Source organism: Mizuhopecten yessoensis, unplaced genomic scaffold, assembly GCF_002113885.1.
Source record: "Mizuhopecten yessoensis strain PY_sf001 unplaced genomic scaffold, ASM211388v2 scaffold481, whole genome shotgun sequence".
Taxonomy (NCBI): Eukaryota; Metazoa; Mollusca; class Bivalvia; order Pectinida; family Pectinidae; genus Mizuhopecten; species Mizuhopecten yessoensis.
In genome coordinates this window covers 373,508-437,853 of record NW_018403568.1, presented here as the reverse complement: position 1 = coordinate 437,853, position 64,346 = coordinate 373,508, and the positions used below count along the sequence as shown (strand labels likewise).

At 35.9% G+C, this 64,346-nt stretch overlaps 1 protein-coding gene across 1 annotated transcript; it reads left to right on the top strand.

Annotated features, from left to right (window-relative positions):
• Positions 1-32,815: 32,815 nt before the first annotated feature.
• Positions 32,816-40,302, top strand: LOC110449788 (C-type lectin domain family 18 member A-like). The gene is made up of 9 exons (XM_021496880.1): positions 32,816-32,996; positions 34,973-35,112; positions 35,981-36,199; positions 36,676-36,776; positions 37,255-37,343; positions 37,828-37,857; positions 38,051-38,152; positions 39,077-39,196; positions 39,423-40,302. Exons 1-9 carry the CDS (start codon positions 32,927-32,929, stop codon positions 39,452-39,454), a joined length of 903 nt encoding a protein of 300 aa, XP_021352555.1. The 5' UTR covers positions 32,816-32,926; the 3' UTR covers positions 39,455-40,302.
• The last annotated feature ends 24,044 nt before the right edge of the window (positions 40,303-64,346 follow it).

Below are 64,346 nucleotides of genomic sequence, written 5' to 3'. Positions count from 1 at the left end.
ACGCCAAAGCGCCAAAGCGAAAAGACGAAAAGACGCCAAAGCGCCAAAGCTAAATAACGAAATAACGCCAAAAGGAGGGAGAAAAGACGCCATTTTACTCTTCGCTTTGGCGTTATTTTCACTTCGGTTTGGCGTTATTTCGTTATTTCGCTTTGGCGCTTTGGCGTTATTTCGTTATTTAGCTTTGGCGCTTTGGCGTTATTTCGTCTTTTCGCTTTGGCGCTTTGGCGCTTTGGCGTTATTTCGTTATTTCGTTATTTTGCTTGGCGTTATTTCGCGGGCGACAAAGCGAAAAGACGAAATGTCATATATCAGCCACCATACTGATCAGAGACGTTTACGTTTCTGGTCTGATGTGCTGACAAAAAAAACCCGGTAGCTGAATCTCAAAATAAGAGCCAGTAGATTGATTTTTATAGTTTTACCTCCGGTTATACGTACGGCCTTGCGGCCTTTCAGTAGACGACCAACCAGTACGTACATGCGTGTGCTCTGGCTTTACTGAAATGGGGATGTCCAGGGGCTAAACGTGAAGTACCGGTGAGAGGTAGTGCACCCCCCGCTGAGCTAACGCCACCCCTGATAGCGATGATCATCGTAACTAACACACCGGTCTGTTCTGGTTTACATATCCAGGTAAATTAGCAAAAAGGATTTGATATCAGATGACTTCACACGTTAGGATTTACATTGTGATTTTGCTGATATTATCATAAAATAGTTACAACTAGAAACGCAAATTTATGATATTTAAGTAGAATAAAATGGGCTTAGAGATATAAAAAGAAGTTGAAAAATATGAAAATTTTAAATAGATACAGTGTAAAGTTTGATTTGATCTTTTGAAATTCGGAATGAATACTAAACTCATTCAACCTCTTGACACACGAATCAGTTGCTTATCTTATATCTGAAAAAAGTTACATATAGTCACCATACGGTTTTATATACTGGACATGTTTGTGCCAATTATAAGATATAAATGATATATTTTATTTCCTATCAAAATACCCCTTTGTTGCAGATTTAAGAAAGGATTTTTTGAAAATTAAAACTATTATGTATGTTAGAAAATTATTTTAAAAGAAATGATGCCGTCATTCGTCAGATACTGAAGTCGGCGTTGATGACATCGGTACCTCCCAACCCCTCCCCCACACACTTTATTTTTATTTTTTACGGTACTAGTGATCTAAAATCTCATTTGAATGAAATTGATTACATAAAGCACATTCAGACTATTTCAAATAATAAACACTAATCCAACCCCCTAATCCCTTCAAGTCCTTTGCTGTCTATGCCTCACAACAATACGTTTCCGACGCATAATGAAAAGGGCATTAAGTGTTACTCATCTTCATTCTTCATTAGTATGCCCCCCCCCCCCCCCCCCCCCCCCCCCGTGTACGGTGATCGGCTTTATACTTCCCCTGTTCAATATACGTAAAATTCAATCAGACGTATGCAAAGTAGTATAAGCTATTTATTTAGTTACAATAATGTTCGTTTGGACTTATCCTGATATGTCGGAGTAATCATTCTCCCCAAATGTTGGTTGAGATACATCTAATTTATACTTCCTAAATTCCCAGATTTCGTTTGAAAAAATTCCACAGGGACCCGAGAGTCTTAAAGTGTACCCAGAATGAAAATAAAAACTAAAATTTTATTATTATTTTATTTTTATGCCTGATTCCAAGTAAATATCACCATGGCAAGCTTGTAAGACATGTTAAGTGCATAAACAACTAGAACACTTCAAATGAATTGAAAATGGCCGTATATAATTCAAAAACAAAAATGTCGAAAACCGTATAAAAACCGGTCGTAATCGTAACTCGTGGAATGCCGACAGAACACTGACTTCCGTCAGTGAGATGAAACCCGTAAGGGCGGATTCATGTAGGCTCGAAACCCGTTAACCAACCAAAGTAACTCGCGGTGAATGGGACCCTATCGGCTGTGACGTCACAAGTTCAACGCCTCTAGCAGTCACCATGGCAGGAATAGGCGAGTTAGAAAACAGCCATGGCCATACAGCGTCAGATCGCGGTTAGTATTTTTTTAGTTTTGAGGAATCAGATTGTGCTGGAGATAACATTATGTAGATGGTATTCAGCCATATAAAATTTCCCTGAATTTCCAGACAGTGGGTTTAATTGATATCAAACGGACGACTCTGAATAGGGCGGATTGGTCGAGTGGTTAATACGTTGGCCTTCCACGCAGGCAGCCGGGGTTCGATCCTCGAAGTCGTCACACGCATGGAATATCAGAGAAAGTTTTTTCTCCTGGACACACAACTCCAACAACCCAGGTGGAGTATACAATGGTCTGGGGTGGATGTTGCGGTATCTGTGCTGTAGCATTCAAGTGAGGTACCACTTTAAATGATGCCGTTGGAAGCACGGTCCCACTACAAACAGAACACATCACATATCCAGCACGTACGCAGGCATACACACATAGGGAGATATTAGCCAGGTGGCATAGAACTAGTAGTTAGCGCCTGATAAGGCCGCTCCTGCGAATTCCTCAAAATTGAATTGATTAATGTAAATATTAATTGTATATCTATGTACTGTAAAGCGCTTTAGAGTGGCTTATATGTTAACTAGATAGGGCGCTATATCAAATGCTGTATATAATTATTATCAACACACCCTGGAAGCATTGCGTGTCCTGATTCTGACCACTGATGAGAAATGTGTCGAATAAACGCAAATTCTCTCAATGTTGTCGATCAAAAATAGTTCTATATTTTAGCTGGAAAGTCAGTTTGCAATTATTTTCTTTACTCTACACAGACGTATACACTTTATATTATCTGCTCTACAGTCACATACTGTGGCACTGCTACGGTAAAAAAATCCCACCGGAAATGTATCATTGAAAAATGCTTACAGAATAACTTCAACGTTGGTATATGCTGTTTTTGAATGTCAACAAAATGTATGGCATATTTTCAGTATTACCGTTTAATGACAAAATATAATTGAATTATGAGATTCAAACCTTTTCTCTTCATATACATGTAATATACCCAATTTATAACTTAATATCTTGGTTCAATTATGAAAATCGTCTCGATCCACTCCCTGAGCCTACTTAGGTGTGATATTTGTGTACAGGTAAATAACACTAAACACACCCATGTCCAGTGCTGACAGCAGGAGGCCCAAGACGCACCGATATACCCGTGTCCAGGTATGACATCAAAGGGATGTTAGCAGGTGGGCTAGGGGGTACCTGAAGTTAGTATATTTATATGTATTTATTTATTTATGTCTAAACTCATTGCATATTACATCCATAATTGCCTAAATCAACATTAGAATACACACGTGTTAAACATATTGATCAACACTATAAATATTTAATTTACATCAGTAAATTATCACATAATTCATCTAAAATATAAACTTATAAATAAACCATATCTTTGCTAAAATATGCTCATTTTATCATGGAATCATATAAACATATTCATGCAATAAAGCAGTTAGAAATATAATAATCAGTATGTAGATTGGTGTAGATTATGTGTCTTCCAATTTTCCATTTAACTGCAATGTGCTCAGTCTAGATAACGGGAAAATGTATAAGAAGAGACGTATATATTACGTCTCTGGTATAAGGATCAATTTCAAGATAAAGATAAATAAATAAAATGTGTAAGTACTGCCAAAGAGTCATATTATATGCAAATCAAAGTCAGTACAAGTGCATCACCGGATAGATGGAAGTCAGTAACAAGGCAAATAATGCTGGACACAGTGTCCATTATATATTACTAATCTTTGTGAGACTTGAACGGACCGGTTCTCCCTCTGCAATTTTTTTAAAATTGGTGTGTATATCTATTATGTGTTTAATTCCATGGATTGCATAAAGAATAAAAAAATGTTTCAAGATTTTATAACTGGGGGTAAAAGTAATCGGGTTGCTGCTCAATTTGAGCATAAATTATTGTACCGGTGCATGTTTTCGTCTGTTTCAAACGTATATCTAAATATTGTAAAGAAAGGGGTGGGGTTCGCCTAAGTTAATTTGACTCAATTTTGACTCAATTGCTTTGTATTGTATATTGGTGATCAATAATTTTCTAGAGATCAAAATAAAAAGTATAATATTTACATTCACTAGATTAACGAATTATGTAAACACACGGATTCATTTAGATAGCATCCGCATGTGTGTTCGGACACCTGCATTACAGCACATCATTTGCCTTCTCAGTAGGAACTCATTTCTTCATTAAAATGGGGAAAACAAAATATATGTATGTAGTACTTTAAATATTACCTACACAAGTAAGTTACGACGGAATATATCATACATGTATAAGTAGCTAAAAAGTTCACATATGGAACGCACGATCAAAGCTTCCCGGGATAAGCCTGTTTTGGCAGCGTTGAACTTGTGACAGTCACAGATGTGGGCTACCAATATCGAGGCGATCGCCGCTGAGCCAAAGGCGTGTTTTTCAGATAAATCACAATATCTCGGAAACGGAGTCAACTACGACGTTCGCACTTTCTTAGCCTTTGATTGTATTAAACGAAGGATTTTCATAGCTTGATATAGCAAAACGTTCAGGGTACATTTCTTGGGTGCGGTTAGAAGGAGGGGCGGCAATTATTTCGAGAAATAGTGTTAACCACTAAAACATCTAATTTATACTTCCTAAATTCTCAGATTAAGTTAATCTACATGACGCCTTATCACAAGAAAAGAAGAAGAAGAAGAACATCTAATATAACTACACGGCACGATAGGTACGAACAAACAACTGTAGCAAATTCCCGGGTCCCTGTGCCTGAAACCACAGGTAGTTACCTTGTGGTTTTACCTTCGAAATAACAATAGCTGCAGGTAACAGGGGTGACCACATGTTTAAACAATAATAAATGTAAGGCCGGGTAAAAGCAAAGACCAGATGATAGTTGGGATTAATTCACTATTGTTTAGGATAGTGAAATCAGTGCTGTTTGTGCAATATACTTGTCAAAATGACTGTCAAGAGAAAGCAATACAAAACTTTGGTTCAAGGCTGTTTTAAGGAGGGAATTACACAAGTAGTTCAGATTTCAGATTATGTTTTCATCACTCAGACAAATGAAAATGTGTAACTTGAGGGTACAGCAAGGAATTAGATTATCGAAGTCCGTGGGTACAGCAATGATTATGATTAAGCGTAACAGGGTGCATATAATGTATACATGTATGTTGTGTTGTTAGATGTATAGATACGATACATATAACTAACGCTCCGGCTTCAATATCATTCATATAAATACTGCATATAATTATCAAATAATACCACTAAAGAGAATATCATAAGAATTATACCTGTTTGAGATATAAGTAGAGAAGGACGAAATTTAAAAAAAAGATAAGTGAGAAACCACCAACATCAAATATACTTTTAATCTTATGAATTCATAAAAAGGAATGTGTGTTTGCGAATGTAAGTTTAGTGATTAGATGTGAAATGTAATGTACTGTTGAGTTCCAAACGGATGCCATTAGAAGTTTAATTCCATTTCAAAACGAATTATCAATATTCACGAAAAAATCGGGGGACAAATCATCATTTAAAAAAAAAATTGGTGCTGACGGGGAAAATGTTGCCAATAAGTACATCTGCATTCGCCGCTGTGCAAATAACACGCCAGCGCTGTATAGGTAAATACAGGTCAGAGTTAGGGTCAGTGACCAACACGCTTCCGCAAGCAAGTACATCTAAATCTATTATTTAGATGTACTTTGTCTCCTATGAACTGCGTTTTAGGACCGTGTTTAACCAAACGGTTTGTATGCGTTTGCGTTGAGTTTGCGTTGCGTTTCCGTTGCGTTTCCGTTGCGTTTCGTTTGCGTTGAGTTTCCGTTGCGTTTGCGTTCCGTTTGCGTTGCGTTTGCGTTTAAACGGTCAAGAAAAACGGTCCAGGGTCTATAACATGGCGTCCGGTCTGTGGTATCGTGTGAAACCCAACTGCTCACAACTTACGATATCATTAGTACGCACGATCGTAAACAACAGATCGATACTGCCATCCTCGACTTCGGCAATTCGTTTGACACCGTTCTCCACTTAAAGCTCCTATATAAGCTGAATAAACTAGAGTGCACACGACAGCATACTCCGATGTACACGGCGTACCACATGGTAACGTACTCTGACCAATCTTATCCTGCACCATATAAACGATCTTCCGACCTGCGTGCATTCAACAGTCCGCCTTTTCACAAATGACTGTTCACTGTACAGATTTATCAACATCTCCCAAGACCATCTGGGCCGAGAACTGGGGCATGTCCGTCAACACCAAGAAATACTAAATACTCAGACGAATGGCCAGAAGTAGAACACCAAGCACCTACAGATACCAACTCAGCAACACCGTTACAGAAAATCCATACCTAGGAGTAATCACTAGCAGTTCGCTTAGATGGGACTCCCATATCAACAAAAATATAGAGAAGACAAACTGAACACTAGGATTCATGAGAAGAAATTTGAGGAAATGTACAGAATACCGATCTCTAGTAAGACCACACCTGGAGGACAGTTATGCCACAAGTCGGGACCCAAACCAGAAGAAACACACAACCTCCCTTTAAAATATTCAACGCAGAGCTGCGAGTTTTATCTGTGCCAATTATAGAAGAGACAGCATCGTTACATCCATGCTGAATGAACTGGGACTCACACCACTCGAAGACGTGAGCAGAGACTACTTCTCTTCTTTAAGATCATGAATAGGCTATAGGCTAAACCTTTGGACCAACCTCTAGACCCAAACACAAATACAAACACACGAATGCGCACTGAAAATAGTATCAACTTAAAACAGCAAATTATTAACTCATAACTCTGTAAAGAACTTATTCTTCAACAAACAACGAGAGACTGGCATTCCCTACCAAACAACAATGTGTGAAACCATGGAATCCTTCAAACAAAGACTGAACTCACCCTAAACGATAATTGCACTCATTTGGCTCCAACCCGAAAGTTTATACTCAAGAATGAGACCTTTCCAATCGACTTCATATAACGATACAGATAAATTATATAATGCCAATGGTCATGTCATTCTCTATATTTTGGACTATCCGTTTTAATTTTCTCGTCAAGAGCACATTTTCCCGCCATTTTCTTGCTAAACAAAGAGGAAGTATGATCACAGTCACATATACGCTTCAGTTAGTAGGTTTATTTCAAACACTGAGCAGACTGCGATCAGGATATTATAATAAAAAGATGCGGAACAGGGCCGACATTTCCGGAATCGGAATTGTGAGGATTAGGCAAAAAGAGGAAGGGTTTGTACATATTCGGTTGGTACATATTCATGTATGTAACTATGCATGGTACTGCCACTACACAACACATTTCAAAGTAATCTATTGAAAACTGAGCGAATGCATAGCCGCACAAAGTTTTATCACAATGTTAAAGTAAAGGGTCATTTCATTCTTCTTAGGGTTCAAAACGTTAATTTATTTCAGGGGGCACAATAACTTATGGTACTACATGAACCACTACCCTTAAAAGTGTCAAAGAAAACTATTGCGAAATGAGCGAGTGCATAGCTTCACAAAGTTCTGTCAAAGATTTGGCGTAGCCGGACAAATTTGGTCTATGAACAGGCTGCGGGTGTATAAAAAGTGTTTACAGATCGAAAATTCAACCGACATTTCGGCCGGTGCAGAAAACTCTCAGACGCCGTCATCATCGTGACGTCATCAGAATGTACACACTGCAAGGATGTATCTTTTGAAAACACTAATGAGCAGCGGACTTGGGCACATCATTAACTCTCATGCGTGAGTAATTATTAATATTATTATTATTATTTTATTCTAAACTTCCTGTCAACACAATAGAGGTCATAAGGGCCAATACAAGTAGATAAAACATATGAATGGAAATTACATCAAGCGAGCGAAATGGTAAAAGACAAACGTCAACTTAAAAATTTGCAAAAGTGTCTAAGACTTGAGTTGTATTTTATTTTAACAGACTCACATGTTTTAGGTAGGTAAGAATTGTAGAGATACTTACTTTTTCTAAGAGTGATTTGAGATCTGTTATATAATTATTAAAAACAAATTCTTGTTGACTGGTCAATGCAATGTAATAATAAGTGTTTTACTGTAAATGGTTCGTGACATGCTATGCATTGAGGCTTGTCTTCGCTTTTCAATAAATAGGAATGGGCTATGTATGAATGACCAATCCGGAGACGGTCATGCGAGAGTAAAGGAGGTGTCTTTGGTATCCAGGTTCAAGAGGATATATGCTATCAACAAATGAATTTCCTCTTAATCAATGGCAACAAATCATCGATATCAAGAAACAGAATTTGAAGTACTTACCAATCCAGGTAAGTTCTGTGTTCAATTAAGACTCATATGAAAACAAAAATAAACAAGTCAGCAAACAGATGGGCAGTTTGTTCTCTTGGGGAATTAAATATATAATACCAACAACATTATCTCTCAACATATTTAACAAAACTGAATTTAAACCAAATGCAACGTCTTTCTTCTTTCAAGTCTTGTGAGTGATGCCTTAAATACCACATATTCACTCCAGAAATAAACTGTAAATGCTTTCTTATGTCGAAAAGAGTCGAGTAGACTGCAGTCAATTGTGATAATCCCAGTATATCGCTGATATTAAGCAAAGACAGGTGTTTTTTTGATCAGCTGAACTACTACCCTATTGATGAGGGCAATCGTAGAGATATTATTTCAAATGACTACATATCGGAGGTAAGATGTTTTTGTGACGAAACAATAGTTATCATTTGTATATTAGGTTCTTGCAATCCAAATGCGGTTTGTACAGCTATATTGACCATCAGCGATCTTATATATTATTTTTCATCAGCGATCTTATATATTATTTTTTCGTCGTTTTCGACCACTGAAATTACATGTTAATACAGAATGCCAAAAACTTTACTATTTTACGAACGTTTACAAACATTGAGTAGGCAAATATATTTCTGTAATTATCGAAATACTTACTAAACAATCACATTCTACGTTTCTAAAGTGAAACGTCATCTTGATTTATCTATTTAATATTCATTGCGTTAAAGAAAAATTATATCAAGCTCTGATTTACTTGACGTACACGATCTCATGACAAAATCGTTATTCCTGGTGGGAAGGTCAATGGCACACGAGACACACGTGAGAAACAGAGATGTCTGTTATCTCTATCTACTACACAAAGGTTGTACAGTAGCAGTTAAACAATCCTACAGACAACTGATGTTGGGACTACAAGGTAAGTCCCCTGTTGTATATGGTTTCATCCACAAAATAACCAATCTGCAGGTTCCAACATGATAGAATATATGATTTTTCATTTTAAAATATACAAGTAATGCCTCTTATCAAAGACATTTGCTTGGTTAATTTGCAAATTCGATAAGCTGTTAATGCCTAATTGTACTCTATATATTTCCATTAGGTTCACACTATAAGCTTTTGACTTGGTTAATTCCTTCCACATATCGCCATTCGTTTTTTGTGCGCCCAGCTGACAACATGTCGAAACTCCCCCGACAGTTATAGACATCTTGTAAGGATATGTCACAGCCCTATGACGAGAAGGGTAATTGCAGAATGGGACAATTCGCACATCAGCTGGTCGCCTTCTACGTCAAACCTTGCCTTAACCTTTACGTTCAAACAATGTATATGCCACCTTCAGATATAAAGATGTATCAGGAGATCATGTTTCAAGCAGTGATCTTACTAAGTGTTGATTTAATACATTGTAATGGTACTTTATTGTCAGCCTGCTACAAAAACAATTCCTGGTTGGACACTTTCAGAGTGGTACATTCGTATAATCTAATTAAGTCGTACTTGGAATTTTGTTTTTATTCATAATTTAGAACTGGATTTCTTATCTTTGTTCAATGTGGGCGTTGCATTTGAATCAATAAAGAGCACTAAATGATTTAATACTTACTGAAGTATGTATTAACTTGTTTTGAAGAAAACGATAAAAGTAGCATTTAAATATGTGAATCATAAAATGGGAGTGATATAAACCAATCAAGAAAATTCTAATACATTCATTGCGCATATTAAATAACTTGTAGCTGATAAAGCTAATTTTCTTGTTTGATACACCTTTTAATCAAACTTGTAAGCAAATATGCTTAATAAAATTAAAAAAATCATAACAGGATTGCAAATCGCACCTGTGTATAGCAGAAACAGTATATTTGAGTTCTGTTGGTTTTCCCTTTGTAAACCACTTACATTTTATTTCACATGCATAATTTACAACAAATATTTAGCTCGGAAATGTATCTATTGTGTAATAGGGAACCATTTAGGTACACATCATTTATGATAATTTTACCTATTTTCCTTTGCATTATTAATAATTTTTAGGATAGTACGTGTCTCAGATATTGTAAAAGTTGCTATAAGTACTTTGTGAGCTTGTTTTTGTCACCTGGAGTACTTACTGATACCGTTACAAGAGGCCGTTCTCCATTGTTCGCTATTTATAGCAGTTTGAAAGTAGAACCGCTATAAACGGATAAATTATCGCAGTAAGTGTTGCCATATTCAGGTATATTTCAGAATCTAATCATCAATTTATTTAAAAATATCTTCACACATCCTGTTGAGAGCACCAAAGTAGACACATAAAGATAAAATTCTAAGTTCATTTAAGTGGAACACCAACCCTACTTTCCTGTAAGTGGGGGCAGATAAACCCTCAGATGGAGGCGTATCTATAGTAAACATGATCTTAATCCTCTCGGATACGGTATTATATTTGAACAGTGTCAACACAGCTATCAAAAGGTGAGACTTGTATTGAGAATGTTACTTCATATTCTACCTGTATCAACAACACCCCATTTATACTTAGCATGTAAGGAAGACGACAAAGGGAAACTGATGCGCATATCACTGATGACTAAGTTAAATATATAGGTTTATAGTGAACATGATCTTAATCCTCTCTGATACGGTATTATATTTGGAAAATGTCAACAGCTATCAAAAGATGAGAGTTGTATTGAGCATGTCACTTACTATTCTACCTGTATCAACACCCGATTTATACTTCGCATGTAGGAAAGACGATAATAGGAAACTGATACACATATCACTGATCAAATAGTAAAAACCTCGTCCACAACTTGTCGTTTATCGGTTTGGCTTCCATGTGTAAGAGTACATGTGTGTATGTGTGCCTGAGACAGGGGATGTTTGTGTATTTGCCCTCTTAGGATAGCGCGGATCTGATGCCGACTTTATAGTGCTGTCTCAGTGAAATACCATGCCGAAGGCACCCAGCACAGCAGCCCGCCCGGTCACATTATACTGACAACGAGTGAACCAGTTGTTGCCATTTCCTTTAATGCTGAACGTTTAGCAAGGTATATATACCAACTTCCATTTTAAGGACTTTGGTATTTCCCGGCCTGGGGACAGAACAAAAAGTGCAGGCAAACAAAACCTTTTGAAAACCTCATCGAAGTTCCTTCTTGCTACAAAAAACCCGCACAAAAAGCGATTAGAAACACATACTAGCCAATCAAACCAACAAGTGCAGGTAAATATCGAAGCTATGATGTTAAAAGATGTCGAAATTAAGTACACATGTACTGTCAGTTATTGCCTGAAGTGTCTAATGTTTATCGTCTCCGATTCCGTTCTGTGTAAACATGTTTATTGGAAATTGGGTGGGGATGCGAGTACTTGGGTTAGTGCTTAAATTTACATATCATTGTTATATTATGTGACCTTTCCAGGGTTATTTGAAATGGATAAAGAAAGTTCGGATATCAACAAATAATCTTATGTCATTTTCAGTTTAACAAATAGCAGCAGTGTCAAAACATGATGCTGCTTTCATACTACATACAAGAAGCCGATACGTACAATTCATCATATATTTACAGTTTATTTAAATTTTTCAAGTTGTCGTTTACATCAGTTTGGTTTCAAAATAGCGATATAAATGCCACTTTATTTCATTATTCACCGTTTGAATGCATAGTTGATATTACACTTGAAAGTATTATGACCGAATTATATCGAACCGAAGCAAGGATATTTCCACTTTATATAAGGCAGTTAATTTATTAGCTTAATTTATGCATTGAAAAATCAAAGAAACCTATTGATCTCAGTTTATGCTTATACTTTCAAATTATTAAGGGAATTAACTTTTAAATTATGTTTGTATGATTTTATATTAAAAAGTAGGCATTTCAAATTCAAATTATTTTATATAATCGGATGAGAAACTTTTCCTCTTATCTGATTGGACAAGCAATATTAGGGAACAATCTTGACACGCATGTGCACTTTGTAGCGTCACTTCCAGCTTAAGCAGGAAAAAGTTTGCGTTCAGCCTCCACGAGAGAACTTTATTTATCTTATAGTTAACCAGTATCTTATAGTTAAGCAGTTTATGGGATCAATTTCAAACCCACCCTCTTTCCACCCTTATAAAAAAAATCATTTCTTCATTTTGGGTGGATGTGGCGGATTTTTACAACCCCACTATGGCTAAAGGTCATAATTAGATAATTAGCAAAACAGTGTGTATTGATGTACATTTTGTAATCTAGGTTATGTAAATTAACTTGTGATCAAATGTACGTCATGTAATAATTTGTCATTAAATGTCACCTTCGGTGGCCATTTTCAACTTTCAACAATTTGCTGTTGGGTTATCTTTGAGTTGAAGGAGCATAAATAACCATACAGTGACAGGGTTAACACTGACATGTTGCCGAATTTTGTAATACCCTAACATGCTTTTTGCCATGCCAAACTAACTTTTAAGCTATCTGGAAAAGTGCCTTATTACATAATATTGCCGAATTAGAATGACGTCATGCTGTACAAGGACTATTGCTGAATTATACCATACTCTAAAGAATAATGCCGCCGAATTATGCTTTACCGTAAGATGAATATCTCCGAATTATTTCTAACCGTAAGATGAATATTATCGAATTATTTCATACCGTTAGAGGTTGGGTTTAATTTTGTTTTACGTCCTATTAACAGCAACGGTTATTTAATGACGTGCCTCAATGTGTGTAGTGTATGCGTGCTTGCATGTGTGTATGCAGGAGACAGGGTATGTTGGAGTTCTGGCCTCCTTGTGATAGGTCAGATCTGATGCCGACTTAATAGTGCTATCTTAGGGTGAATATCTCCGAATTATGTCATACCATAACAGGAATACCTCCAAATTATGTCTTATCCCAAAAAGTTTATCTCCGAGTTATGTCATACTCTAACCGGTATATCTCCGAATTACGTCATACATTAACAAGGAAATTGCCGAATAATGTTAAACATTAACAGGAATACCTCCAAATTATGTAATACCGTAAGAGAAATACCTCCGAACTATGTCATACCTCAACAGTTATTTCTCCGAACTATATCATACCGTAAAAAGAAAATAACCGAATAAAGTCATGCCCTAACAAGAAATCTCCGAATTATGTCATACCCTTACAGGTATATCTCAGATTATGTCATACCCTAACAATCCCTGCAGGTAGGGTGTAAGAATGGTATCTGCTGCCCCCATTGCATGATCGTAAGAGGCGACTAAATTTGGGATCTTATATTTTCTCTACTTTCTAAAAAAACTTTCTTCTTCCTAATGTCTAAACAAAGCCTCATTTTTGGCCTTTAGTTGAGCGTTTGCCCCTGTGAGGAAGGTTTTGGGTTCTGCCCTGGCCGAGACATACCAAAGTCTTTAAAAATTGTAGTTTCTACTCCTGCTTAACGCTCAGCAATTTAGGAGTGGGATAACTGGTTCGCCCGTTGTCAGTATAATGTGACCGGATGGGGTGTCCTGCTGGGTGTCTTCGGCAGTATGTTTCAGTGAGGTAGCACTTTAAGTTCCGCGCTATCACAAGGAGACAAACACGAAATTCGCTGAATCATGTCATACTTTAAAAAACAATAATAATGTAACAGTTCGTAACGTGGTGTCTCAATGGCGCAACCCAGGTACGAGGGGGTTCCAACCCAGGTACGAGAGGGTTCCAACCCAGGTACGAGGGGGTTCCAACCCAGGTACGAGGGGGTTCCCGCGGTTCAGTCCTGTTATTACCAGTGTTCAATATAAGACGAGGAGGCACAGATAAAATACTGGACAACATTTATTTACACATAGCAAGTGAAGGTAGACATGGTCAACACGTACAATATCTATATTAAGTAAAATATCTTGTTACAACTACCATTATATTTAATTCAAAATTACCGGAGCTAGACACATCCCCCACCTGCCTTAGCCTACATATAATTCAAACCCGCCATCCGACAGTCAACGCAAAACAGATAACTTTTAATGAATGACAGTGACAAAAATCCTATTCCCGCTACATACATCCCCTCTCAAAAAGAAATAGTCAAATTTGTATCACAATAGCAGTTGACTATATATATTTTTAGTGAGATATAAACTGATATATACACAACACATTTTTCTGTGCACTTCAAAAACAAACAGTTATCAGCCGTTGAAAACAAAAATTGAATAATACCAATTGTAAAAGTAAAATAAACCAAATACATCAAACATCCACCATGTTATCAGATCTGGCTAAAATCATTTGAAAAGGAAGGAAAAAACAGATACCACTTTGCATCAATTTATGACATATTGGGTAAAAATTATAACATTACGCATTTAAATATATACCATACCCCTTCCATACACAATTCCCTTTTAGATCAGACAACAATATAAATTATTGGCAAGATCAGCAATTGAATGTAATAATTAATCTTTAACTCGGATATTTGAAAAACAAACCCTCAAAGAAAGATTCTATAAAGGGAAAATAATTTCTCTTTCTTTAAATATGTATGTTATTAAAAAAAATGATGTTTAACAAAATAAGACCAAACCAAAACCTTACTACGCTGAACCTTGACACATCTACCGATTTACATCTTTGTTAAACGATTATTGCCGAAGTAGGACTCACTGTCAACTTTACTTCTTTATCGAATTCTAGCCTAGAACGATTCTTTTACTGATTAACATCCTAATTTGATATTTCAATAAGTATTCAGTAAGTTAATGCAGAAAGCTAATAGAATCAAATATTTAGTGGACCTTATGACTAGTTCGTCTGTTTAGGACCCTTCAAGGTACGTGCCAGTATAAACGATTAATGACCTTATGAAGTCAACATTTAACCGTTTTACGGCATTTTACCCAACCCTGGAGATTTATAATCGAATCTTATTCAGCTCTTACAAAAATATAGTACCGAATTACGTCTTACACACAAAAACTCAATAACAAGGGGATGTGTGTTTATAATAGTGTTTAAGAACCTGTTATATCACACTATGAAACACCATCCGTCTTAATTTTAGCCCACCGTCAGCTGTGCGTCCGTGTTCCGTGGTCCGTCCTTAAACAATTCTTGCTATGTCTATTTCTAAAGAAGTACCAGAGAGACTGAGAGACTGGTTTTTTATAGTGAAGGTTTGTTATCACTATTTCTCAGGAAGTACCAGAGGGAATTTTCTAAATAAATTGATGTAGATTCCCCTTGACCCCTAGTTGCCTTGTTTATATCGATTTTGAGTTGGAATTGCGGTATTGGTTCCAAATTGGTATTCGCCTGATTGTCCAACACAGTTGATAATTGTTGTCATCATTGACTTATTGCGATTCTTTCATCTCTTCTAAGCACATTTATTGAAATGCATATATGGTTGTCTCCTTTTGACGTATAATTGCATCTGTAGCTTCAAACACAAACATGGATACTAAACTTCAAAATTATTGATAATCCTCCTCTTGTTAAACAAGTGGGTTATCGAGCAAGAGATAACTACTTTTTAAGAACTTTACAAATAAGACGATGCCAGCCATTGATTACATAATAATATCAAAGGATTTAAGAATAGCAGTAATGTTCTTAAAGGGATAATGTTTCTATAAAAAATATGTTTTGTATCTTGGAAAATACTAATCTCTTAAGGTAGGACCTTGAATTATAGTCTATCATTTGATTGGAGACAACAGTTTGATTGTGATGGAATATTTAACGATTTTTTTATGTTTGACATTTCCACCTCTTAAGCATATCAAAGTGAGGGCTTTGTATTTCATTGTTTTTGTAACTAATGTTATTTCAAATTAGGAACTTTGACGTCCATCTTGTATTTTCAATAAGTCCACGAATACACAACCTTCGACAATCAATTATCAAAAATAGAAAATCGAGAAAAAGGTGTTGAAACATAGTTTGTGAAATTAATACTTCTTACAAAACTAGGAGAAATAGCAAGCTTGAATAACTGAATGGAACACTATTCAGCAAGGTTGTAATGCTAACAAAGGCTTGTAATCTTCACTATTTTTACACGTATGGCATAACTACAACAGTTTAATACCTTGCCCACGACAACTTACCGACTGTACTGATTTGCCCAGAGATTGTGCATACCGATCAGCTGTTGGGTTAGACCATGCTGGCGTTCGATACGGGTCCATATCGTCTATCAAAACATGACCAGTAGATGCTCTCCACCGGCCACAGATGAACAAGTACGAGTTCTGTATTGTCGCGGCAATATATTGCTCTTTGTGGATTCTTGGATGGACGAAGATTGAAGTGTAATTATTATTGGATTCTTATGGTCTTATTAACAGAGAAGTCGACAGACAAACATATTGAAGGAAATAGCATCAAACAAACGAAATGCTAAAAGAAAAACATTAATTTAACCCTTTCACCCCTAGGTAACGTTAGTAGACTCTACCATACATTTATCTGGATGAGTCCGTTCTGGTCTACAGTGGTGAAACGGTTAAAAGTAAAAGTGATAAATTAAATCCTTTTTTGCAGACTGACAGTTTTTAGACAGTATTGAAGTGTATCACAACCAACCAACGTAAACTATTAGTATTAAAGTATTATACCATTATAATAACCACCAGAATATCGCAAAAACACATATAAATTGACGAAATTTATTTTGGTCATCAGAAAAATACACCGAAAGCGCGTCAATATCAATATCCTATATAACAAGACGAATTCAGCTTGATAAATGCCATGTCCTGAAAAGGTTTTTTTCCATTCATGTCAGTATAAGTGTCTACACATAACATAAACAACAACTGTAACCTTTAAATACGAAGTATGAACTTCTCTAAATCTGATCCGTCTCATAGAGACGACTGTCCACAAGTGAAGAACGAGGTAAACTGATGCACAATGTCGTAATTATTTCTATACTGATAATCTTCAAAATATTACTATGCATAATATGTCTGTTAACTAGTCAGTCTTTAGGGGACGGTAACCAAGTAGGATTGCATGTCAAATTAATAAAAGCATGTTCAATGTGAGGTTAAACATTTTGAATACTGTTGTTAAGGGTAAAGATGAAAATGTTCTCATTTCATAATATTTCACGAGGAAGTGATATCAGGGACTAGTTGAAGGCATTTGAAACAAAATGGAAGTGTCCCTAAAAGATGCTGAGGGACTCCCGATTTCACATACAATTTTGACTTAACGGTCAACAGTATTCACAGATAAACAAAGTGTCAAATACTCATGTTTTGGAATTTTACGTTTACTCTTTAACGAAAACAGTCACGCAAGCGACCTCCAATTAGTAGACAAGCCCAACTCGAGATGACGATTGATATGACTATCATTAATGCCAGCAGCTGCGACGCTATAACATCCTCCACTCTGTTAATGTCTATGTTATATCCGATTTTAAAAAAAATAGCCAATGACCACAACGCAGAAAACTCGATATTTTATACATAGATGTAATATAACACTTTGATATTCGCGTTGATAACGCTTCGGTGCTGTGCAATGTTGCACAATAACAACATGATACCCACCGTGTATCATCAGCACTGTACATTGAGCCGGATTTAGCTGCCCCTGGGGCTCCTACATGATCCACTTTGTTCCTTGTAAAGCGATGCATTATTTATCCTCTCCTAGGATCATCGTTTCTTTAAGCTTCACAGACGCTATGTAATCGCCAAGTATGTGGATTAAAACGTGTCAAAGTTAAATTAATTGCTTACATGTGCGTGGTAGTTGTCAATATGTGAGGATTTCTTACTATTTCTGTTGGTAGACAAAAAATAACAAATGTTATTCATAAAACAATTTCCCGATATATATGAACGAGGTGATCACTGGTTTGACAAGCTTTACAGTAAAATTAATCTCGTTCAAAACACAAATATCGCTGTACGGATTAATATCTAACTTAATTACTTACAGTGACTAGCTATTTTTGCTGATGAAGTGATGTACGGTAAAACGTATTAATTGCTTGTTAAAATTCCCCGTTCCAGCCAAAAGCAGTAAATATAGATTAGAAACCGACTTACAGACATGAATATAGCTTTAATAAATAATTTCTGAAAAGCAAGCAATACCTTGTGAACCCTTGACTGATTTTTATGGAACTATTCTTATGCTGGAGTATGGATTTTGTGCTTAGAGACCTAACGCCAAGCCAAATACTATTTTTAATGTTTACTTTTGATTTGTTTCATTGTTTGACATGATTTAAACGAGTTACAAGAAAGTTAGTTTGAGCAAAGAATCCATGATTGAGCATGAGAACGGTTTCACGAATACAGGCCTTGGTCTTCAGGTAGTTGCACTATTAATTGTATGTAATTCCCGCCTGAATGAATTGGGGACGAGAAAAAAATCCTGAGTGTACGAATGTATGTATTTACGAGTTTTAATAATGATAATAATGCTTTTTTGTCAAACTCGTCATTGTGTTTGTACAAATGTACTTGCTATAAGTTGTTAACTTAAGCAAATATATAAGTATAAAACGAATTATTCAGCGACATTCTTCATTTTGTACTTGGATCGCGCTTATTTCGATATCACAGCAACACATTTCTTCTCATGTGAATAACTAATCAGTGCTTTCTTTGCTCATAAGGACAATGTACATTTAGATTACAATTGTTGAAACATCGAATGTACAATGAATTTGATCACACGTGTGGCCAAAATTGACTTTTATAAACTTTCTGTTGTCAGGTATACAATTCGTGTATCTATTCGTCAATGTTAAATTTTGTTTTCAGTAGGAAACATTAGTCTACTAATAATTTTATAAAGCATAATGACACATGCCTGAAAATATTCTTTTCTATATTTATAATTTTGATGCCTTCATAATAATAAATATAATATATTTAATACTTTATGAGACTCATACAAGAGATGATTTACGGATTAAATTTTCTGAATGAAATGTGATTAGCAATCAATTCAAAAATGTAATGATGAATGTGACACCCTGTGCAATTACATATGTAATGGAACACTTGCAAGCAATAATATTACATATGTAAAACTTCACGAGACACCGTATGCGATCATATTTATAATTTGATGCTGAATAAGACATCCCATATGATCACTTAAAATATTTAATAAAGAATATGGCGCAGACAAACGATCACTGTGCATTTGAACAATGAAAAGCACACTGATAAGCAAGTATTATATCTATACAAGGCTGACAAGGTGGGTAAGGTTTGCTGAACGTTAAGCAGGGAATAACTACCGTTTTAAGGACTTTATGATGTCCCGGCCCTGTGGTTTTAGTTTGGTTTTACTTTTGAACATCCTATTATTTACAGCCAAAGTAATTTAAGGACGTGCCTCCATGTGTGTTTTGTAAGCGTGCACGCGTGTATGTGTGCCGAAGACAGGGTACGGTGGGACTGATCCCCTCGCCACCCTCAACTAGGCAAACGTTCAATATTAATGCCAAAGTTGAGGCGCTAGGAAACCAGCAAATTCGTGGAACTGATATCCCCCGCTTGCAGGACATACATGTATTGTAGGTTAACATTATTGAGGTTAGGTTTAAACATGTAAGTATCGTGCTATTGAGACATAATATATAGCTTGAAACTTGAAGAAAAACAAGAGGCTCATGGGCCTTAGCAGTCACCTGAGTTATGTAAAAACTGATGTTATCCATGTTGCAAAATGAAAAAGAAATCATTTTGTAAAAAAGGTAAGTTGATTTACATGTAATGCAACAGTAGTGTGAAAGATCTGGGTGGTATATGTACTATGTACAAATAGTGGTTCTGTCAGTCAGCTGAATTATGGTAAAGGACCTTAAGACCCTTCTATCTATGAAGAGTATATGATTCTACTAATTCTTGGCCTTTAGAAGAAGATTTTTGAAAAATTTCAGTCAGTTCAACCCTTTTTGGCCCCACCCATCAGCCCCCGGGGGTCAGTCAGGGCTGATATGTGCATACCATCAAACTTCTATCCAATACTGATAATGCTTACCAAATTTGAATTAATTCCAGTGGAAATTGAACAAATCTTGGTCCAAAATGTGATTTCCCTAAATAAACTATCGTAAAATTGATACCCTCCCTAGGGGGAAACGTGAGTCCCCAGGGTCATGAAATTCGAAATTTTAGTAAAGAACCTTAAGACCCTTCCATCTATGAAGAGTATTTGATTCTACGATATCTTGGTCTTGAGATGAAGATTTTGAAATTGCAGTCAATACAACCCTTTTTGGCCCCACCATCAGCCCCTGGGGGTCAGTCAGGGCTGATTTGTGCATATCATCAAACTGCTATCAAATACTGATAATGCTAACCAAGTTTAAATTAATTCAAATGGAAATTAAACAAATGCTGGTCCAAAATGTGATTTCCCTATATAATCTATAGTAAAGTTAACCCCCTCCCCAGGGGGTAACGTGAGACCCTAGGGTCATGAAATTCACCAATTTGGTAAAAACACCTTATGCCCCTTCCATCTATGAAGAATGTTGGATTCTACCATATATTGGTCTTGAGAAGAAGATTTTTGAAATTTCAGTCAATTCGACCCTTTTTGGCCTCGCCCCTCAGGCCCCTTGGGGCTGGGGACTATATAGTTCACAATGTTGGTTGACCTTTGGCCATGATAGGTTTCTGCAAAATTTCATTGAAATTAGTTCAGGGGTTTTGGAGAAAAAGTCGAAAATGTAAATTGTTTACGGACGCACGACGGACAAAAGGCGAATCAGGAGCATCTGTTTGGTTGCTATGGTAGCGAAACTTATGCGGTCTTATTCGCAGTCCCTCATATCCCTATATACCAATTTCCATAAAAATCGAAAAATATCTAAATTTCGACCAATAAGAAGCCTCCATGTGGTTGCTATGGCAACGAAACATATGCAGTTGAATTCGCAGTCCCCTTATACCCCTCTGTAACGATTTTCATCAAAATCGAACAATATCTGAATTTCCACCAATCAGAAGCCTTCTTGTGGTTGCTATGGCAACGATACCTATGCGGTTGAATTCGCAGACCCCTAATATCCCTATATACCAAATTTCATCAAAATCGAACAATATCTAAATTTCGACGAATCATAAGCCTCCGTGTGGTTGCTATGGTAACGTAACTTATGTGGTTTTATTCCTAATACCCCTCTATACCATTTTTCATAAAATTAAAATTCCCTTTAAACGCTACTTGTCCTGAACGGCCCAGTAGATTTCAACTGAATTTGGTCTGGAGCACCCTTTTGCCAAGGGGCCTCAATTTTGTATAAACGGTGGGTTTTGACACCTTTGGGGCAGAAGAGCAGGGCCCAATAGGGAAAATTGAGGTAAAACTTTCTTCTACCGTAGGAATTAAGGAATTTTAAATTTATCCTAATTTAGTCTGGAGCATCCTAGGGCCAAGGGGTTTCAATGATGTATAAACGGTGGATGTGGCCCCCTTGGGGACAGAGAGGTGGGGCCGAATAGGGGAAGTTGAGGTAAAACCTTTAAAATCCTTCTTCTACCATAGGGATTAAGGGATTTCATTTCAATTTTGTCTAGAGCATCCTTTGGCCAAGATAACTCATTTTTGTTCAAATGGTGGGCTTGGGCCTCCTTTGGGTAGGGGCCAAATAAAAGAAATTGAGGTAAAAACCTTTAAAATCCTTCTTCTATCGTAGAGATTAAGGGATTTTATCCTAATTTGGTCTGGAGAATCCCTGGGTCAAGGGGACTCAATTGTGTATAAACAGTAGATGTGCTGTGAATGTGAGGCTTTTCAATGGTCGGGGTTTATGCTGGTCTACATTAACTGTGGATATGATGTATTTTTGACTGGTAGGCATTGTGTTGATCCATTACTGATCTACTACTGGTATAGGTGTAACGTACTGTTGTTTTCCGACGCATTTATCACCCACGGCGACTAGGTTTTCTTACATATTCTTTCGATTAGTCAATGTGCGTGGACGTATATTCGTCTTAGACTTCTAATTTTAGTCAAAGTACCTACAGTTTGTCCGCTCCCCTCCTTGATTGAAAACAAAGACGATCTTTAGCGTTTTCATCACTCTACTCGCAGGAAACCGCTGATTTTTGTATTTAAATACTGCCTATGCACCCTTTATTTGATTTCACAGAAACTTTCATTGTGGAGAAACAATAACTTCCTGAGGGTACTTTTGTGTCGTTTCCGTCTCCATTAGAAATCGCGTTATACTCAATCCAGTTCTCCCACACACTTCACTGATATATCCTGTTTTCTAAATGCGAGATGTATTTGTCTATCTTACCGAGGGGCAATTCCAAACAAAGGCTATGAATATAGCGTCACGTTAACAACATCAGGAGCCACTTTATCACTGATGTATGGTAGCTATGGTTACATATACACAAAGGGTTGGGGACTCCTTACCTCCACCAGTCAGCCGTTAATCACTGCATCTAATCCCAATCTGCTTCTGCCTTCCACTTTTTGTTCTTTATAAACACTTTGGGTCTCAGAAGACTTTTAACAACTACTATATTCTTCCAGAGTGGTTTAAGTTGATGTCAGGATGAGTTCAAACGACTGTATAACGCATTAATTAAAAACTATGTAGTCATCTAGCCTTTTAAATTCCGTCTCAAAGGGACTATTCGGATGTGTATTTTTTTTTATAATCTTGTCACAAAGTTCTTTATGATAATATTGAAACTACTTTTGAACAATACATGTTGAGATATTGGTAAGAGACTATGCTTTCTTGGTGTTCTTAATCAGTAATGTAACTGTACAACTATACGTTTTAGCGGCAGCTGTCGGTGGATTTTCAAGTAACAAATATGTCTTTCCGGCCGAGGAGAGACGTTAAACTCTCGCTTTATATATCGAATTTCTTTGAAAAACCCTCATATGATGCACTATTCCGGTCGTAGCTATTATTATCACCGGCTTCTCCAAAAGATAAAACTGACCATACTGGACTTCATGGCTTCACACTATTAACTACTTAAAGTTTCGTTAGGAGATATATATTTTCAGCATCTCAGCGATTTTTAGAGTGTTGTTTGACATAATGGCCTCTTTAACAGTCAACGACACGAAATTGAGGCACCAACACAAAACTGAAGCGAAACCATGTTCTCCGGAAGGATAAGCGTTTCCGGGACGTTCAGCGGAACCCTTTATAAAGTAAAAACTTAACAAATCCTCAGCCGACATCATTGACGGGAATCAAGTTATGATATGACCCTTATCTTTGTTTCACGTAGGTTTTAACATTTTCGGGAAAAATAAATTTCCGAATTAAAAAACCTTAACATTCTTATCTAAACAATTCAATCTACATGTTTCGACGTCATTTTCCCGTACAATATATGACGTCACAATGTATATCTGTTGTTTTAGAGCACGGTTATTTCCTAAGTTTAATATATATATATATATGTATTTATGTTGGACCAATAGCCTGTTCTCAATTCCAATATATCAATAAGAACCAGAGGAGGAAGCATTACCTCATTCATACAAAATTAATGATGTCAAAGGTTATGTTCGGCTTTTCCTGGTTTTATACAAATAATACAAAAGGTTTCTTTTTAACTTTCTTGTCACAGAAATAGGATTTTGTCGAATTTAAGTTATTTACTCGCATGGCTTATGCATCGTTCCTTTACAAACTAGAACGATTTTCTTAATAATACCTGGCTCAATACGGTGTTGTTTGTTGAAAGCGGACACCTGGTGCATGACGAGGCAATTTTGATAAAATCCCTTAAACAGCAATGCTGTGACCAAAATATTAAAAAAGAGGGATGTTTGCCTGCTTAAACCGTGAACTGTTGAAATAAATTGTTATGCATGCCTTGTTTTAATAGCGTTTTTATAACACGATTTAACTTAGAAAGAACTCAACATGTTTCAACAACATAATTATGACGAGGAAGTTTCAAAGACGACTATTTTTTATCTATTAAAACCTTTTTTTTGTATATCCTTCTCCGCTGTTTGTATTTCTGGTTATATGTGCGATACACTTCGACGTTTTTAGATCAATGCCGAGTTAAAAATAAATGCCTTAACAAAGACGATGTTTTGCATATGGAACTATACATTTCGTTAGAATAATGGCAATTTCACAGTGACTTGGTTCTGTTGTTACATCTCTATTGAACTGTATATCGGTTTATCTGTGCCACCCGGGACGATTAGCGGTATGAATGGGAGTCAACTAGTCGCACTCTCAAGTGTGTGTCCTGATTGCTGATAACCGGGAATACCTAGTACACAAAGGTGAACAAATCCTATTGGTGCTGGCTATCGAACACTTAACCTTCACTTTACAAATAACACGTCCTGTGTTAACAGAGCCAGGTTATGTTGTTCAGTCATTCAGAGAAGTTGTGTTTCATCAACTGGATTTTACCAAAGGTAAGTTCACGGGTGTTTGATAGTTGTACGTTGTGTGTGGAAGCCTACACAATAGTTGTTGCTTACATATCTATGAATTTAGTCCGATATTGAAATTCGATTTGAAATAAGGTAATTCTAAAAAGGTAATTACATGCGTGTAGATACTTCAAATATGACAGCTCATATAGTTTCAATCAGGATATGGATTAAGTTAGGCCTTTTTAAACATTTGTAAGATTTGCTTTATAAACATGCCTTCGAGTATACAAGTAGTATTAATGTCTAGAAAAAATGAACCTAGAGACAATCGCCAATCATAATATATTTTAGTAATCAGATTTATCAATAAAGTATATGACCTCCGCAGTTCATATCAATATATATAAGTGTTTTAGTGGTAGATGTCGGGGGCGAGAACAATATCCTGTTTGTCGCATTGCATCACCAGGGGCCAAATTTGACGGACGGGTGTTGTGTCTTTGTCAATTCCCAATAAATCAAACCTTTTCTCATTATATTCTGGTTTAAGACTGTCAAGTTGCTGACGTGCGGGCTGAGATGAGTAACATTGTTATATCGATGGATCTGCCTTAATATCAGAATCAGTTATACGTGTTAATGCACTGCTGTGGTGTAGTGCGCCAGACGAATATAACAGGTGACAGCATTACTCTAAGTATAACAGCCATATTTTTATAAATGATTGATGAATCCTAGCTACAACTGTAACTATTGGGATTTATAATGGATACTTTTTTGATAACATTTTATACCTTATACTGTTACAGGTCTTCCATCAATAAAGATGACGCCATACCGACTGATGGCTGTACTTGTATTACTGTTCGCTACAACAGCAGCCTGTAGAAGACGTCCAGTAAGAGAGGTGATTCAACGAGAAAACTGCCAACCGAAGACGGTATTAGCTTTCGTTTGTGACGGAAGGTGTTCCGGTGAGAACAATGATATATGTCACGTATTGAGAACAGTGGAAAGGCATATTGCAATGAGGTGTTACAGTGAAAACAATAACAGTTGGGTATCACATCACGTAGCAAAAACTGTCCCTACGCTATGCTCCTGCAGCCAAACAAACGGATCCAGTCCGTTGACGTCACGGCATCACACCAGCTACCACCAACAACGTCATAGCAGCAGTAGACCTGGGTTACTTGAAAGGCTTCGTGCCAGGCGGCGTTCGCATATTGTTAATGATGAACATAGTTGAACAGTGATACAAAACAGACTGTAATAATACAATTATTACACGTAACAAAAGAATCTACCTCGATAGATATCACAGCGGTCCAGACACGTCACTGAAAACTGCTCTACTCTGAATGAGTAAAACCACTTGCGTTTGATATTACATCAAAACCACAGATACGTGGTAGATTCATATCAAAAATGGATTGATTTATCAATATCCATTTTAGCTGCAGAACACTGAACAATACAGAAAGATCAGTATATAGTAGGATTATCAAACTTCATTCATTTAAACATTCCGTAAGGTAAAATTTGAATTCGTTATATGTTTTATAATAGCGCAAATCTTGATTCAAAATGCATCAAAATAGCCAGTATGTAGAGACAATACTCAAAATTCTGCATTTATATGTTTAAACCCATTGAATTTAAAAATGTACCTAACTGTATGATTAACGCATTGAAGCTTGATAACGGTGAAACCTTACCTATCAATACGAAGATTAACGTGATATGTTGTGTCGGATTAACTGTGAATGATAGCGGTATTCCATTCAGGGATGTTACCCGGGCTTTATTTATGTTTTTATTATGTGATGAATACCCACGACACTGTTCAATAAATATGTAACAGAACCCGTTTACCTTGAACTAAGTCAATTCTCAGGGGAACAGATATTTTGGTCCTGATCATTTGTTTTCCGTAACCCGGCCTATCGATAGCTCCAATATTTTTCCTTGGGAAAATGGCGTTAAGCGGGTTGTTTTTTTAATCTAAAGATCAAACGAAATATAATTCGTATGTTTAAGAAACATAGGAAATGATTCTTAAACATACGAATTACATTTCGTTTGATCTCAGGGATTAAAAGGAATCTCACTTATATTTGCATATTTTGATGTTATATATGATACGTAATTGTCACGTCCTCCCTGACGATATTTAAATTTACTAAACTTGCTGTTTATTAGCTAGAAGTTCTATTCGCAAAGTGATATTATTATCAACATTTCTCAGATGTATCTTTATAACGTTTTTTCTTTATCTGTAGTCTTTTATATGTGCATGGATACACTTCAAAATGTTATTCTGCTGGGTTCCCAGCTTAGCCAGGGTCCTGCAATTCGTATGCGCGAACGATGGCAGTCTTCTTCAATTTTGATGCATACATGGGTCTTGCTATTTTCTAGCTTTACGGAGAGTTCATTATTAACATAAAACTGTATTTGCATATTTTAATGACTCGCTTGAATGTTTTTGCACTTGTGGTACATATTGAAAGACATGCAATATACATAATAAGTGTTAGTATAACGTTTCTTACAGTTCAGGACATACATAATTTGTGATACACATAAACTCTCAATATGTAGCTTTAATTTCTATTTCAACATTTGTTGTTTGTAGATATATATATATGTCATTATTTGTAAAAACACGAATAAAAACTTTGTTAAAGGCACTAGAAAAGAAAAACTTGGTGTTACTCACTGCATGTATCGTAAGAGTCGACTAATGCGGAAACCCTCCCTACAGAATTCGGGATTTGCTTTTGTACCTTTACTTGGCGACAAAAACAAAAACGACTAGAATAAACCTGCTGCACCTGTTGCTATAACTTGTATCTTTATACTTTTATCTACTTCTCACAAACATTTATTGTCCCCTCGAACTTTACGAGGGATATATGATTCCGCCCGTACGTATGTTACACTCTTTGTCATCGCTCTAACGACTTCATTCCTCAACAGAATTTCATGACACTTCAAACAAGTGTCAAGTATGACAATAACTTTAACAAGTTTGCATTCTATGTTTAAGATAAAGATCACTGTCACTATTTTTGGAAAAAAAATCTTCGTCATCGCTCTAGCGACTTCATCCCCTCTTACTAGTACATATGTCACAATGTGTGAATGCGAGGAGATTTGTATCGCTTGTTATGCCTTGATTCGTTGTGCCTTGCTTAACTCGGGCATACAAAAATCCTTTAAATGGTAGTTGTTGTTCCCTGCTTAACAAAGGGTTGAATGTCCTATCGACAGCTAAATTCATTTAATGACGTGCGTGCATGCATACTGGGGACAAAGTATGTTGGTGTAGTTGCCTCGTTGTGATAGCGTGGATCTGTTGCCGACTTTATAGTGCTTTTTCACTGACATGCCATACCGATGGCACCAATTTGGTTTGGTTTTATGTTGCTTAACGTCCTCTTAACAGCTAAGGTCATATACGGACGGCCTCCCCTGTGTGCAAGATGCATGCGTGTAGTGTATGCGTGTGTGTTTTGGGAGGCTGCGATATGTTCGTGTTTGTCTCCTTGTGATAGCGCGGAACTGATGCCGACTTTATAGTGCTACCTCACTGAAACATACTGCCGAAGACCCCCAGCAGGACGCCCAACCCGGTCACATTATACTCACAACGGGCGAACCAGTCGTCCCACTCCTAATTTGCTTTGCGTTAAGCAGGAGTAAAAACTACCATTTTTAAAGTCTTCGGTATGTCTCGGCCAGAGGACAGAACCGAAAGCCTTCCTCACAGGGGCGAATGCTCAACGAATGGTCAAAAGTGAGGCATTGTCAAGGGAGACATTAGGGAGAAGAAAGTTATTTAGAAAGAAGGTCCCAAATTAGATCATGCAATTGGGGGCAGCAGGTACAATTATTATGCCCTACCTGCAGGACCCCGAAGGCACCAATCACAGCATTTCGATCGGTCACATTATACTGACAAAGGGTAAAGTAGTTGTTGCCTTTGCCCAAGTACTGAACGTTAAGCAGGGAGATAACAAGTACCATTTGTAAGGACTTTTATATGTCCCGGCCTGGAGAATTCATTGCCTCCGTCACCCTGGCAAACGTTCAACAGTAAAGTCAAAGGTGAAATACTGTCTAGAAAGGTGCTAAGAATACAAGGTAGCTTTCGGAGAAAGAAATATAAAGATGCTATGAAATCGGCATCAGATTCGAGCTATCCATGATACAAATGCACCAACATACCCTGTCTCAAACATACACAAACATTGAGGCAGATCTTCTTAATATTACCTTAGCTGTTGATATAGTTTTCTACTATTTTCTTGCATGATATGCTTGCATAAACATTTACTTTACGGATGTTAATATGTCGGTGAATGACCAAGGCTGTACAAAAACATCTCCTTTTTTACCGTCACTTCATCTGCAACTGAACAGACAAGAAATCCCAGAGGGAACTTGGCGCCCAATATCGTACCATCCTCATTAGTCTAATGTCAGTTCGATATTTTCTCTGATCTGTTTGATCGAGTCATGAAAACAGGAATTTTTGACGTAAGCTTTATACTGCTGTGTATAAAAGACATGCACAACAAGGGACCCAGGGTAACTTTCATATGACATTTGAGAGAGATTTGGTTTAGTATTGTTTAACATCCTACAGTTGTGGGATCGCACAACGTTACACGATGTGCGGTGTGCGCACGATGTGTGCACGATGTGCGAACGAAAAAAAGTTGGACGATCATTGCTTGCGCACGTTGGACGAACGTTGTGCGATAACAATCGTCGTAGGTGTAAATTGAGGAATGCCTTAACAATATATAAGGTTTGGTGTTTAAACATTTAAACTTGATTGTTTAAGTATGATTCCCCATTTTAGCTTCATCTTTCAGCTTATCTTTCTTAAATTTAAAAATGGCGTTTTCGGTGTTTTTTAAACGACCTTAATCGACATGTAAAATTACAACACAGTCTCGGCAACACAGGTAAACATAATCCACTTTGTACCTGTACCGTAGTTTTCCCACTCCTAAATTGCTGAGCAGGAGTAAAAGCTACCATGTTTACAGACTCTGGTATGTCTCGGCCAGGGGACAAAACTCAAAGCCTACCTCACAGGGGCGAACCCAGAGTTTTTTTTTATTTATCTTAAAGATCATTTATTGTGAGTTAGCAATGCTAACAGGAAATGAAACGCGCTTCAATCAATTTGTTTTTGCCACTGTTAGCTTTAATGCACCATGAATACCAACTGAAAGCGTTCAAGGATCAATTGTGGGAAAAAGTAATGTGGCCAGAAGGATATTTTAACTAAAGTGGTATAACAAGTAAGACATTGTAACGTTTTGGTTTTGTTTAACGTCCTTGACGGTTAAGGTTATCTCAAGACGTGCCGCCATGTGTGCTGTGTATGTGTGCATGTTTGTATTTATGCCGGAGTTAAAACAAAACTGTAAATTATTTATGTGATGAACTGGGAAACAAATATTATAATGGTGATTGCATTGTGACAGAAATTGATGTGAATAAGGATTGTTATCGTGGGAACAAGTTCTGAAAATCTGGTGAGTAAATATTAGGTATTAAGAAAGGTACACCAGTGTATGTATTTGTTGGTCATTTAAAATCTTCACTCCAGCCTCAGCAGCCATATTGTCCTAGGGCACCAGGGCTCAGTGAGGCTCAGGGCAGCATTCTAAGATAGCTGCTAGGGAGTAAAGAGACTTAAATGAACCTAGCTGTTAATTGGACGTTAAACAAAATAAAAACCAAACACACATATTGCTATGCGTAAAGCAGATTGGTTGGTTGTTTTTGTGTACCCAAGTAGAGGACACAAAAGCAAATCCCAAATATATTGGGGATGGTGGTTCCCACATTAGTCGCCTCTTAAGATACACATGTCTCGATCCCTACCTGCAGGGGTGCTTTAAGATAAAGCAAAAAATGACCACAATAGATTAAGAATTAGCTAGTCCTACTAAAGCACAACATACCGCAGAACATCCAGATTTACAAGAAATGTAACTTGACTTTTTCCAAAAAAACTACGTTGTCTGGGTAATTAACTGTTGAAGCTGCATATAGAGAATGCAGTTAACAAAATTGTCGCTTTGATACATACTTATCAGATCCATACTTAATATCACGGTTCATATCAAGTCCCTCAAACATCAGTTCATTTAATTTTGACAATTACGACTTTTATACGAATGTTCTGATCCTTTATTGATTTGTATATCAGGGGTATGTATATTTCCTATAGTTTGTATAACGGATATATCTACATTCCTGTTGATTTCGATGAACGGGATACTTATTAATTTCTTTTATGTGCCTGTTGATTGCGATAGTACCACGGCAACCATTTAATTGATTATATATCTGACGGAAAAGCACTAAGCATACGTTTCATATCCTGTGTGAATGATCTCCTTAGCCTTCCACCGAGCTTGGACATTGCCAATGTGCGGAATGTTCGAGAAATATAAGTTATTCCAACAACTTAACAAGCGAAGCACCACCCTTCTTTGTCAATTTTAAATCATGACGTTTCGCTAGCCTACAACAGTACTCACCTGGAATCCAAAATGTATTACTTATACTTTCTATATAACAATAAATGCAATCTGACTGAAATTACCTAAATTTATTTTCGGTAAAACGATAATGATTGCCTTACTTCGGGAAAAGTTACACCTGCTGGTACCCACTGCAGGTATCATAGGAGGCGACTAATGAAGTAACGCCCTGCATAATTGTGGATTTGCTTTGGTGTCCTCTATTTGGACACAAAAGCGACCACAATAAATCTGCGGCACCCATTACAATATTTGTAATCTTCATCTTTCTTTCTACTTCTAACTACCTTTTATTTCCTAGCGCCGTGTTTGGCAACAACACATCACGTTGGTCTTTATGTTGAGCGTTCGCCCAGGTGAAGAAGTCAATGTGTCCCCAGGCCGGGACATACCAAAGTCCTTAAAAATGGTACAAGATGTAGTTGTTATTCCCTGCTTACGTTCAGCATTTAGGGGAATGGTTCACCCGTTGTCAGTATAATGTGACCGCGCTATCACAAGGAGGCAAGAACACCAACATATATACCCTGTCTCCTGTATACGCAAGTACGCATAAACTACGCATATGGAGGCATGCTCTTAAATGACCCTAGCTGTTAATAGGACGTTAAACAAAACGTTCTTAAATTACCTTAGCTTTTAATGAGCCGTTAAACAAAGTTAAACCAAGTGTCATCATATATAATAAAATTCCATAAAACCTGAACCTGAACATTTTCTGTTTTAGCGTCGATGTGATATTCATATTTATTCGTGTGTAGCAAATAAACTATTGCAATTGAATCACAGAGAATAGCGGTACATTACAGTATCATCACTTAAACAAATTATTATCTTCATATGGTTAGAAACACATGTACACATTGTAATAAACAATAATGGAGGATAAACTCGTCATCCTCAATGTCATTTTGTTTATGTAGCTTACCATCAGGAGATGTTATATTACAGCATTGGCAAAATAAAATATTTGTTTCATGTTTTCACCAATTTGCCCGAAAATACGAAAAAAAAACAGTACAAAAAGATTTCATAGCAAACGTTCAACGACAATGCTGGAAACTACACACGTACCAAACACCATGTAAATCTCCACTTATACATAACGAGTTGAACTCTGATACGCATATGAACCTCGTCATTATAGTATACAGGTGCGTGTGTTGTTAATCGTGTTGTTAGTCTTAAGGTGTAAATGCGATGTTTTATTGTGATTGGTTAGCATGAGGTTTTCATTTTAGAACCGCTTAATATAGAAAGAAATTATCTAACACGTTTAATGACAATCAGTTACGGAATAAAATATATTGATATTTTTGAACAGTCATCCACAATTCAATTAGACAACATTAAACGTTCCACGTGTTTAACTTGTACACCTGTGATACATGTATGTCTGGTTCATGTCATCATCAGGTGTTCCCATGACACACTAATTAGACAGCCACGATAGAAATGGAGTCACCGTCCACTTGCGCCCAGAGAGAGTGATAGGTGTGGTGTGTTCAACAATAACTAGCCACCCACGTAATGTTATCGCAGCTTCCCGACTCGTATAAATGGCAAGCCATAAAAGCCGAGGCCTAGAAAACTCGTCCATTCATCCTCATGATACTGGGTGATATCTGTATGACTTTGACACAGGGATTTAAATACAGAATGAGCGTATTTAAAGCAGGTAAGCATTTTAGACTATCCTAAATACTTTTTATCAGACACCGTCTGTTTGCTTATTTTATGTGCTTTATCCAGTTTAGCATATAATAATATAGTGTATAAATAGTATCAACATGTCTTTACTGAACATGCATGTAATATATTTGGCTTTGTTATTTTAAATGCTGTTTTTCTACATTTCATTTGCAATACCAATACAAATGTTGACATGATTCAATGCTAGGGATGGTTGAAATGGTAAAATATCTTCGGACGTGTTAAACCCGTGATTGGTTTGGCAAGTTAGTACTCTTGGATCTTATAAAGTTATTCACACACAAAAAACACTACGGTTGATTATGGCTTATAACAAAAAGAAAATATCTCTACGACGAAAAGAGTTGTTCATTAAGATCATACCAAAGTAAACGTATTTATTGCATCTATTCTTTTAGCTAATTGTTAACAGAGTTGTTTGTGTGCTGCAATCGGTCGTTCCGGCCGGGTACGAGTCAAAAATGGTCTTACTTCGTAATTTATATTTCTGTTTCACATACCAAATGTATAAGCATAATAGATATATAGATTTTGCTTGATTTTAAGGTGGAAAACATGTAGAACATGTACTATGTAGCATAAATAATGTGTATGCATGCTGTAGTTATATAAATCCTATATTGTTATGATTAATTTTTATGAATAGCATTACACGTGCTTAATAAAATGAGTGAATAGTTTCTTCGCTGTCCGAATGTAAAAACAATACTAACCTCAACAACTGACCATTTATGAAATTTAGCAACGTTATTTGAAACTGAATACTTTGAAATCTAAGAAACGTATTGTCATAATTAAAATCACCTTTTCCTCCTAAAATAAACTCTTTAAATATATCAACATTTTACGTCATGTAAAAGATATAAACGATAGAAATGTAACTCTTTGGTTTTAGTATTGTTGAACGTCCTATCATATCAGAGGAAACTGCACGGTTATCATAACTAAATGAATTGGATTTATTTTATTGCAATTATATCATGAATAAAGGTTTGGTGACTTTATTATCATTGGTTAGTTCCCTGTATTTCCCCACACATTTTCTTGATTATCTTTTAATTTGTTTAGATTCGGGGTATTCATTTTTTTTGTTCTTTTAACCGTCAAATATAGATAAAACATCCGTGTGTATTTCTGTCAATTTTAAAACGGCCACAACAGAGTCTAAGCATCTGCGGTGAATACTGTATATATAATATCAGATGTAGCATCTCAAACTAATTTCACAATGTGACATTCACAATTCAGTTGATGTTTATTGAACTCTTGTCGATATTCCATAAATGTTCCATGCTTAACAGAATTAATAATAGAGATATAACTGTTATTCGAGTTCAAATTAGATAACAAATATTGAAAAACGAGAAACGTTTGACAAGTACAAGGTGTATAAAAACCAATACTCTAAGAAAGAACAACTGTTTTCTGCTTCATATACCGCATCTACTGTGTAAATTGAGAACAAATCCAAGTAATAAGACGTCATTTCAGGGAGAGCCGGTGTAATGACAACGAATCGCGAGGTGTCCCTATGAGCATTAGTAAATAAGTAAGCCTCGACTTTGTTTGATTTTATACACATTTGCGATTACTTAAACCAGCGTTTTACTCCTCACGTATGTCGTAAATTTATTATTAATGTTGTCAAGATCGGTAGTATAATACTCAAATTTAAAGTTTGCTCTAAACGCGAGTTCACACAAGGGGATAGATTACGCTAAATGTGCACAATCTTGCGTGTCACCATCATTGTAGAATACAACAATAGGCTGAAGTTTTAAAAAGTGTTAATGTTGAACCTTCTTAACCGTTCCCCTTATAGTAACGATTTCAACACTGTTGAATTCCCAATTGAATAAATTACGATGCATGTGCCGTTTTAAACTGTGACATCATACAGCTATATCGTGTTAAGATGTTGCTTTGTATTCCTTTTTTCAGTATGTTTTCTGACGGGCCTTACCTATGTGTACAGTCTCGATGCAATGGAAATTGATATCATTATGCAAACACACAATGAGTTTAGACGGAATTTTGCTAATGGATTGTACGGCTCATTTGCAGCAAACATGAACAAATTGGTAAGTGCTGCCTTCCGATCCATTTCATCTTAGTAGCATTCCAATCGTTTTAATCCAAGACAAATATGATTGCTTGTATTCTTGGTTTCTTTTAACCAGCAAGATATATGTCAATTTGTTTATTACTAGAAGAATTTTTAATTTTCTTGTAACTTAAGAGTATATCCAAATAAAAAAGAATACATCTTTCTGTATTTGTTTTAAGACTGGGGCTGTTTTCTAAACATGTAGGGCAACTCATTGTAAACTATCAAACTTGTTTGTTATATCTTCGATTATCATTGCTGAAATGCTACATTTTTATTTTATTTTACAGTAACACTTTTCTATGTTAATTTACAATATGTCTAGTTAACCAAGTACGACATTCAAACTTTGGGTATAGATTTATATCAAGCAAAACATCAAAACGACGTCAAATACCACGTGGATAGAGAAGCGCATATGAAAATTTTACGATATTTGATAAAAAAAATAGACAGCAAATAAAAAAGAACTAATTTAAAAAATACCGTTAGTATTATTCCTACCCAGGTCGCAAACTTTTTGTTTCGGCATAGTACATATTCGATTTTTCTAATATTATACTGAGAGTATGAGAGAAACGAAACATACGAAATAAATTAGAGCGTGAGAGTGCAGGAACTCTCAACAATACATGTCTCAACGTAGTTTTAATCATCATAATTTCAAATAATAATTTAATTAATACAAATACATCGTAAAACATGTGGGCATTTTAAACTTTATCTTTACCTCGGTGTGTCATGAAATGTTTATGGGTTAACATACCATACCTATACAGAATTGGAAAATTAAATTAAAAACTTTTGAAAGAGAGGTCCACTTTCATTCCATGACGTTTCAGGACTGGTCCACTGATCTACAGCTTCAAGCTCTTCTCTCTCTCGACTGTGCGTTGGCATTTACCCAACCTGCTGGCGCGTTCAATACCCATACTAACGTTGGAGTGAGCGCTGACGGAAACATCACCAATCTTATCCGTTCATGGATGTTAGAGAGGCAGCACTTCATTCCACAATTCAAAACGTGCATTAATATTCAACATTGCAAGAGATTTTTGACGGTGAGAAGATTTTTTTTAGAAAGGTTATATTCCAGAATATTTCTCAAATTGTCAATTTAGTATTTCATGTACATTGGCGTCTGCATTGGCAGTTACACGGCAAGGTAAAAAACCGATATCATAAACTAATAGCTAACATTAGTATTGTTAGATTGCATTGTGTATATCTTCAAGAATGGGAGTGGGATTATATTCGGCGATATAGTCATAATCTTTAAACTAAAATACCGAGATATCTAGTTATCTGTCCTCACCATTATAACTCCCAGATAATCTCCATTATTCATATTTACAATTATATTTTATTCATTCTTTTGTTAACATTTTGTTGATTTTGAATTTTTTATATATATAAACTTAAGCCAATTATCCTTAATACTGTTGGGTTCCGAAGTATTTACTTTAGCAAGCTAATTATATGATTTAATGTGTTTAATCTATAATGCAATTAACTTAAGTTTAATGACTTATTTAAGATGGTGCATGCTCGGCAAAGAACTATTGGATGTGCCTTCACTGACCGCTGTCGTGTTAAAAATTCACGTGTCAATGTGCTTGTTTGCAAGTATGCGGGCAGGTTAGTATTCCAGTATTTTTTGCACCAGTAAAATTAATAGGAAAAAGAGGTTCTAATTTTAATAGAATATAATAAATCATATTCGCCCTCGAAAGTGAATCTTTTTCCACAACATATTATTTTTAGTAATAACCTGTGAATGATGATATTAATAGTGGAGCAATTGATGTATCTTACCGGTAAAAGCCGAACGATTGAATTGGCGAATATTGTCCTGCTTGTAAAGTATTTTAGTGAAATTGTATACTTTAACTTGTTATAAAATGACTCAGACGTTGATTTTTTGTTTGTTCTATATTTATATAGAAGTCGTGTGTTCATGTTATTTGAGATTTTGATGCATCGTTTTAGAACTTGTACATCTCTAATCCGAACGGAAGTTGGTATGAAAGCTATTGAAGAACAATATGCTAGAGGTAGAGTCTAATTGTTTTAATTTGTTATATAAAGTTCATGTACGAAATGATGTATGTTACAGTGAGGACGCCATTGTGCCTTTCTATAAACCTGGTCTACCATGTACCAAATGTGACGGAGAAACTCCGTTTTGTGAGCGTGGTCTGTGTGGTAAGTCAGCTCTATTGAAAATATGCAAGATATTTTTACGCAAACGACACTGGGAATTTTCTAACTACTGTTGTAATTTTATAACAGACCTACACAAATGTTTTAAGTAGGCGGTCTATGCTACAGCATACGATATTCAGTTAGTTTGTGTATACAATCCAAATATATGTGTTACAGTTTGATCATTTTCTATACTCTACTGACAATTGCGATTAGTTCTGTCAACTCTCTGTCGTGAATGCCAATACAGCATCTAATGATAGCGGTGATTCTATTGAAACTATGGCAATGAAGGACCTTCGATGTACTAAAACATATATTTCTTTGGAGAGTGTCGATGCATAAAAATATGCTTAATGAAAATAAACATTCTATTGTGAAAGGCAAAATTGACCGTGTGTAGAGGTTATGTTTGTAGCATGCATTATAGTAACCAGAATATTTATCAAGCAAAAATGCCTGAAGTGTGTTTCTTTTAATACAGTTCCATGCACAGGGACATCCGCTGAATGCGGTAAGTTTATTTGTCATTTTCAAATCTCTACTTATTATGTTGTACATAGATATGTTGATATTAATACATCTTTTAAAGTATACATACTATGTTTGCTTAGCTTGAACAATCCATTTACGATTTTATTAAAATATTTCAACCATATATTACCGCATTAAGTAAAAATATGATATATTATTATCTTCTTTATTAGATTGTCGAAAGACCTGTAACAAACACAACATCGGTGCTGGTTCTCTCAACAGTACATCATGCTCTTGCACGTGCTCGTATGGAATGGGGCCGAACTGCGATGGTATGTCTCTTTATTTATGTACATAGACATCAAGAAAACATTTATTATCCTAATACTTGATTTTCAAAATGTGCATTCTCATTTATTTGTTTAATAACACAAGTGCAGATTAATAATCGCCCAGATATATAGTCGGCAGGATCTTATCAATTCCATAGTTTAAAAAACATATAAAGCTGATTTATTTTTATTTTGTGTTGGTGTTATAAGTCATGTCCAGTAGTACCTGTACACAAGACAAGCGAGATTTTTCCGGATTAAGCAGTAGCAGAATCGATGGTTTGTTATATTCTGTGTCGTGATACGGTTTTATAATATGCATTTAAATTTAAATTTTTTGAGATGATCGGTTTAAATTAATTATTTGGAAACTCTTGCGAACGAACTGTTATCTTATGAATTTAATTCAAATCGGTTTTTTAGCTCAGCGAATATAATCATTCTAAGGTGGATTTTTGACCTCATAACAGCATATTGTGAATCAATTTTAATAAAATATATGAATATGTCACGTCTTCTTTAACCTGGGAAGTGCATTATACTTGTTTTTGTTTCTGTACTGTTTCACGGCCCATCCACAATGCTCGCTTTTTAGGGTAAAACAACACTGTACAAATACACATTTACGAAAATGAATACATCAATCTAGAAATAAAACACATTTTTTCTTCAACAGTGTAGGAATTGGTTGTAAAATATATCAGATTTTATTATAAAAATCAGTTGAGTGCAAGTAATCACGTATTGATTACAGAAACCGTAGCAACTTAACTTTTCATAGATGATACATCACAGAATCTGTCGCTATTTTATTTTGAAATCAGTGCATTCAATCATAAAATGTTTAACTGCAAATGGCTGATCGCATAGTTCGTTATTCGTGATATGCAATGTTATAAAAGTTTTGCACCCTTTCATTATCAGAGGACTGTGTTAACCCCGAAATGTACGAGGACTGGGATCCATGCTCTGAAATCACACAGCAGGACTGCCTATTTGACAGGGCTATCCTGGAGGAGATGTGTCCCGTTCAGTGCGCTTGCAGTAAGTATTGCAAAAAATGCAGATACTGTAATCCCACAAACCAATAATATCTAAAGGATTTATACAATTTACTATTTTGCATTTTTTGTGTATTACATTAAGATTGTTTCACTAGAAAATGTCAGGTGGAAGTGTCATTTCTGTCCATTTAATGCACGATATGTAGAAGTTGACCTTCACAATGCATATTTGATCAGTGTCTTACTATCACGTTCTCTTCTATCAGGACGACACCCCAACGCAGGCGTGACACAATAAGACGCCGCTACCTCTGCAGCTAATGTAAAGGACGACATCTGAATACAGAGTTGACATTCTGTGTCTAGGCTTTAGATGGACGACAGTGCAACAGTAAAGCTCTTGGTAAATGAGAGACCGACATTGTGAACATATTTTAGGAAGGAGGAAGATAAGTCTGAACAGATTGGTTTATGAAATGAACAAAGAAACTGTGATAATGAAAGGATAGAGTAATTTGAATATTGTCTCGTTATTTGTGAGTGCGATATGTAATGTTTCCCTTGTAAATAACGTGTATGGTATATATTTTAACAAACATTATCAAGCGTGTTGAGAAACCTATTTATGCGCCTATTGTAAATAGTTTCCGGTATAAACAACCTATCTGTCTACGATGTGTATCTTGTAATTATATAATTATATTTTTGAACATTTGTATGTCAACAATAGAAGGGCTGTTACATGTATTCCTGTATCTCTATTAACGCGCTTGTTGTTCTATGGCATGGCTTTGTCCGTCCAAAAGCCCGTCCGTTTGAAATTTGCTTGTGAGGGCTAAAACCTTTAACAAAAAATACCACCACGCTTCCGTTGCATAATGTAGCAATATTACATGGTGCGTAGAGTAAATGATTCGGCGAGAATAACTGATATAAACATTATTTAACAATGGTCATTCTTTTTAAATTGCGAGGCTGTTAAAACGATGGCCTTACGACAATATTGATGTTCGAATGCCTAATGAGAATGTTCTTACATGGTTTTTTGTGAGAATGGTATTTCCTTTACTAAGCGTCACAAACCTTAGATGAACACTTTTAGAACGATGTTAACTGTTTGACCTAATAAAATTCATGTTAGCTATCCTTATTTCGTAGATTTTGATTATATACCAGTTATAAACCAGGTACATGTACATAAGCAACAGGAGAAACACTAGATAAGACATCTTGGCATTGCCATGTGGATTTAATGACTAAATGAACACTAAAAGACCTTTATCAAGTTAAAACACTGTCATACAAATGTACTGTCGTGTGAACAGAGAACGTACTCGTATTTGGGGGCATCAGGTCAAACAATTTTGGATGTAAAGTGGAACATCGCATTTTAACGTCAGAGGAGTCATTGAGGTTCCCCCATGTACGTATCCCCTGGTTGCAATACGGATATGTCTACATGAATCGACAAGTGCTTCTCCTGGTGAAGTTTATAGATCAACTTGGGAGTCTTCATGGAATTATTGCCACCATCACCTTCATCATGACGTTGTCCTACATCCTAATAAATACTATTGAACCCGTTGGTACGTAGTGAGTCACAATTTTAAAAAGTATACATGATGTAAATTTACGATAGCTTTTAAATTCGAGGTCAAATTATTACAAGATTATTGCTATCAATTGAAATGTGAACTTCAAGATACTGAACGTTTCCTAGTAGACTAAGTCTAACTTTAGTTAAACTGAGAGCATGCTCGTGAAATGTATCTATCTATTTACACCATAATCCTAAACAAATAATAATAAATAAAACATGTAAAAAAATATAATTCAAAAATACGGATGTAATTACTGACTCCGATGTTCAAACTATGCTCAACAAGTTGCAAGAATAGGTCGTAAACGAAACATCTACAACCTTGTTAACACTATTAACCTGTAAATATTGTATGTAGATTGCTGAAAAATTGTGTTTCTTAATCAGGAAATCCATAGTTCGGAAAGTATCAAATCCATTAAAAGATCAAATGCCTGCTAATCATGCTCCTTTTTTAAAATCTTTCAAATTACTGATTTATGTACATCTATTAGATTCCGAAACTTCACCAGAATCCTTAAGAGTTTCATCGTCGGCTCTGCTAGTTGCTAAGGAGGTCTTAAGCTAAACTTCTGCCGTCATAAGCTTAAATCAGGGTTGCAAGCGTATTTAGACACTGTATACTCAAGCTGTTGAATTTCCAAGAATTTGTTTGTGATCATTCTCCACATCCTTTCCTCAAAATTTTCTTCTTTCACAACTTTCAACGTTTCCATTTTGTACAATAGAATACTTGATATCAGATTAAAAGAATGCAGACAAGTGCGCAACGCGGTACACACATATGGTTGCAAATTATCTTCGAGCATACTGTATGAAAATAAGACACATGCAAAGATAATAAATATAGCGAGGATAAAGTCAAGAAAACGGTGTAATTTAAATTGAAAACGACGGACCTTGCAAGATGTCTGTTACAAGTCCTGATAGGTTCTTAAAAATGATCATGATGTGAAAAAAAAAGCTCAGCGAGGGGAGGGGCAATGTATGTATGTATATGCATTATATCTCACAATGCAAGTTGTTAAAGATATGAAATCACAAAATAATTTAGACCTCAACCCACAAGATTACGAAATGATCCAAACAGCAACAATATAAACACTCTATTTTAAACAAATACCATCTCTAAAAAAGGAGCATAAACAATTTGAACTATACATATTTTGTTAATTGATATATCTTTCGAACAACAGCAAGCTTTATAGTGTTTCGCTGAATATCTAACCTGTCCTTATAACAAGCACTATAAAAGCTTACCAGCTGTAATTTGTAAATTCCGTACGACGTGGATGCGATATCGAAGGTTTATCATCATATGCATTAAGACGTCACATTTGCAATATCGGTTATTAGCGGAAAGAGATTAAGGAAATGTATTAACTAAATATGCTTGATCATAGATTAATCATACAAAGAATACATTTTCGATTTAGAAGACGCTTTTAAAACATTATGGTGTATTATTTTTAGTTAATTAGTTAGTGATAGATTTATCATCATTGAATATCTATATCCAAATATAACTGTTACTGTAGATATAGTGATAATGGAAAGGTGTTTGATTGGCATTGTTATTGGTATCGTGAACAAAAAGTCCAAGGAACCTTCCACGTAATGTTTAGAGATAGGGCGTTATCATTTGAGCTGAAATGTCTGGGAAGTTACTTAGATATTTATCGGTAAAGGTGCCAAAACGATGTATTTAGTTTTTCCTAATTAGTGGCTATTCATATCACACTAACATCTGAAATAGTGTATGACTATCTAGACAATCAATCAATGCTTCTTTTGTAACTGAAACATGTCATAGTACGTGTATAACCTAAAGAATTATTGTCAATCCATGAGAGCTTCGTCGTATTAGGACGATTGCCATGGCAATTCAATTAAGCATTTTAACTCTTTACAAATATAATGGATATCCCTGTCATTCGATTGTAACACTCCCAAACCTACTTCAATGGTGCATTCGAAATCGTGACATCATTTAAAGCAGACGCGCTGTTATATTTACCTGATGATCAATAATAACGCATTATCTAGTGTTCTGATCATCCTTGTCGCATGTATTCTAGAAATATCAGTGTGGCACTTATAGCCTTCAAAGTAGTCAAGTCGTGCCTACTTTCGTCTCAAAATACGGTTAAAAATAGTACCGTCAAACAACTAAAATCGCACACAAATTATTCCAGACTTAACATCCAGATTATTCTGTATATTAGATAAACAGTTCACATCCAACGTAGTCTATAGATAAAATTTATGTGACAAAAAAATAATGGTCCTCGATGGCAATCGGTCCCTCCTTCCAACGGAACAGAACAAACAGATGTACTTAGATCGTGAATCGATACCAAGCAGGATGAGGATAATTTATATGGCTATGTCATGCGATGTTTACGTGCGAAATATACGTCACTAGTACACTATGAGTGTTTTATAAATATTCATCTACTTTTTCTTTTGTTTTCTCTCGTTTGGCAATTTATAGCTCATCATTTTTTGTGTTTATTGTAAATAGGACTTCCATTTCATCTATTTTAATTAATAGGCAAATTTATTGCTGATTCTATAATAAGATAATAGATTTGGCGTACCAATGTTTTCTACAGCATAAGACGCACATTTAAAATTTCCAGAACAAAACCTTTACGAGAACATAAATCATGTCGAATTATCGATATCAGTGTCTATGTAATGACGATATATCATAGTTGATTACTATACATTCCTGGACGTATTGTCGGTGACCAACAAACATTCATGGACTTGTTGACAATTACTACTATTATTGTTATTAATGCTTAATGGCTCATCAACACAGGATAGGTCCTTATGGCCAACAAATGGTCGATAACAACAAATGCAAAATAAAAATATCAAACACAAGTAAATGACAAACATCAATTTGAATATTGAAAGTGGCTATGATGACTCAAATTTAATTTAACAAAATTGAAGAGACAGTTATGTTTTCGATAAGACATGTAATGTTATTATAAAAAAATCGATACAATCAAGTAACAAGTGCGTTACTGTAAATGGTTTCTGACACGCTGTGCATTGAGGCTGAACTTCACGTTTATCAACAAACATTCATCGACTTATTGTCAATTACCAATTTATATTCTTAGATTAGTTTTCAATTATCAACATACAATTCTGGACTTGTTGTCAATGATTAACATACATTGCTAGACTTGACAATGACAGGTATTTTCTTTCATAGTCTGGTTCTAAATTACCAACATACATACATGGACTGGTTGCCAATGACCAACATACATTCTTAGACTTGCTGACATTGACCAACATACTTTCCTAGACTTGTTATAAATCATCATCATTCATTCGTAGACTTGTTGACAATGACCATTAGTCTTTCCTATTATTCTTTACAAAGACTAATATCCTTTCTTTGACTTTTTGACAATGACTAACATACAATTCTGGACTTTTTGTCAATGACTAACATACATTCCTCAACTTGACAGTGACCATATATTCCTAGACTAGTTCTCAATGACCAATATAGACTTGACTTGTTGTCAATAACTAACATACATTCCTAGAATTATAAACAATGACCAACATATATCCATTGACTTGTTGTTAGTGACCAATGCACGATCATTTCTAAACTGGCTTTCAACGACCAACATACAATTCTGGACTTTTTGTCAATGACTTTCATACATTTCCAGACTTGACAATGTCCGGTATATATATTCCTTGGCTGCTTTTCCATGACCAACATATACTTTTTGATTTGTTGACAAATACCAACAAACAAGACTCGACTTGTTGTCAATCACCAACATACATTCTAGGACTTGTTTTCAAAGACCAACATATCATCCCAGACTTGTTGACAATGTCCAAAACATAATTCTGAACTTGTTGTCATGGAAGTGAAATTACCCAACAAGGACATAAATGCTATAAACATCAAAAGTCCGTCAAAGCTAACATATCATCCCAGACTTGTTGACAATGACCAAAACATAATTCTGGACTTGTTGTCACGGAAGTGAAATTGCCCAACAAGGACATAAATGCTATTAACATCAAAAGTCCGTCAAAGCTAACATATCATCCCAGACTTGTTGACAATGACCAAAACATAATTCTGGACTTGTTGTAATGGAAGTGAAATAACCCAACAAGGACATAAATGCTATTACCATCAAAAGTCCGTCAAAGCTAACATATTCCAGATAAAATAGTATCCAATTAATTTCTCAATTATTCTAAACCAATTGCTTTCCCAAAATTTTCAACTACAAGACTATACTTCTTTGGTCCGGCTGGATATGAAGTAACTGGCGATCTAATTATAATACATACTGCAAAGCTACGGGAGCTCTTCGTGCAGAGTTCTAAGTATTCAATACAAACAAAGCTGGTCCCTATAGTAATCGCTGCATTTGGTTATCCGAATAAACACAATAGTTGTGGAAGCTTGATTAGCTTGGATCGTATGAGGACGGGTGCCTAGGGAGACACCACCTGCATTAGAAAGAAGATAGGAAGCAAAATCGTTTCCCAAGTTTTGCAATGGGGCCAGCAGATCTAGTTTTGGCCCTCCGAAGAAGACACAGAAGAAAATCCCGATTCTGCAGGGAGCCTAGATAAGTCGCCTTTCACCATACACATGCAGTGGAATACAGCAGGTCTATTCTTGATTTCTTAAAATCCCCTCAGTAAAAGACAATGAAGAAACCACCCTGACTGGATAGATTAAGTTACTATGAAAGCTACTCTGGGTTCGTCTTTTACTTGGCGTATTCTTCTACAAACTTCATAAGTATCTTGACTTTTACATTTCTGTTCATGATAGGATACTTTAGTGTATTGCACTGTATATTGTTTGCATGCAGCTGAAAAGCTTGGAAGGGATGGGTTTAGAATAACTTACGAAGGATTTAGGTATTTTTGCATCTGAAGTACGGTGTTATATGCAGTTTGGTTTGGTTTTATTTTGTTTAACGTCCTATTAACAGCTACGGTCATTTAAGGACGTCCTCCCTTGTGTTCAAGATGCATGCGTGTAGTGTATGCGTGTGTATTTTGGGAGGCTCCGATATGTTAGTGTTTGTCTCCTTGTGATAGTGCGGGACTGATGCCGACTGTATAGTGCTACCTCACTGAAAAATACTGCCGAAGACACCCAGCAGGACGCCCCACCAGGTCACATTATACTGACAACAGGCGAACCAGTCGTCCTACTCCTAATTTGCTGAGCGTTAAGCAGGAGTGAAAACTACCATGTTTAAAGACTTTGGTATGTCTCGGCCAGGGGACGGAACCCAAAGCCTTCCTCACAGGGGTGAACGCTCAACAAATGGCCAAAAGTGAGGCATTGTCAATGGAGACATTAGGAAGAAGAAAGTTATTTAGAAAGAAGAGAAACGATAAGGTCCCAAATTTAGTCGCCTCTTATGATCATGCAATTGGGGGGAGCAGGTACAATTCTTACGCCCTACCTGGTATATGTAGAATAGTACAGGTATTAATGACAAATATTGCCTTGTTGACTAATTTGACTTTTACAAATTTACGGATTTAACGGTCAGTTTTGATTATTCGCTCGAACAGGCTTAAAGAGTCGAATTGTACATCATCATTAGTAACTTTATGATGTATGTAAGCTAGTTTCAAAACATCATCTAGAACGGTTTTGGAAGAATTCTCTGGCTGTGTTCGTTTTACAGGGGAAATAATTTTGCAGTACTTAATACATACACATTCATTATTCTTTACGGTCGGTTAATATCTTGTTTGTCGGGGTAAGATATTGATAGCTTTAATTTCCCAATCCTGCATCATTTATGACTAAAGTAGATTGCTTTGCAAATGCCAATCTGTGTATCGTCTTTTTTACGAGTTGATAAAATATCCTGCACTAAATAGGTCCAAAAATAATGTGTAGGACCCAATAAATTGTAAAGCTGTACTAATATTTGTTTATATATCACATTATATGTAGACATTTGATAGGTAGATATATGGGAATCGTGATGACAAACTCAGAGGTTAGGAAATCAAGTGATGACAAAAACGCGCTTATGGAAATCAGGTAATGACAAATGAAATATTGCTATGATAACAAACGTTTATATTGAAATGATGTAACTACAAAGGCATCGCAATGAAAATTATGTAAAAAAAAGGCGTAAATATTGAAACCATGTGACGACAAAGACAGTGATATGGAAATCAATTGACAACAAAAATGGTTGGTTGGTTGGTTGACGAATTTTTCGCCTACATGATTCCACCCATGCGGGTTGCATCTCACTGATGGAAGTCGGTGTTCTCAGTTTCAGTAAATAGTGGTTTCTCTATCAAAAGCATACGTCATTTTAGGACGTGTCTCAAAGCGTGTTATAAACATATGTATGGGCAATTACCTCCTTGCGATAGTGCTACCCGAATGAAATACCATGCCGAAGGCACCCCACCCAAAGGTAATAGCCTTGTCTGTCAATACTACCACAATACAGACCCGTACACGCTCGATGTTCCAACTTGGACGCAAACGGTACGGAAGTGCTACGCAAATGGTACGGAAATGGTACGCTAGTGCTACGCAAACGGTACGGAAATGGTACGCAAGTGCTACCTAAACGGTACGGAAATGGTACGCAGTTACTATGCAAACGGTACTGAAGTGTTACGCAAACGGTACGGAAGTGTTACGGATGACGCTTACAAACGGTGATTCGATTGTGGTGACAAGAACGGGTTTATATAAAAAGCGGAAGCATATAAAATATCTAAAACGAAACTAATATACCCATAATGCATAGGAAGAAACTTCAGTAAACTGTAGGCTACGAGGAGAGTAGAGTAGAGCAAAGTAAAAGGGTGTCGGTAGGGGGTAGGGGTTTATTTAATAGATACGTACATTTATCACTAATTTATTACATTTTTCCCTTGGNGGGGGGGGGGGGGGGGGGGTACATGTATATCTATGTGAGTATGCTCATAATTTCTTGTCTCTAGTTCCACACGAAAACGTTATGAAGATGATGACATTTTCCTGAAATTTCAAGTTAAGGAGTCTCCATAATTAATTATTTTTTCGTGAAACTGGTGATGGGGAATGGTACCGCACACAAAATTACGTGACAATGTTTGCTTTAAAGTATACGTCTCTGATCGTTGTCAGATTTGTTATAGACAACGCCACAATAGATGAGTGGCAAAACTACATAACATTTTGTTTGTCTGCTCAATACATGTAAGTGCAAGTGCTACAATATTTCATATTTTGTCATACACGTACGTAGCCTCATCGCCTGGTTCAAGTTCAAGTTCTTTATTACTTTGAGTCGTTCGACTCACCTTTGTGATATTAACTGTGCAAAATACAAAATAACATTACACAACATTACACACACTCACAACACAAGTACAAGTGCAACTATATCTATTTATAATAATTAGGTTCTTCTCGAATTTGCAAATTTTATATATTTTCCCAAGTTCGTTATTTCTTTTGTTTTTTTCACACTCAATAATCCTTTCAATTTAAACATGCTTGGCTTTTTAAGATAATAAGTTTTCAAAACAATTGCTCGCAAATCAGAATGACATGATTTTCAACATCATCTTATTTACAAACATTACACACTCGACGATTCAATGTTTTGATATCGCCCTTTTTTAATTCTAAGTTATGAGGAGATATTATTTTTTATTTATTTCATAAATTCTTTTTGTATGGGTTTACGCAGGTAGTTTTATAGATCAAAATGATCGTAAATATATCTTAAAAAAAATGCTTTAGAGGTTATTCTTTTTTTTTAACCGCACATTCTTCTCTAAAAAAATCAATTAACCTTTCTTTAATTAATTAATAAATCTTGTTGTCGTTAATATAATATTCCCAAATATACCCTAGGCCAGGTTAATCCCAGCCGCTGATATATACTGTCCACTGTGTAACTTGCTAAAGGCGCTAAGTAGTACTAATTGGTCAGCTGTAAAAGGTCAATTATCTTTTTGACATGGTTCATGTAAGTTCATACTGTAGGAACACTAGCCCGGAACCGCTTGACTGATTTTTGACACCTTTATAACTACCACACATCGTTAACACACTTACTATAGACAGAGACGTATTGTATTCTGCAAAAAGGAAGCACACTATATTTCTCAGGAACTCAGTCACATGATGGCAATAAAGTTATCTTCATAATGATTTTTTTAATGATAACCGAAAAATATCAGCTTTTTTAATAATCTGATATGAAAAGATTGTTACGTATTAAGGTAAGTTATGGCAAGCCAACTTAACATTTATTCAAGGAGCAATGTCGATCCTGTATTTCAAAAAAACCATATAAGATATCTTATATAGCATATGAGATATCTTATATACTATATAAGATATCTTATATCGTATATAAGATATCTCATATAGTATATGAGATATCTTATATAGTATATGAGATATCTTATATAGAAATTTAACGAGATGCTATATAGGATATCTTATATGATATATAAGATATCTTATATCGTATATAAGATATCTTATATAATTTATAAGATATCTCATATAGCTTTATAAGATATCTTATATAATTAAAGTCTCGTTACTAAATAAGATATCTTATATAGGAACGAGATTTTAACAAAATGTCGAAAATGAAGTCTCCCCGTCCGGAATATCTCGAGGATCTACGTAGGGACAGTAGGCTTGTTGTAACAACACGTGTTCCTGTCGCCGCCATTATGTCTGAGCCCACTTCAAGAGTGCGGGAAATGGCAGCCTCTGCTTTGGCCACTATAAGAGAGACAAGGCGAGCTAGGCCTAGGGAAAATACAGCAGATTCCATCTATGAAAGGACAGTGGAGATGTTCTCGTCGTCAGGTTTGAATGTGCTCCGAATGATTCTCGAGGGAGAAATTAGTTTCTGGTTTTTAATGCCACGAAACCTCATTCTATATCAGATATCTTATATAGCAACGAGATTTCAATTATATAAGATATCTCTTATATAATATATGAGATATCTTATATATTATATGATATATCTTATATAGAAAATTAAATGAAATATCTGATATGCGATATAAGATATCTTATATAGTATATATGATATCTTATATACTTATATAAGATATCTCATTCAATTTCTATATGAGATATCTCATATAGTTTATAAAATATCTTATATATTATATAAGATATCTAATATAGTATATAAGATATCTTATATCGTATATAAGATATCTTATATCGTATATTAGATATTTTATTTCGCATATAAGATATCTTATATCGTATATAAGATATTTCATATAGAAATTAAATGAGATATCTTATATTAGTATATAAGATATCATATATACTATATAAGATATCTTATATCGCATATAAGATATCTCATTTAATTTTCTATATAAGATATCTGATATAATATATAAGATATCTGATATAATTGAAATCTCGTTGCTATATAAGATATCTGATATAGAATGAGATTTCGTGGCATTAAAAACCAGAAACTAATTTCTCCCTCGAGAATCATTCGGAGCACATTCAAACGTGACGACGAGAACAGCTCCACTGTCCTTTCATAGACGGAATCTGCTGTATTTCCCTAGGCCTAGCTCGCCTTGTCTCTCTTATAGTGGCCAAAGTAGAGGCTGCCATTTCCCGCACTCTTGAAGTGGGCTCAGACATAATGGCGGCGACAGGAACACGTGTTGTTACAACAAGCCTACTGTCCCTACGTAGATCCTCGAGATATTCCGGACGGGGAGACTTCATTTTCGACATTTTATTAAAATCTCGTTCCTATATAAGATATCTTATTTAGTAACGAGACTTTAATTATATAAGATATCTCATATAGCTATATGAAATATCTTATATATTATATAAGATATCTTATATAGAAAATTAAATGAGATATCTTAAATACGATATTAGATATCTTATATATCATATAAGATATCTTATATAGCATCTCATTTAATTTCTATATAAGATATCTCATATAGTATATAAGATATCTTATATATTATATAAGATATCTCTTAAACTATATAAGATATCTCATATACTTTATGAGATATCTTATATATGATATAAGATATCTTATATAGTATATAAGATATCTCATATGCTATATAAGATATCTTATATTTTTTTTGAAATACAGGATCGACATTGCTCCTTGAATAAATGTTAAGTTGGGTTGCCATAGTAAGTATTCAACCTTCCTCGCTTATAGCAGAACTCATGATATATTATTTTAAAAAAAAAGATTAGTTTCAAAACAAATCATCTACGTGAGAAGTTAAACATCCTAATAAGGGACATATTTTTTTATTATTAAATTAGAAATTCCAAGTAAAATATTAGTTTACCTTGGTTAAGTCACTGTTGTAAAATGAAATTGTGCCTGGGGATGTCATTTCCTGATCGAGGGACACCCAAAGTATCTTACCTGTAGGTTTTTACCTTGAACTGATTTACCTGTATACAGCTGTACGTGATGGTAGACAATGAGCTGGATTAATTGACATGGACTTAATTGCCTTAAAATCACAAAATGTGACCTTGATCAGGTACAGGACATCAGCATCCAATGTGAGCACTGGTGAATGGTCAATGCATTATCACTGCCTTTATTCTCATGTATATAGATATCATATTGAAAGAAAAGTATCTGTCAGCGGGTGGTCATGTAACCCTAAAAACCTTTATTACGCCCATTAAAGTTGTGTATACCTTCAACAAGGAACAGGTCATTACCACATGGCCAGCAGTATGCCTGTTATTTAAATTACCACTAAGGCCTAGCTGCTGGTGTGGGGAACACAGGTAGCAGAGTACAGTAGCGTACGGTGGCCATGGGTGATATTTTTATACAATGAATAACCCCTGTAATATAACATGTATCAAAATTTTAAAAAAAAATCAGCACTAAAATTAGCATATACATGATGAAGTGGACTATGTGGGCTTCATAATTTAAAAAAAAGAAAAGTCGAATTTGGTTTGAGACTACAATTTTGGGCATTTACGAATCTGTGTCTACACAACAAAAGCTAGCTTTTCATGTAGTCTATTTTTGTACTCAGCACATGTGTAAATATTGTGAAAAATCCACCGGAATGACCTATGCTAAAACGTGAGTATTTCTGTTACCGAGTAGGCGATATTTAATTTCAGACAGGTTTTAAGAAAAACAATTCTACTTGCGGGGGTCAAATTCTGGGTTAAAAATCATGATTTTTTGCATATTTTGGTGTTTTTTGATGTGGTAACCATGGTTTTCAGAAGTCCCAAATCTGGGGAAATCACTTTTTGAAAAAAAAAATGTTCTTCTAAAAAACACCTATTAAAAATGTAGTTTATAAATATATATATATATGTAGGTGTGTTGTGCAGGATGAATCCGCTATCCATGTTTATCCGAGACATGCCCTTTATTTTTAGGGTCAAGCCATTTCTACTGTACTCTGCCACCTTATACACACAGACATTGATTTTTTCTGAAAAAAAGCCTTTTTATGCTTTATTCAGCTTCACTTTCATTCATTATTGCTTAAAACTACTCAAAACGTTTAAAAAGTTACATATAAAGGTCAATATATAGGTCACTAGCCTATTACCTGTGAATGTATAAAGAGGGGTTAACTCGCCCTTTTCACAGGCACTTCACACTTCATCACATATGTGTCAATTGTGTAATTGGTAAAGTTGATACCAAACAACAAATAATTAACAGGCTATCTCCTGATGCATTCAGACCAGATTTCAGTCTGTTTCACTTAGTTCAGCACCCGGTATCCATGGTAACTAACACATAAAGTTGTATTTATTGAAAATGGGTAAAATATCTGTTTTCATTCTAATTACACTATTTTATATGTTTTTTTCCACTTGATTCAGCTTACAGATTAAATTAACAAAGTCAATAATGTCAATAAATTTTATTTCCATAATTACAGCTGAAGAAAACTTTTTTTTCTAGTGAAATATGTAAAATGACCAATGTCTGGGGTCACTGTCAATTCTAGGCGAGGAAAGTAAACAACGGTTGCTATGGTGTCATTTGTCTGATGTTTCAGAATATCTGACAGTTTTGTGCTGTTCATCGGTTACGGGAAGTGTGTCTGTTTCTAGTTTGTTGTTGTGATGGGTTTCCTGGTATTCATTTTGATATCAGTGAGCCTTGATGATGTCACATATGCCCATTGATGACGTCATAGTTATGATGACATCACAGTAACTATGACGTCATCACACAAGACAGAAACATCCTTGTATCACTGTTCTGTTTTGTTTTTCACATGCACATGATCTTAAAGCATCATATTTTACCCCAAAAAAAAAATTATTCCTGAAAACTACAAAGTTATTCAAGTTTTAATTTTTCAGATTACCTCCCTTTGTTGGTAGTTTGAGAGCAGAATTGGTAAAAAATCACCTAGCAGGAGAATTCATATTACTCGGTCACTTTTAAAGTGAGAAAGGAAACGGATACATCTTTTTGTTCATTGTGTCATTTTCCAGACATTTAAAAGGTTTTGATTGAATTTTTGGGGAAAAAAAGGGATGTATAAGGTAGCAGAGTACAGTAGCGTACGGTGGCCATGGGTGATATTTTTATACAATGAATAACCCCTGTAATATAACATGTATCAAAATTTAAAAAAAAAATCAGCACTAAAATTGGCATATACATGATGAAGTGGACTATGTGGGCTTCATAATTTAAAAAAAAGAAAAGTCGAATTTGGTTTGAGACTACAATTTTGGGCATTTACGAATCTGTGTCTACACAACAAAAGCTAGCTTTTCATGTAGTCTATTTTTGTACTCAGCACATGTGTAAATATTGTGAAAAATCCACCGGAATGACCTATGCTAAAACGTGAGTATTTCTGTTACCGAGTAGGCGATATTTAATTTCAGACAGGTTTTAAGAAAAACAATTCTACTTGCGGGGGTCAAATTCTGGGTTAAAAATCATGATTTTTTGCATATTTTGGTGTTTTTTGATGTGGTAACCATGGTTTTCAGAAGTCCCAAATCTGGGGAAATCGCTTTTTGAAAAAAAAATGTTCTTCTAAAAAACACCTATTAAACATGTAGTTTATAAATATATATATATATGTAGGTGTGTTGTGCAGGATGAATCCGCTATCCATGTTTATCCGAGACATGCCCTTTATTTTTAGGGTCAAGCCATTTCTACTGTACTCTGCCACCACTGTGTAGGCCAATAGGAGGAGGGCTGTAACGTCCATGTATGTGTAAACCGTCATTTTTTTTGTCTTCAGACTATTATGATAGTTGGAATAATTTTCAAGTTAAGCGGTTTATAATGATTTTTTTTTACGGAAACGCTACGCAAGTGCTACGGAAATGCTACGGTAATGGTACGGAAGTACTACGGAAATGCTACGCAACGGTACGGAAATGCTACGCAAACGAAACGCTGAAAGTGGAACAGCGAACGTATACAGGTCTGTATAAGTAAATTGACCCCGTTCTCGAACACATGTGATTTTATCATAACCACTCATAATATGACGCTGGGAGCAGTCGAAATACAGGAAAATATTTGTTCTTTATGATGTTGTATGATTTGACATATATCAGGCAGTATAATGTTTGGTAGACTCCATAAAACATCGTAAAATGGTCGAATTTCAGGAGGTTGGACACTGGGCTGTCCCTGGGATGACAGTCTAAATCCCTAGTGGGTAGCATAAAACACACGAGATGTACGCAAATCAATGTTAGTACAGTGTTTTTACGATAGGAAACAATTTTTTTGTACTTGTATGATATGCCCTTACATCCGAGTCCAGCTTGAAAGCTGGTCACGCTGATCACGCTGACGATCAGAAATCTGAACAGAGACTGCCTTTTTCTTTCAACTTTTGTTACCTCTAAGCTGATTAGCTTCTAAATTAAACGGATCAATCATCGCCGAGGTCGAAATAAGAGAAAATGGCAGTCTGTTCAGTTTCTTTATCGTCAGCCTGACCAGCTGGCAAACTGGACTCTGGTGTCCGATATGACAATGGAAGGTCATTAAAAACATAGAATCAATGTACTGACATTGAATAGCGAACATGCCGTGTGTTTTGCGATTCCCACTAGGGATTTAGCATTTCATTTCGACCAACTAAATTCCGACCATTTTACGATGTTTAATGAAGTATAACAAAAACTACTGCATGATATATGTCAAATCATACATCAAATTAAATAAAAAAAAAAAAAATCTGTCGAACTAGACTGCTCCCGGCGTCATATAATCTACGGTTATGACAAAATCGTATGTTTTCTAGAACAGGGTCGTTTTACTAGGGGGACATAGTTACCAATCTTGATTATTAGCTCACCTGCCCGAAGGGCAAGAGAGCTTATGCCGTGGCACGGCGTCCGTCGTCCGGCGTCAACATTTTACTTTAAACAACTTCTTCTCAATAACCAAAAGGCATAGGGTGATGAAATTTGGCCATAAGCAAACTGGGATAAAGGGCTACCAAGTTTGTTCAAATATTGACCTTGACCGACTTACAAGATCACAAGGGTCAAATGTGTTAAAATCTTCAAACGACTTCTTCTCAATAACCAAAAGGTCCAGGGTACTGAAATTTGACCAGTATCATGCTCAGATGAAGGGCTACCAAATTTGTTCAAACAAATCACCTTCATCCAGTTTTCAAATCACAGGGGCAAACATATTAAAATCCTTTAAACAACTTCTTTTCAATAATCAAAAGTCATAGGATGATGATATTTTGTCAGTAGCATGTTGGGATGAAGGGTTACCAAGTTTGTTCAAACAAATTACCTTCACCAATTTTTAAGGTCACAGGGGTCAAATATGTTTAAAACCTTTAAACAACTTCTTCTCAATAACCAAAAGGCCTAGGGTTATGATATTTTGCCAGTTAGATGCTGGGAGGAAGGGCTACTAAGTTTGTTCAAATGAATGACCTTCGCTCATATTCAAGTTCACAGGTATCAAATTTGTTTAAATCTTTAAATGACTTGTTCTGAGTATTTAAGTACTTTTAGTATGTCAAGGCTGGGGACAAAACACATTGCCTTCCTCACCTGGACGAACGTCCAATAGCACAGCCGGTATTTGGTATGGTAGTTATTCTTTCCTGCTTAAGGTTCAGCATTTAGAGTAACAGCAATAACGGGTTACCGGTTTTCAATATAATGCGAATGGGCGGTATGCTGTGCTTGTTGCCGTCGTTATGGTATTCCAGTGAGATAGCACTGTAAAGTCGGCATCAGATCTGCTCTATCACAAGAAGACAATTACACCATAATGTCCTCCCTCCAGCACAAATATACACACGCACGCATGCATTACCGACACGAGGCACGTCCTTCAATGATCTAAGCTGTTGAAAGGATGCTCAACAATATACAACCATTCAAAGCTTTATCCGTAACAGGAGGTGTATTCTTTAATTCGATTCCCGACCTTTAGGGAGGGAGGTGATGGAATGCGATGACAAAAAAGGGGGACAAACGACAGGGTAATGAGTATCAACTGATGACAAAGATTGGTAAGGAAATCATGCGATAACAAAAACAGTTTTTTGTTGATTTTCGTTTTGCACACAGTTTAATGTCCTATCAACAGCTGAGGTCATTTAAGGAGGTGCCTCCATGTGATGGTGAATTCCCCTCTTGTAATTGCCCGTACCGGAAAGGTTGTTATCTTTTTGGAACTCTTATGCGTGATTTGTACACTCACTGCCAACCTCCGGGGGCTATTGTGTTTAAGGAATATTGTCCACAAATTTTGTTCCTGGCTGATAACTTTGGTATTTATTGACCGATGTACATGAAACTTGATCAAGATGTTCAGTTCACAAAAATACACATTGAGGTAAAAAGTCAAGGTCAAAGTCATTAGGTTCAAAGGCCAAGGTCAATTTTTGCATCTTTTCACTGATAAACATTTTGTTATGACATGATGAGTTGATCAGAATTAAACAAGGAGTCAACCTGACAAAATATCAAGGTCAAAGGTAAAGGTTACATTTTGTATCTTTTCACTGATAATTTTGGTAAGACACTTTGAAGCAATGTTGATCAGAATTAAACAAGGAGTCAACTGACCAAATATCAAGGTCATCGGGTCAGGGGTCAAGTTCAAATGTTGTAGCTTTTCACTAATGAGCATTTTATGACATTATGAAGCAAAGTTGTTCAGAATTAAACAAAGAGACACTGAGGTCAAAGGTTCAGGTCATTAGATTCAAAGGTCAAGGTCAAATTTTGCATCTTTTCACTGATGAACATTATGACATGCTGAAGCAAAATTGATCAGAATTAAACAAGGAGTCAACCTGACCAAATGTCAAGGTCATTGGGTCATAGGTCAAGTATACAAGGAGTCAATTAACCAAAGGTCAAGGTCACTGGGTCAAAGGTCAATGTCAAATTTTGTATCTTTTCCCTGATGAACATTTTGTTGTGACATTATGAAGCAAAGTTGGTCCGAATTTAAAAAGGAGTCAACTGACTTAAGGTCAATGTCATTTTATGTTATTATGTAGCAAACTTGTTCAGAACTTAACACAGAGTCAACTGACTTTAAGTCCAGGTTACGGGGTCCAAAGGGTCAAGTTTTGTATTTTTCACTGATGAACATTTTGTTAGCTGTGACACTGTGAAATTATCCAGGTCATTGTTGCACGCTTCGCTGTCTCCATTGTTCTCCAATTTTACGTTTTAAATTTACTTCCCGCGGCAAGATAGCCCCCGGATGTAAAATTACACAAAAGAGTTCAATAGATTAAGGGGAGATAATAACCTTTTCGGAACTGGCAATAGCCTGAATCTGATGCCGACTGTACAGTGATATCTATATTTAATGACATGCTTAAGGCACCCGTGCAGGTTCGTGGAAAGTATAGGCCTGCTGTATTCCACTGCATGACCGTAAGAGGCGACTAATGTGACTCCCCCTATGGAATCGGGGTAGTTTCTTCCTAGTCTTCTACAACTTTATTTGGGGTAATTTGAAGAAATCAAGAAAATAACTGCTGTATCCCACTGCATTTGTATCGTAAAAGGCGAATAATTTAGGCCTCCCTGCAGTATTGGGGTTTTCTTGTGTCTTCTTCGAAGGGGACATGGAAGGGATCAACACTCCCATTGCAACACTTAGACATTAAACCCCAAAGAAACAAACAAAACGAAGGCAGTCAGCATACTATTTCAGCTAGATACATTATACTGACGACTGAACGTTAACCATAAAAGAAGTACCATTTTTACGACTATGGTGCAGCAGACTGGTCGTTTTCGTGTCCCCATGTAGAGGGCACAAAAGCAAATCCCCATTTCTGCAGGGTGTTCCCTCATAACTTGCCTCTTACAATACGTGCACTGGGTAACAGCAGGTGTATTTTTGTTTCGATCCCAAACCTGCAGGGGTGTTTGTGTTGATATGCAAATGATAATCGTTTATAAAAAGTCCAGGGAATTGATAGTGACCCCCTATGTAGTATTGACCTACTTTCACGTCTTTTGCGGAAATACGTTAAGCGAAGACTTTTTGAGTTTTATATTGTTATACTAACGTTGTTTCTTGTATTGATCTAGTGACATATATTGTAGTTTTAAAATCATTTGTTAATAACAAAAGCAGGTTTTGATATCATGCGACATGTTGCAATCATATACATTCATCACCTTCGACTTCTTTTCGTCTTTTAGGGCGTAATAATTGTACCTGCTGCCCCTATTGCATGATCGTAAGAGGCGACTAAAATTGGATGTTATATTTTCTCTTCTTTCTATCCAGAGATTGACACAATTTATAACGATTCGGATCAGCTTCCTGTTCGAAAGAATTAAGGAGATTAAGACTTTTTGTCTTCTTCTTTAATCAATAACATACAGTTATAAATGGGTTTGAGGGAAATAGCAAATGTATGGTCCCCCGAGGGAAAACACTATTTTCAGAGGCGGCAGAGCCGCCGAGGGAAATAGTTTTTCACCAAGGAAGACCATAAATGTGCTTTTCCCCGAATTACCCATTATATAACTGGTTTATTATAACGAAACAAATTAAGGCAATTTAACAAATGAATTAAACCCATTTTTTCAACAAATTCAAAGAGAAAAAAAATACAATTGGAAGTGCTGTATGAATCGTCGTTGATGATATCTTCATTTCGAGCATGCAAGAAGTGTTATTGTAGACCGTATCTAATGATTACCTTTTATGTCTTAGCCGGCATATTTAGTACCATCCACTTTTTGAAGTTCTGCATATAACACACGTTCACCTCCTCTGTGCCTACTCTGCTCTTATCGTCGACGCCTCCGGCATTCCGTTCAGTTAATAAATTTGAAGTAAATTCACTGCAGTCTTGACAACAGCTTTTGTATTTAAGCTAGTTATCGTCCAAAATATGTTGTTATTCCTCATCAGTAAGATGATCAAAAAGGCCTAAATCGTTGGCCATTTTCGCTGTTGTCGTTTGGTTCTGAATTATGACGTCACCTGCGTCACGGAGAAGGCTCCGCCTACAAATAGTCATGAGGGTGTCATGAGTCCTATTTTGGAAAGGGAGTAGCCCACAGATGGAGGTATTTAACTGATTTTAGGGAAATAAGACATTTTATCGTATTGTTTTCATATAGGGAAAACTCGGAAGAGGTGTATTTAATTTCTTTTAATTTTCGTTTTAAATATTATTACATGCTTAACGGTTCATCAACACAGAAAAGGTCATTTAATGCCGAATCAACTTGAAGACAAACCTCAATTTCAATATTGAAAGTTGCTATGGTGACTCATATTTTATTGAAAAGACCAACAGCTTTCAGATAGCCAAACATTGTAGACAAGAGATTTAAGACATGTAACGCTATTATAGAAATGTTCTCGGGACGACTGAAGGTCGACACAATATAATATCAAGTGTTTTAAATGATTCCTGACGCGCTATGCATTCAGGCTGGTCTGCACGTTTCAATAAATAAAAATGGATAATGTTATATGCGTTACCCATCCGGAGACGGGCAATGACAACCTCGTCTCGGCGCCTCTCTATGTAGCTAGAATGCCATTTCACGGATTTCAAGTTTAATAGAATATAATTTATCTTCGCATTGATTCCAATTATACATTTGGTTATATAAGTGGTTTAAAATCAGTAAAATGATGTTTAAAGATTTGCAACGATTAAACATTTGTTTGTTTTGTTTATATTTCAGGTAGGGAACGCCAGACGCAAGCATTTAACAAATTCAGGACAATGTGCCATAAAATGTATAGCATATCAGCATTTCGTACAATAATTGAATTGTATAGCGCTCAGCTTTTGAATGATTTATTGCTTTCTTGTTCAGGCCTATAGTTGTTATGCTTTTCCGACTGCTTTTCATAGTTTTGTCAGTTAAGACTTAATTCTCTCTGCATACCATTGAAGTTCAGTATTGATCATTACATTGCAAATTAGAGTCAACGGTACTAGTATAAATATATTCTTAATAGTACTCATGTTGTTTTAATACTGAATATACAGCAATTCAATTGCAGGGTAAGAAACTTAAACCTCGTCTACAAGAGATCCCAGGGGGATCCTGACACCTACCATTGTACCATCTTCATTGGTTTTATATCAGTTTGATCTTTGATCTTATCTGTTCGAACGAGTCATGCACATTGAGGTTACCTTTGATCTAAACTTCATGCTGCTGTGTATAAACTACCACCTTCAGAGTCCCTGCAGGTAGGGCGTAAGAATTGTACCTGCTGCCCCCAATTGCATGATCGTAAGAGGCGACTAAATTTGGGACCTTATCTCTTCTCTCCTTTCTAAATAACTTTCTTCTTCCTAATGTCTCCCTTGACAATGCCTCACTTTTGGCCATTTGTTGAGCGTTCGCCCTTGTGAGGAAGGCTTTGGGTTCTGTCCCCTGGCCGAGACATACCAAAGTCTTTAAAAATGGTAGTTTCTACTCCTGCTTAACGCTCAGCAAATTAGGAGTGGGACGACTGGTTCGCCCGTTGTCAGTATAATGTGACCGGGTGAGGCGTTCTGCTGGGTGTCTTCGGCAGTATGTTTCAGTGAGGTAGCACTATAAAGTCGGCATCAGTTCCGCGCTATCACAAGGAGACAAACACGAACATATCGCAGCCTCCCAAAATACACACACTTACACTACACGCATGCATTTTGCACACAGGGGAGGCCGTCCTTAAATGACCTTAGCTGTTAATAGGACGTTAAACAAAATCAAACAAACAAACAAACAAACCACCTTCAGTGTGGGTTTGTCATTTCACTTACTTACTAGTACAGAACTGAATGTGAAAGAAGGAGAACCGATCATTGCAATATGAGAAAGATCTGTTAGTTTTTTTCTGCAACCATCATTTTATGATCATTCTCAAACTAAAACGAGCACAACTAAGGACCAAGAGATACATATCAAATTTGAGAAAGATACCCAAAGCACTTTATGAGAATTAGCAATAACAAACTAAAAAGTAAAAATCAAAGATGGCCACTTGTCGACCATTTTGTTTATTCATCGGTCACTTAAGTAAACATGCACAATTAATGACCAAGGGGAACATACATACAAAATTTAAAATAATCGATCCAGTACTTCCTGAGCGAAAGCAACAGCAAACCTTGAATGTCAAAATCCAAGATGGCCGCCAGTAGAACGTATTGTTAATCCCATCAGTCTAAAAAGGTAACGCACACTAAAAAATTCAAGGGGAACCTCCATATCAAATAACTAGCGATAACAAACATACTGTGAAAATCCAAGATGGCCGCCTGTCGGTCATTTTGTTTATCTAATAAGTCTTAAAAGTAATCATGCATAACTTATGATTAAGGGGGACCTTAATATCAAATTTGAGAACTATCCTTCATGTTCTTCCCGAGAAAAAGCGATAACAAATATCAACTCTTAAAATTTAAGATGACACCAATCGGCGTCTTGGTTTTCTGATCAATTCCAAAATTCGATATGCATATAACTTAGGATCATTGGGAGCGTTGACCTATTGACCTTCTTTGTTTCTCAATCATTTCAACAACTTTATATGCATAACAAGAGACCATGGTAATGTAATTTAAAGACATGTCTCCATGTGTGTTGTGTATGCATGCTTGCGGGTGCATAAAGTTTGAGATAACAAGAATTGTTTAAGGACGGACGGACTAAGGACGAAGGGCGATTTGATTAGCCCACCATCTGATGATCGTGGGCTAAACATGAGACAGCCTTGGTAATATCATATAGCCAGTTAGCCTGAGGACATGTTGAAGTTCAAACATCCCTACATCCCAAACCCTCTTGTATTCTTACACAACCAGCAGTTGCTAACTTGTTTGAAATAAACTAGCGTATGCTTGATTTTAGGAAAACATGTGTATCATGTTTGGTACTCAGGATACTCCATATGGCCTCATGACTAGTCAATGCATATCAGGACAAGTAATTTTACATCTTGCTAAAACTAATTTGTATTTATAACTCATATTTGTTATTATAGATTCAAAGTCGCGAATCAGGTTTAAGGAAAGGACTGAGAAAATGGCAGAAAAGAACGGATGAAAATTCAAAAAAAGGACACTTAAACGGGCAAAGGACCTGTTTTACAAAATAATGTTTTACGCTATCAAATAATATTATATTATTTAAAGTAGGATCTGCTGCAAATTATGAACTCAAATATGTTACAAAAAATTGCATAATATTTTTTTTTATAAAATCTTAAACTCTAAAAATGTTGGTATTTTCATACACCTGTTTGCTACATCAATTGCATTACGGAAGTTAAACACCAATTTCCGGTGCTTGTACACCAAAAATCTTTTAATATTATTTGGTGCATTATGTTGAGATTCGATAGTGAAAATTTCAGAAAATTTGAGAACCGGTAAATTTGTCATATAAATGTCAAATTGTGGCAACGTCTATTTCCAAATAAAATCCAACAACCTTATGATCTATAGTCATGTTTGATAATTTAACAATATGTCGCACCAATTTATTATCGCAACTGATCAAATTTTCATCAATAAGATCTGCTGCTCATGATGAGCCCAATTATAAAGCTAGATGTTACAAAATAAAAAAGTTTTGCAGTCTCACACACATAAAAGTTTAGTATGTTATGTACATTTTTAGTTGTTTCGCATCTTTACGGAAGTGATATACATATTTCCGGTTTTTGTACACCAACATTCTTTGGATATCATTTGGCACATTATGTTGACCGTCAATAGTAGAAATTTCGAAAAAATCGGTATGCGGTAAATGTGTCATCTTAAGGATAATATGTTGTATGGGTAAATGTGTCATCTTAAGGATAATATGTTGTATGACCAATGTCAAAATAAATCGTCAATAACTCCAGGTCAATGCGATTTTGGCTTGTGGTACATATCAGCTGAAGCTGGCACCTGACTATATCACAGAACATCAGACGGATGGGGATGATTATGAGATATGGGTGTACCAACATGCTGATGACCTTCTCCGAGGCCAAATACACTCTCGCCACAGGTCGCAGGCAAAATACAATGTCTGGATAGAGTTTGACCTACACGCATCAGAGGATCCTGTCAAGGCATACTATTGTGGGTGTCCTGCAGGAAAGAGAACATCGGGTATATGTACTCATGTCGCATCAAAATGTATTATCTAGGATGCTATGCACATTTAAANGAAACATTATTCAATAATAGCCGTTGGCTGAGGTCGAAACCTGGATTTATCGACCCGAGAAAAGATATATTAACCGAAGACGCTTTCCGAGGTCAATATATCTTTTCTCGGGTCGATAAATTCAGGTATTAACCGAAGTTAAAGGCTTCAATTCTTTTATTATATTACAAAACAATAATAAAGGTAATCTGAATTTTTTTTTTTTTTTTTAAAAAGCTTCGGAAGTGGGACGGTGCATTGTTTGGAGACACGTCATAATTCTATTTTTAGAAACACTGAGTCCTTCAACAAAAATCATGCACTCCAAGTCAATATCAGTTTTTATCGGTGGACACTTGATGCACTTCTGGCCAATTACTTGTCGGGAATAATATGAAAAAATAATAAGACCTAAGATTGAACTGAGAAAGGAGAAATTCAGGAAAAAAAATGAACGTTCAATTTTGACTACGTGTTGTCAAATTAAAAAACAACAACAGTAAATACAACAATTCATGAATTGGAAACTATAACTCTCCTAAAAAGAAACAATGTGATGGGTTAACATATCTTCAACATATTTTACTGGTACACCAAATGTTCTGACAAATTGCCTAACTTTTGCTGTATTCCCCCCTTTAACTACCTAGTTTAGTTAAACAGTCATACTCTACTATGAACCATATCATCCACCATGATAGTATATTGGAATGATTTTGGGTTAATTATGAAATACTTGCATTAACCTGAAGTTATTGAAGTTTATTTTGACATTGGTCATACACATATTATCCTTAAAATGACACATTTACCGCATACCGATTTTTTCGAAATTTCTACTATCGTCAGTCAACATAATGTGCCAAATAATATCCAAAG

Excerpts from the sequence above, each read along its gene's own strand:
- LOC110449788 (XM_021496880.1), top strand. The coding sequence starts at position 32,927 with ATGATACTGGGTGATATCTGTATGACTTTGACACAGGGATTTAAATAC. Across the intron at positions 36,200-36,675 it reads ATTGCAAGAGATTTTTGACG|ATGGTGCATGCTCGGCAAAG; the intron begins GTGAGAAGATTT and ends GACTTATTTAAG. Across the intron at positions 36,777-37,254 it reads GTTTGCAAGTATGCGGGCAG|TGAGGACGCCATTGTGCCTT; the intron begins GTTAGTATTCCA and ends TGTATGTTACAG.